Here is a 72,089-nt window from a genome sequence, read left to right as displayed (position 1 = left end):
CAATCGGCTGACCCTGCAAAAAGAATTAAATCAGGAACAAGGTAAAACTGAAGCCATAATGCAGAAATAATAAGTGAAGAAAAGTTACCTCTCGGACAACGTCGTCCCGACGACATGTAGCCGCGTTCCTCATCCGGACGAGCTGGCTCCGAAAGGCATCTATGCATCGTGCCATAGCCGAAACCACCTCGCGTGAGAACTGTCAGAAAAATAAGTCAGTGAAAATACATGATAACTGAATATAAAATTCTGAATTAAAACTAGACCTACCCTGTTCTGGTGGCGAGGAATCGACCGCTCCACGAAGCGCTCGCCCTCAGGAGCCGGAGAAATCATCTCCTCGATCGGCCCATAGATCCCCTGGTAGTGAATGGACATATGTGGCGGCACAAACTCAGTGGGACCATCCTGATAAAAAAAACAGAAAGAAATCAGTAAGGTATTACTTGGGGGGCTACTTAGCGAAAAATAAAAAGCTAAGGATCATACCCTCACATCCTCGGCCGGTACAGGGGCTGGAGCCAACAAAGGAAGTAGCTCCTCAGCGTAACACCGCCCAAGGGTCACATGGGACCGCCAGAGGGAACCAGATCCCTCAGCCATGCTCGACAACTGTCTCTCGTCGAACATATGACGCGGCGGAGGGGCAAGAACGACGAAAACATCGGAAGAGTGCTGTTTAGCAACTCTCTCCCCTAAATACACAACCGCTCCGTAGGTCCCCAGAAAATAGCGACGCTCAGCAGAATACTGTGCGGCTAATCCAGGGACTGTCCAACCGCCCCACGGTCGGTATACTACCTCAGGTCCCTATAAAAGCACCAGTCAGATAAGAATATGTCTAAAACATCACAGAAGAGCAAGATAAGCACTAAAATCATACCGAGATGATCCGACTCCGGACACGTGCAGTAGACATGTCCACATGGTGGCCGCCCCAAGAGGCGCTCACCGGATATCCCCTCGGCGACGGTCTCGCCGGTGCAACGGAAGGAAAGTACTCGTAGAACCAGATCTGCAAAAAAGTTAAAAGCGTGAGTAAATGCTGACTAACATGTAGGGATAAACTTTATAGGGAATAATGTTTACCTCTACGACCTTCCAGAAAGAAGACAAGGCGACGTTCGTCCTAAAGGACCGGTGGCGACACGAGTCCCTCAGCGCGCGAACAAAATCAGCATAGGCCAAGCTGGCCCAGTCATAAGTCCCGATCCGCTGGAGATCACGGACAGCAGGGAGGTAGTAAAGCAATGCCCTACTACCCCTGTCAGGGGAGAATGTCCCTGACAATAACATCAGCACGAAGATGCGCACCCGCTGCTCTCGGGTGGTCGCATCATCATCGAGAGCCGCTGCCAGCATCGAGCGGCGAATCCCTCTAGCACTGAACTGAGTCGTCTCGACCTCAGCTCGGGCCCGAACAGCAATCGACCCCAACAACTCCTCGACCTCTGAAGAAAAGACGTCGATCCCACCGTCGAACGGCAGCGGTACAAAAGTGAACTCCAGTCCTGTGATGAGACTGAAGTCTGTAGGGGTGACCATCATCTCGCCCCAGAGAAAATGAAAGGTGTTGGTGGTGTCCCAGAAGAACTCCACCAAAGCGCGTACTACGTGGTGACCCCCGCTAGAGGCGACCATAGCCTCGGAGGTCTCGAATAGGGCAACTAGTACGCAAGACTCCCATAGGAGTCTCGTCTCGCGGTCTCTGACGATATGCATCCTGTACAAATCGCCTATACCATCGCAGCCAAAGCCGTGATGCCGTGTCCTCCCGGGCTCGGTTCCCCGTCTCACCCTCTCAGAAATGTGGTGGACTGGGGCAAAGAACAAAGTCTGCTCATCCCACTCTGGGAACCGACCAAGCGAAGTGGACGGTGTGGTGTCGTCCTCCACGGGCTCATGCTCCCTTCTAGTGTTTCGGGACCGTGAACCTGAGCCTCGTTGTCTAGCCATGCTACATTGTGCAGAATCATCATAAATTAAGGATCTATGGTATCTAAGGTTCGTCTAGCCGCATGATACTATGTTCGCAAAAACAGAGTACGTAGTACTAAAACAGAGCACAAAATCAAATTGAGCATGATGACATTTTTCAAGCAAACAAACAATTTCTTGCAACACTATAGTGATTGTTGTGACAAATTGAACAAGAATTGCTAGCAAAAACGTCAAGAACAAGCCAAATTGTTCTTCACGACCTTAAGAGGTCCAACAATGGCAGATTGCTCATTTCTTCATCAAATTGAGCCAAACAAGTCTCAAATTATTCCCAAGGCAATATACAAACATAAACAAGCAATTTCATGGCATAAAACTTGATAAACGAAGCAAATTGAGCATTATAAATTTCGAATTTTCATGAAATTCGTGAATATACATGCCAAGAATTCATAAAAACCGGTGTGAGTTTGAGGAAAACTTACATAGATCGGGAATATGGATGAAAAGAGCTTTGATTTGCAACAAATTTGAGCGAATTCGGTTGAGAAACGAGTGAGCAACGATCAATTGAAGCTTTCGGTTTCTTCGAGCAGCGTTCGCGACAAACAGAGTCACGAAATGAACTGAAAACGGGAATTTAAAGAGATTCCCGTGCTGGCGCCAGTCTCTAGGCATTGGCGTCACTTTCTGGGCTTGGTGCCTGACGCCAAAGCCAGCGCCTGGCGCTAATGCCATTAGGCTGGCGCTGATGGATTTTCAGCGACGCCAAAGCAGCCAGCCACCTGATGAGGTTGTGCTAGCCTTATGCAATATATTTTGGGTTCCTTGGTACGCCAGTTAGCCCCTCTAAGCAATTTGACATGATTAAGTAATCGGCTTGATTACGTAAAGTGATCGACCTGATAAAAAGATCGTCTCACTTAGCTTAAAGCGCCTAAGAATTGGCTCATTATCAAAAGGCACCGACATATAGGTTCAAGAGCAAAGGGCACCAACATACAGGTTCAAAGCAAAAGAGCGCCGACGTACAGGCATAGCAAAGGCAAGTTCAGGCGAACTTTTAAAGATCGACAGGCGTGGATCTTCGGTAATTTCCTTTGGAAGATTATCGCATCAAATGAGGATGACTTCAAGAGAAGATGTCTTCGGCATCATTCCCTAGCTTGCGGAAGTTGTCTTCGATCATAGTCCCTTAGGCATGGAAGATGATCATAATGCGGATGAGAATTATTTCGAGAGAAATAATTTTCGATAATATTCCCTTGGACGTGGAATATTATCGATACGGATGGAGATTGTTTCAAGAGAAATAATCTTTGATAGTATTCCCTTGGACGTGGAATATTATCATAGCGGGGAGGATAGTTTCGGGCGAAGCGATCTTCTAATTTGGAAGCGGTTACGGGCGTAGCGGTTTTCAAGCGGGATGACATTCTCTAGCTTGCAGGAGGTCATCAAAACAAAAGCAGCAGCAACAATCGGTTACTTTCAGAGACGTGTGCTCGACGGTGCAAGATACGCGTTTCTTAACTCTTTTATCTATTTAACTAATGCTAGTTTTGCAGGTATCGGCGTTATAAGATTGATTTAGGATCGCAGAACGTTCTGAGTCATTCTCCGTCCCTATCGATACTTTGACCTTCGTTTTCGAAACTTGCGTTTCTCCAAACTCAGTCAAAGTGGGGGCTTCTGTAGACACCCATTTGTGTCTCCCCAAAACCAAACCCAGTGATGAGTGCCTTTCACGTCGAATCATAATCGAATGAAACGAAGTGTGGAAAGGTCTAGTGTTGCGGAAAGTTTTATTTCTTTTCTCTTCTCCCTGATTTTGAAAACTTTATTTTAAGAAAACAGCCGATCCAGTTTGGTTGGTCCATGATATGGGTCCAATAGTGGTGTAGTTGGATGGGGCTTGCAAAGACCTTTCCAACGATATATTATAAGCCCAATTCCGATGAATATTGAGGAAGTTGTGGCTAATTTACTAAACTGGGTCCGGTTTGAGCTTTATGTACGGCCCAATGATCTAGGGGAGGGCCTAATATAATTTATCATTCCTAATGCAATTAGGAATGGTTTTAGTCTTCTAGAACATTCTAGAAGGTTCTTATCATTCCTAATTCAATTAGGACTCTTCAGAGTTTTAATCAAGATCAAATAGCATTTTCGATGGATTTATATTATTTTATCTTCCAGTACGGGAAATTTATCAGATTTTCGAAAACGCGTTGAAAATCAGTTTGGCGTCCAACCCCAGGCCTTGGCGCCTGGAACCAGGATTGGCGCCTGGCGCTAGCCACTGGTGCTGGCGCCAACTAGCCAGGGCTGGCGCCAATGTGGTTTTACGATCTTCAGACTCTGTTTTGTTAAATTATCTTTTTTGGCTGATTTTCTCTATAAATATCGTATTAAAAACTCCGTTTTCGATCATCTACAATTCATTCATCAACAATTCATTCATCTACGATCATCTTTCTTTCACCAATTCTCCATAATCAAGTATTCTTTAGTATTCTTTTCTAAACTTTGCTTTTTAATACAAAATTCCGCATTCACAAGATCTAGAAACACCTAGCCATATTCGAAGTTGCCTTCGCCCTAGACGTGAAAGGTTTAATTTCTGAGGGTTTGGTCCCAAATCTCTTTTTCAATTATTTAATTTAATTGTTTTGATTATTATTTTCCTTGAAGTTACTAACGCGTGTATTTTTTAATTAGAAAGAGGTACGAGGCATCCAAGTAAGTACTTTAATGGTTTAATTGATATTATGATGTAGAAATCATGCTTAGATTGTTATTTTGATTCCTAGTATCATGTCTAGGGTAAATTTAATATCAAGTATGATTAAAAGTACGATGCTTCCTATGTTCTTCCTAATATTTATTCATGTTAGTATCATGTTAGGGTTAAAGATTTGATTTTTATTGCTTAGTGACATGCTAGGGTTTGTTATTAATCTTGTTAGTATCATGTCTAGGATCTTGCTATGTTTATTATGCTTTAATATTAACATGAACATGATAATTATTATAATTGTTATAATTTATGATGATTATGTATATTATTATTATTATTTTGATGATGATTATGTATATTATTATTATTATTTTGATGATGATTATTTTTATGTTGCTTGATGCTATTCTTTATTGCTTGATCACACCTTTTATGAATGTTTAAAGGGAATTGGTACTTGCAATCACGCTTAATAAGATAATTAATAATCTTGTTTAGGGTTAATGTGATTATAATTCAAGTGATCGCCAATAATAGATTTGTTTGTGCATTAATGTTCAACCAACATAGATTAAACAGGTTTAGGTTTAATCCTATTGATTGTATGTTAATCAGAAAGCGCACATGAATACGAGCAGAATAAAGTAGAGGCCTATTATTAGGGCAGGTTCAATCTCTTTTAGGTTGGATTTGTACCCTCATCCCCGAACCCTTATTTGGTTCATGACCTTATGGAGTTGACGATCTCTTGGATCGTTAAGGGGTGTAACCTTCACCTCGTGAACGGTTTACAAGTTCCTTAAAAACTTGTTGGCGACTCTTTTGCTCTATCTTCTTCCCTTTTGGACGCCACCGTACTTTAATGTATGATCACAGTGGGGTTCAAGCTAGTGGGATTTTAAAGGCTTGAAATTATTCCCTACACCTAGTGATGATCTTAGCGGCTAGGTTCAATGTTGATTTTATTTTCCTTAGTGAAACTAAGTGTAGTGTCAAGTCTTTAGCTCCGTTTTTCAGTAGGAAAGGCTTTAAGAATAGTACTGGGTATGATGCAATAGCCAACAAAGGAGGTATGTTCCTCTGTTGGTCGGATAGAGTGGTAGTAGATGTCATTGTAGTAAGTCCGAATATTATCTTGTGTAATATAACTCTAGTTGATGGTGCTTCGTATTACCTTGCTTGTGTGTATGGTAGCCCCTATATCTCAAGCCGAGAAGAGGTGTGGACCATGATAGGAAACCTCATGCAATCTCATAAAGGAAGCTACATCCTCATTAGAGACTTTAACCAACTCGAATCAATAGACCAAAAGCTAGGAGGACGTGAGTTAGTGAATGGTCTATCATATTTTTTGCCATGGAAACTAGAGCATGAACTACTTCAACTCCAATATATTGGTCTAAAATTCACATGGTGTAACAATAGAGTGGATGATCCCATTTATGAACAATTGGATAGGGCCTACGCAAATAACATGTGGAAATTGTCTTTCCCAAATGCCATAATCTGGAATTTTCCGATAGTTTTCTCAGATCATGCGCCCATTATATTGGAAGTGCAACCCAAAGCTGCCCCAAGGAAAACTCCATAAAAGATGGAACCGTGGAGCCTTAAATTGAAGGAGATACAAGACTTGGTTGAGTCCACCTAGAGAATGCAAGTTTACGGATCACCGCTCTATAAAACCCAAAGGAAGTTGAAACACTGTCTCAATGGCATTAGAGATTGGTGTATTAGCAAGAAAGGAGCCTTCATGGGCCTTAACTGGCAGGAGTTAAAATCAAAATTGGAGGAGCAACAACAAGAAGAGTCCTTAATAACGGATTTAGACCAAGGTGAGGAAATTACGAACAGGAAACAACTTGAGGATATAGCCTCTCTTAGGTGGTGGTACTGGAGGCAACGAGCAAAATCGAAATGGGACTCGCTGGGTGATCAACCTACGTCCTTTTTCTTCAAAAGTGTGAAACAAAGATCTCTAAGAGCTAAAATAAGGGTGATCCAAGACGAACATGGAAATTGGATTAATAGTAGCCAAGAGATAAATGCCCGATTTCTAACGTACTTCAAATCTCTTTTTGATGGGCCTATGGACCAGCAAGCCCAGTCTAAGGAAGCAAGCAAACTGAGGGAGGAATGGGCCAGGAATCTCCCAACTCTTTCCCAAGCCCACCTGGATTGGCTTTCAAAGCCTTTCTCAAGGGAAGAAATCAAGAAAGCAACCTTCGACCCACATCCACTCAAATCCCCGGGGCCAGATGGAAGCCCACCAATGTTCTTTCAGCAAAATTGGGCTGCTATCCAGGAGGATGTGATAAGGGGAGTCCAACATTTCTTCAATACGGGTTACATGCTCAAAGAAACAAATCGCACCTATATAACCCTCATCCCAAAAGTCAACCAACCAAAAAAAGTCGAGGAATTTCGTCCCATCAGCCTATGTAATTCCCTCTATAAAATCATTTCCAAATGTTTGGTTAACAAACTTAAGCACATCCTCCCTGACTTAATAGGAGATCTTCAAAATGCCTTTATCCCAGGACGGCTTATGATCGACAATTGTTACATAGCCCACGAAATTCTCTCTGCAGTAAAAAGAAGGAAGAAAGGAGGCCGCTTTGAAGGCATTCTAAAGATCGACTTAAGTAAGGCCTATGACCGAGTTAGCTGGGATTTGATAAAAACCATCCTGGAGAAAATGAAGTTCCCGGGGACTTGGATACGCTGGATTTTACAATGCATCTCAACAGTTTCTTATGCAGTTCTGGTGAATGGGGAACCTACAAGTTTCTTCACACCAAGAGCCGGACTTCGCCAAGGTGATCCGCTTTCACCTTACCTCTTCATTTTGGTAATGGAGGTCCTCTCAAGGAAATTAAGCGCGCTCCAAGACTCGAAAGTGATACAGGGTATCAAGGTAGCCAGAAGCTCCCCCCCAATTAATCACCTCTTCTTCGCAGACGACGCGCTCTTGTGTTTCAAGGCAACGCCATCTTCCTGTAGGTGTGTAAAAAATGTTTTGGATCAATTCTGTCTTCTATCAGGGGAGGTTATTAATGAAAACAAATCGGCAATCCTCTTTAGCCCCAATACGCCAGCTCGATTTGTTCGTCTAATGAGCCAGCCTATTCGAGTTAAGAGCTCCAAGGAGTTAGGGATCTACCTTGGTTGCCCAATGGATGTTGATGGCAGGACAAGCACTAAGTTTAATTGCCTCCTAGAGAGAATCCAAAAGAAAATCTCCTCTTGGAAGTTTGTTTCTCTGAATCAACCAGGGAAACTTGTATTGATTAATGGAATTCTAGTAGCGATTGCATACCATATCCTATCGCTCTACTGGTATCCCCGTCGTATTACATCCAAGATCAATTCCCTAATCAACAAGTTTTGGTGGTGTTCTAATACTACCTACAAAGGCATATGCTGGAGAAAAAAAGAAGTGCTCTTTATGCACAAATCTGAAGGGGGATTAGGCCTAAAGGATGTTGCATCCATAAATCAAAGTCTGCTAATGAAACAAAGCTGGAGGTTTTATTGCAATCCTTCTCTTTTAGCCAGTAAAATCTTCAAAGCTAAATATGGCAATGATCCAATCACCTTAGGGATCACGGGGAAAAAAATTGTAGTAGGCTCTTGGGCGGCAAAAATCTTGGTAAGAGCTGCTGCCTCCTTCAAACACCATATTGGTAGAAGAATAGGAAGCGGGGACTCAGTCAGTATAGTCCAGGATATCTGGGTCAGCAATAGGAAAATCCAATTTAGACACCCTGAGGAAATGCAAGGGATCACAAAGGTGTCGGATTTGATGACCTCGGATAGGAGGTGGAATGCAGAACTGGTATGGCGGGCTTTTGAAGACGAAGTGGCCAGGGGAATTCTAGCAACCTATATTCCAGAGGAGAGCCAAGCAGACTCACTCACGTGGACCCTAGAGAAAAATGGAGAATTCTCTTTCAAATAAGGATACTGGGCTATGGTCCACAGGCAAGCTCCAAAGATTTGGCTCCCAAATAAGCCAAATTTCTGGAAAAAATTCTGGAAATGCAATCTGCCCCCTAAATGGAAGCACTTCATTTGGAAAATAGCCCAGAATATAGTTCCCACCATGGATAATCTGGAAAAAAGGAAAGTGGAAACCTCCACTGTCTGCCCTCTTTGCAAATCCGAGAAGGAGAGTATGAACCACCTGTTCAGACTGTGTGAAATCTCCAAGCGAGTTTGGAAGGCCTCCCAACTGGGAATTTTCTCGACTAATCCTACTTTTCTTTCTTGCAGGGAATGGGTAACTAATTTTGTTAGCTATTGCTTGCAGGACTTAGAAAAAAATTCAGTTAGACTTACCATGTTTGTTGCAGTTTTATGGGCTATTTGGAGTCATAGAAATAATATCATTTTCAGAGACGTGAGTACTGACCCTACATCAGTCATGACGGAAGTACAGATACATGTCGCTAGGTGGCAAAAGGCCACGAATTTAGTATCAAGCCATATCGGGGAAAGACAGATAGAGTTCGGCAAATCTCGTCCTATGCTCCTATGGAGACTAGGGGAAATCTCAGGGAACCAATTTTCCTCGGTGTATGTTGATGCGGCGTGGAAAAGAAGAAAGAAAAAAGACGACACACAGTGGGAGGCTGCAGTAGCCTGGGCTTCAGAGATGATGGATCAACAACACATTCAAGGAGCAGTCAGAGTGTTCGCTTCATCACCAAATCAGGCAGAGGCCTTAGCTGTTCTTATCGCGTTGAAAAAGATCCCTCCGGACATTCCAAATGTTGTAATTAAATCTGACTCGAGTGTGACCATCTCAGCTTTGAAGTGCCCAAGCAAGGCGGAGCTTGAAACTCGTAACATAATTACAGACATCCATAGAGAAGCGGGAAAGAGAGCTTTTGTTTTATGCATAAAAGTAGATAGACTAAATGTCAATAAAGCTCACTTGCTTGCTGTCAAAGCAAGGAAGTCGAACTAAGCTACTTGTATGTCTATGAGTTTTCACCTCTGCCAAAAAAAAAAAAAAGCTCTCTTGTTGTACAAGTCGTTAGCTATTATACTTCCTGTAATTTTAGATATTACAGATTTTACAAATTAGATTGATATAGTACTTGCATGATGCATCATTAATTTGTGGCTTACAATGTCTTTAAACTTAAATAAATTTACTATTACACTTCCCTATTGCAACTATTTGTTTTTTAAACAACAATACAACGTTTTAACATTAAATTTACAATCTTAATTATGATCCCTCACATAATCACTACAATTATTATTATTATTATTATTATTATTATTATTATTATTATTATTATTATTATATCTCAAAAACATACAAAATTATACAACCTATAGAAAATTAGTGGGAAGCCGAGATACAATCTGGGCCCCCCACTCCTCTAGCTATAGAAAAGCCGATCCTAGTAAAGATATGAGTTGCAGCACGCGCCCCAATGTCCTGAGTCTTCGAGAACCTCTGGATCCGCTTCAGCAATGCAACAGCTTCCTTTTCTAACTCCCCAAGAGAAGAGAAAGAGAAAGAGAAAGAGAAAGGAAGAAAGCCATATCCAATCGCACGACAATTGGATTCGTACTTGACCCGCTTCCGATTGGCCGCATCAGTCACCACCCGTCCAGGAACAAAGTCAGATAGTCCAGACTGTGTCAATGGAGAAGACCCTGTCAAGTCAACACAGACATCGCGACCACGATCCCATTATTATTATTATTATTATTATTATTATTATTATTATTATTATTATTATTATTATTATTATTATTATTATTATTATTAATTTCCTCCTGTCACATAGTTTACTTTTTAATAAACTACTAGCTAGTTTAATTTACGTGCGATGCACAATTTTAAAATAAACTACTAGTTTAAAGGATTTGATAGGGACAAAGGGTAAATCATATGAAAGGTTTATTAGATAGAAAACAAAGATAAAAAGTTTAAAATAAAAATAAAACTAATGACATTGTAATAGCAAATTGGCGGGAAAAAAAATTTTATGTGAGAGTGATATGTGTACAATTTGGAGGAGGGATGATATCATCATGTTTTGTTTTAGTACTCTGTATTGATTAAAAGATTGGAACCAATAAAAAAAGACAAGTGTCCAATTAACTTGTTCTACAGGTAACCATTATATAGGTAATGGAGCAAAAGATGAGTGTTAAAGGTCGGATTATATTGTGTAAATTAAAAGGTTGGACCAATATGAGAAGAGATGTAAATGGTGAGATTATTCCTACAAAATTTTCCTTTGTAAACTTCATTTATCGAAATCGATCAAGATGCTCACACCATTGACAAATAATTTCTATTTCTATAATCAATGTTAATGATGATAATAGTTTCACCATACACACAACATTCAATTTACATGTCAGTTAACCTTTTTTTTTTTTTTTTTTTTTTTTTTTTTTTTTTTTAAGGAAACATGTCAGTTAACTAAAAATAAATAATTGAATTTGATTGCATATAACAGAAAAAATTAATCGAATCCGATTGCATTTGATGAGAATCGATCCGGAAGCTCTAACCACTTGAGATATCTCTTACTCCCGCCTCACCCAATAATTTGTGTTACTCTTTAATTAATTTTATCTTTTTTTAAAGGGATTATTATTATTATTATTATTATTATTATTATTATTATTATTATTATTATTATTATTATTATTATTATTATTATTATTATTATTATTATACAGATTTAAAGCGATTAATTAATTTTATCTTCACTCAAACTAATGAGCTTCCCCCTGCCATATTAACGAAGTTTGTTAATATGATGACATTTTTGCAATTCATCAAGCATCTTTCAATTATTTTAATATTTTCATGGTTGGAGCTGAGTTGGCACATAACTGCGGACGTTATTCCATGGTTAACGGTCAATTTTAATCCCGTTTTGTCTTCACTTTGGGAATCACAAGCTCACCCCATTGGTGTTGAATCTGGAGAACACGAACAACTTGCTCTCCTCCTTCTTCTCTACTCCATTCTTGTCATAAGGTCTAATTAGGAAGGATACGACACATACCTTTCAAAAACCTAGCTCCACAAAATTGTTCACCGGTACTGTAGCCGCCGCCTCCACCTCCTTAACCCTTTATAATCGGTACTACAATTGGTCGCCTCAACAACTACCTAGTAATATCACTTCAATTCTTCACCAAGTTACTGCTAGCTACCTCCATTAGAACAACTCCAAAGAAAAGCTAATTATCAAATTAGCTTGCCATGCCACCTAGGATTACAAAACTATCTTTCATTCTAGCTAATTTATGCCACAATGGTTAAGCTAATTAGCATTTAGATTTTTCAGCTTTATTTTTTTAAATAATTAGTATTTTATTAGAGACAATTAATTTCTAAGTTGATTAGCTTAGCTAAGCTAATTTTCTTGGCATTAGCTTGGCCAAGCTAATTATTAAACTTTCCTCCAATGGTTTAGCTATTAGCTTGAAAATTATTAAAATTGCAAGCTAGTCCCTAAAAGCAACCATTAGAGTTGCTCTTAACAACCTAATAGGAGCTGATGGGGATTGTTGAACGAGGTCAAACATGGCGTTAGATTGTTATGACTTTTTTTTTTTTGACAGAGTTAGATTGTTAAGACTTAACTCCACTACTCTTCCGTTAACTCGCCAATTGTTGTTGATGACTTTACCCTTAATATAGATGGCGAAATGACGTGCATTGCCCCCATATAAACGCTCGCTCCTCATTAATATGCATGTTAACGAGGATTTTCTCCAAACTAATTACCCACAAGCCACAACGGGTTCCGTTCAAAAAAAAAAAAAAAAAAAAGCCACAACGGGTTAAAAGATAATAAAAAAAAGCCAAAAAAATAAAAAATAAAAAATCAGGATTCAGAATTTCTCCCTCTCTCTCTTCCGCTCCAACATCCAAATTTTGCAATTTCGCAAAACCCTAATTCCACTCTCTACTTTTTCTCTCTCTTTCACTTTCTCTCTCCTCTTCTTCGCATTCTCACTTTCTCTCTCCTCTGCAAATCCATGGCGTCGGAGGCAAGCGCCGGAGCAGGCGGCAAATTCCGGAAGAAGCTCTTTCGACGAACCCAAGCCACGCCTTACGATAGGCCGCCGACTGCTTTACGCCCTACTCAGCTCGTCGGTGCTGCCGCTGAAAGAGAGAATAATGGTTGGCTTTCGAAGCTTGTCGATCCAGCTTCACGCCTTATCACTGCTGGTGCTCACAAGCTTTTTTCTTCCGTCTTTCGGAAACGCCTTCTTCCTCCTCCTCCTCCACCTCCGCAATCTTCTCATGGTATTTTACTGTTCCCCCCCTCTATTTTTTTTTCTTCTGATATTTGGGCTGTTTTTATTGCGAATTTAGCTTAATAATTTGTTTTTGAATTGAATAATTTGGGATTTGTGTTTGGGAATGATGGGTTTTGTTTTAATTTTTGTGTTTTAGCTTAATTTGGGATTTGGGAATTGATTAATTTGGGAAAATTGGGTACTTTTGGAATCTGGTTACTGGGTAATCTGGGAACTTGGAATTGGTTATTAGGGAAAGGAGGAATGTATGATTGATTAGAATTGTTTAACTTAAATTTCATTTGAACGTTTTGCTGAAAATGCTTGCTTATAAGGTTATTAAGGTATCTTCTATAGATTCAGAAGCCGTGAAGGTGTGAAGTAAAAAGTGATTGTATTTTGGGGATGTTGTCTTACTTTTTTTAGGTTGTGTGTAGTTTATTAGTAGCTGATTTCCTGTATTTGCTTGCTCTAAATTATCGTCCAAGTTTATAATCTGTCCTGTTTTGGTGTTGATGTCGTGTTTGATTACATTTGAATGCTGTACCGTCATAACTAGTTGTGATAAAAGTGATGGGGTTGGCATTGGCGGTATGTTTGCACTGATTAAGGTTACCTTGATTAAGATTTTAATGTATGATTCTAATCTGGTTTTATTGTTGTTGCTATTTTGATCTTGATTTTAGTTTACACGTCTAATTGAATAGTGATGTTTAAAATTGTGTTTTTTATATTTAAACTCAAGCCAAATATAAATCTGAAATTCTTATCTGAGTAATTTCCATTTGACTTTTTCCATTTATATAGATGAGACGCCAGAGATAGTGGACGAGCAGCCAGAAACCACGACAAATGTATGTCTCATATATTGTACATGTCTTGCCTATCTGCTATACTTTTAAATTTGTATTCTTAATGACGATATTATTTTTGCCTATTCAAAATTCATGTTTTTGAATCATAAAAACTGTTCCATACACAATAAAGAATAGAATATGTATTCTAGTGAGTGTGATAGTGCATGCCTCTTTAGTATTGGACCTAACTTTACAGATATTCTTCTTCTATATTTCTGAATAATATTTCTGTGTTGTTTAAAATTTCTTGCGACATTTGTTTGGCCCATTTTTTTTTTGATTGAAGTGAAAATGTAGTGAGAATAAAGTGGGCAAGCAATTTGGGGCATAACTATCATAATAAAGTGGAGAAAAATGATTTAACGTTGTATAGCATGTAATTTGGGATGTCTAAGTATTACATGTGGCAAATAAATTGGATGGAGGAAGTAGGTTGTATATAGCAACATGGTAGTCATTGTTGCAATTTCATATTTGAAAGAAAATTGTAGATGCTCGAACGCCTTACAGTACTTTAGATGTCCTACGTAAATGATTCCTTGTAATAGATTGGAGTTAGATTGATTTGGCTTTGTTTTGGTGAAGCTCATATTCATATATGCAATATAGCAATCAAAGAAAGTGTGAGGGTCCATTTTATTTTGCTAGGTAAGGGTGACTCTGCTAGATTGTCCCTCACAACTTTCACAGGTTAACCAAGCCCTACACACAGGCCAAGCCAAGCCTTTGAGTGGGGTGAGGGGAAAGGAGGGGAGGGTGACCTAATTCATAGGCTAAACTTTTGAGTTGGGGGGTTTGGGGGAGGATATGGGGAATCTCCACCCACCCTAGGGTCAATAACTCAATTTATTTGGTTTTGGTATATAAGGATCACTAAACTAAGAACCCTTCACATGTCACGGATTAACCCAACCCAAATATGCAGGCAAGTCTTTGAGTGAGTTTTGAAGGGGGAGGGTAGGGTCAGGGAAGTCCGCACCCCCAATGTCCCATTTCTTTGAATTCGATGAGGTCCATTTAGTTGGTTTTGAGATCAATCAATCAATCAATCAAAGCCTTAATCCCAAAAGTGGGGTCGGCTAACATGAACCAAATATGATTATTCCGTGTAGTCATCAACATAAATCTTTCTCCTCCATCCCTTACGATCCAAAACTTCATCCTCACGTAAATCCATGCACTTCATATCCTTCCTCACTCCTTCCAACCAAGTCATTTTTGGTCTCCCTCTTCCTCGTTTAATCCCTCCATGATCCCACTCTTCCACTCTTCGCACCGGTGCACCCACGGGTCTCCGTCTTACATGTCCAAACCAACGCAGACGATTTTCCCTTAATTTATCTGCAATGTCTGCCACACCTATTTTCTTGCGAATAACCTCATTTCTGATTCTATCTCTTAAAGTGTTTCCACACATCCACCTTAACATGCGCATTTCCGTAACCTCCATCTTTTTAATATGCTCTTTCTTAGAAGCCCAACATTCTGTACCATAGAGCAACACTGGTCTTATGGCAGTCCTGTAGAATTTTCCCTTCAACCGTAGGGGAATGCTGCGGTCGCATAACACTCCCGTGGCCGCTCTCCATTTAAGCCACCCTGACTTAATTCTGTGGGTTACGTCTTGATCAATGTCACCATTCTTCTGGATGATCGACCCAAGATACTTAAAACATTCACTCATGGTCAAATCCTTTCCATCCAAACTCACCACTTCATTGCTTGTCCCCCTCTGAGTGCCAAAACGACATACCAAATATTCAGTCTTACTCCGACTTAGCTTAAACCCTCTAGATTCCAACCTTTGCCTCCATTGCTCCAACTTAACATTAACCCCGTCCTTAGTCTCATCCACCAAAACGATATCATCCGCGAACAACATACACCATGGAACCTCATCTTGAAATGGTCTAGTTAATTCATCTAGAACCGTTGCAAAAAGAAAAGGGCTTAATGCAGACCCTTGATGCAATCCGATTGTAATAGGGAAATCTTTTGTCAACCCTCCGCATGTCCTCACATTTGTTGACACATCCCGATACATATCCTTAACTAGGTCTACATACCTTCGTGGGATACCTTTCTTCAACATTGCCCACCAAAGTATCTCTCTTGGCACCTTGTCATATGCCTTCTCTAAATCAATAAAGACCATATGAAGATCTTTCTTCTTTACCCTATAAAACTCCATCATTTGTCTTATCAAATGGATTGCCTCCATAGTAGATCTCCATAGTTGGTTTTGAGATAAGGACTGAATATTATAATGGGGCCCAAACAATTTATAGTTTTATTTAATTAGTTAAAATGAGATCTGGAAGTAAGATTTAAATATGTTGTATTAGTCCTTAGTAGTTGTATGTATAAATCTGAGTTGATCTGATAAGAAAAATTGTCAATATTACAAGGTTTAACTGAAGCGGCAAAACTTTTGTAATTGGAATGCTAGGATAAATAAAATGTATGACTGATATCTGTTCAGATCACTTTTCAATTATCTGAATTTAAGCTATGTTGTTCGGAGAAAATAGTTATATCGATGCTCTTACTTTGACGGTATGACCTTTGTGTGAACTTATCATTGTGCTCTTAAATTGTTGTTACTTGTCACTACCCTTGGACCATATATATTTTCTGTTACAGCTCATCACTAATTCATATTGACTAGGTTGGCCCTTCTGGCAACAAAGAAGCAGTTGCTTCTAAAGGTAATGATCCAAGCAGAGTATCTCGGAGCGGTGAGGTTGCAGATTTGGAGGATATTTTGAAGCAAAAGACCTTTACTAGGCAAGTCCTGTTAGTTTTTTGCTAATGTTATTTGCATGGTAATAATATAATAAATCTTGCCTTGAATATAGGTTGTGTTGGCAAATCCCCCCCCCACCCGCGGGTATGTTTTTGTTTTATTTTGACACTATTAAGAAATGGTTAAGAGGAGATCTTTACTTCTACTCTTTACCACAGTATGATGGAGACCACTTTGAGTGTGAGACATATTCTTGCTTGTTGGTGTTTCTTTTCAAAATCATAGATGGTGATGAGGGAAAATTCTTATTCTTTCCAGTAAAACCTGAAAATTTTCTCTACCATCCTTCTTTGGTTGTCCCTTTTTGTGGAAATTAAAATTTTTACTTTTTTTTTTGAAGGGAATTAAATTTTTTTACATAATACAATACACTTTATCCACTTTGGTACTACATATTTCAGTTGCCTACATTCAATTTATAAATTATGTTCTCTTAGAATTTTGTTTATGTGAGCAATCCCAGTTAAGTTAGATGAATTATATAGAAAGCTTCAAATGAAATTAAAATTATTAAAATACAGGGAGATTGCTTTTCATCTTTTGGATCACTACACTTGCTGATAGTCTTCTATAAAAATATTATGCTAACAGTCAAATGTAACCAAAATCTGATTTCAAAAGCTAAATGTGGTACTTATGATCAGATTAAATTTTCTTTCCCTCCTTTTTTTCTTAGAACTTTAGAAGCATTGATTCTTGTCAACCTAGATGAATAATGGAATAAGCCCAATAAGGCTTAAGTGAAAGTGCAATCTCTGGGTTGTTTAATTTTATCTGCTTTTTAAAAGTTGTTAGCTAGGCATGGACTTGTGTACAATGATAAGTGGGGAAGTTATCATGATATAAATTTTGAGTTTTGGTTGAATATTTGTAGCCACTTTTAAATTCAATTTAGAGACAGTGTAGAACATTGAGATGTACTATTGGTAAAGCAAATTGGCATTTCATGTGTGTGGAGTATCAAATATGGACTTTAACATTGCCCTAATCCGTCTATATCTCTCTCTCTTTCTCTTTTGGCCCCCAGGTCTGAGATAGATCATCTAACTGCACTATTGAAGTCAAGAACTGTTGATAATCTGGTTGAAAATGAGAAGGGAAGTTCAGAACCCAACTCTTCAGACGAGAAAGCTTTTCATAATAGATGTGAAATTCTAACTAATTATCCTGCTAATGAGAATGGAGCAGAGCGTGTACTCCCTGCAGCCATCACTACTCCTGTCACGAGATCAAAGGTGGGATATATCTTGAGATTCTAATTGTTTTGACTTCTGTCTCCTCTTATATTTGAAATGGTCATGCTGAGTTTTCCCATGCAAATGTTTTGTGTATCTAGGTACTTGAAGATGTTGTTGCTTCCCCTGCTGAGCTTGCTAAAGCATACATGGGTAGCAGGCCTACGAGAGCATCTCCATCAGTGCCGAGAGAGGACTTATCTGCTTCTTATAATCCATTTTTTCAACCAAAATCTCCAGCCACATCTCTTATTCAAAAGCCTGCCAATGAGATTGGAGCTGCTGCTAATGGTTTTATGACCCCTAGATATAGAGGAAGATCTGCAATATACAGTATGGCTCGTACACCATATTCCAGGCCTCATCCTACAGAAGTGTTTAAGGTTTGCTCTAGAAAATCTGTTAAAATTTGTTGAGTTACATTAGTGCTTGCTTATATTTATGTGCATGATTCAGGCTGCTGAAACTTCTTATGGTGCCCATGGTGCGTCATCATCATCTCATAATGCAACGGAGATTCAACAGCTTAGTGGATCTAACAGACAGGTAATATCTATCTATGAGATATTGGTTGTAGCCTTTGTAGGTGTGATGTGTGCTTGCTCATTTTGGTTTCTACTTTTGTCAGGTTCTGAAGCGCAGGAGTTCTGCCTTGGAAAGTGATATAGGATTTGTTGGTCCCATACGTAGGATCCGTCAAAAGCCTAATCTTCTGCACTATAAAGCCTTGTCTCAGCCTGTTTCTGGTGCTACACATGTAAAACAAGGATCTGGGTTTCTTACAGATGCTACTGAAGTGCCCTCTTCTATTAATGGGAGTGCCAACCTCCGTTCATCAAAAGCACTTGTAGACAATGGCATGCATAATACAAGATATAAAAGTGTTCCTCCGCAGTCTATTGAAACGGCTCAAAAGATCTTCCAACAGCTTGACAAATTCTCTTCAAAAGGGAAGTCTCCTGAGAAGAAATTCGACATCGTAGGAGGAAGTTCATCTGGGAAGATGGCAACTGATATGCGAGATGGATTGGCTCGTAAGAGCATGAATACAGATTCACTGAAGGTTTTGCAGACTATTGAAGACAGTAGGAAGGAGAGTGGTTTGGTCGACTCTTCTAATGCACCTGATCAGTCACTTCAAATTTCACAAAGGGTAGAAGGTAGCTTTCACAAGTCTGTTCCCTCTGTTGAGGAAGGTGAAGAGGCTGGAAGACCTACTAAGGCCCTGGATTTTAAGAATCCTCGGTCAAATTATGACCATCCGCAGAAAAAACGGGCATTTCAGATGAGTGCTCATGAGGTATTTATTTCGTTATCTCTCTGCTGCATCCTGTATAGGAACTAGATTATCCTTGACCTCATTTTTAGTTAATACTAAACACACTCCTTTTGTTCGTATGTATGTCAAGATAAATTGTACATTGTATGTGTGTATGGAATCAATGGACACAATTTAGTTTAGGTTTTATTTTATGCATAGTTATGCCCTCTTCGAAATAGAATGTCCACATTTCTAGTTTGACTCATTTAGCCATTTTTGCATCCTTTGTAATTAATTAATGCATCTATATTTGATCAACAAGTTCCACTCATTTGCAAGCACTCAACTTGGTCATACTCTTTGCTATAGAGAACTTGGATATTTTTTTTTGAATGTGATTGCAATGGAAATGTAATTTCTAGATTGACTCAGTTTCTTGTGGTTGTAAATGGAAAATGTTTAATTTTTGCCTACACAAGTGATATTGCCTTTGAAATACTATCTGCATGTCTTCTCTATTGGCTAAAGTTGTCTGCACCATGGTGTTGAATTTTAATAGTTTTTGTTAGATAGTTCTGTCTTTGAAGTGTAGATCTTGAATATTGTGTTTTGTTCTTTTTATATTCTGATGATAATATTTTGATTAAAGTTTGCTATATTGTCTCATCTAGGACTATCTGGAGCTGGATGATGATGTTCATGCAAATGGTGTTGCGTCAACTCCATTTGTTAAAGGAGTGGAAGACCATGAGTTGGCTAAAAATTCTGCTTCCATCTCTGATAACCCTCAAAGTGTGGCAATCTCAGCTGGGAATCCTCTAGCTCCAGAATTAAAATCATCAACAATTTCATCGGGCTCAATAAAAGAGTCCCCAACAGATGGGTTTGCTGCTGCACAAACATTTTCTGGCTTTTCTGTTCCTATTGGATTTTCAGCATCATCATCAACTAGCACTAGTACACAAGCTGCAGTAAGTTATCCTCTTTCAACTGTGGAAATGAACAATGTTGCTGGACAGACTGAAAAAATAAATGATATCATTGCAACAAGCTCAAACTCTGCATCTGCAAAGGACATTAAGTCAGAGTTGCCAAGCAGGTACTTAATGCTCTCTTACACTCTATTTTGGAAAGTAGACTCCTACCTTCAATTGTTAGTATTTTGTCTAAGGACTCTGTAAGAAGCATTTACAGTTCTACCCTTGTATCCATTTGTCATTCTACTTCCAAGTTACTTGGCTAGAATAGAAAATCAGACTGAGGTGAAAGTTGACTCCTGCTAAATGAGAATGGGAACATAATGTTTGAACCTCTGTTAATCTGATTTTTGGCAAAACAACAAATAACTTGTGTTTTAGACTTGAGCTTTTTCTTGGCTTCTGAGAATTTTTTATATTATGGACTATAATGAAGGTCTTGTTGGAGAAATTTGATAGATATTAGCTATAAACTTTGTCGTTGTACTTCAGGACTTGAGGAGAGTGGTATGTTTTACCATTGGAAAATAATTATATATGTGACTAGCTTATCCTCCCTTCCCATTGGCTGGAGTGGCTATAGTTAGAACAGTTGCACAAATTAGCAGATTAACGTACACGGGCTAGCGCGCTTTACTACAATACTTGCCACTCTCAGATATTTCTTGAACTTGAATTTATAGTAAATTTTTATGTTTTTTGGTCAATTATGTTAGACTCTGATGCTTTCTCTTTGACTTGAATACTAATGGCTATTGCTATTTCCAGTGCAACTGAAGCAGATGGACCTGATACGGTCAAGAAGAACACCCTACATTTTGGGGATGTTTCTAAGAGAATGGAGGGTGACCCTTCTTCTGTGGCAAACTCAGCCAAAGGTTTATTTTCCTTTGGAACACAATCAAATGGTGCAACACTTAGCAATGGATTATCCAGTACGTTATCTGGGACAATGGGTGTGTCATCTCCCGTTCAAACTTCAAGTAGTTCAAATGATCAGGTTACAGTTCCCGTGTCAGTGTCGTCTTCACCATCGCCATCGCTCTCTGTTTCTAATGGCAATGCTGTATCAACCTTTTCCTCAGTTACTTCGGCAGGAACCATCATGTTCAGCTCTGCTACTACTGGGGGCTTGCTAAACTTTGGGAGCAGCAGTAGTCAGTTTTCTACCTCAACATCTGCTCCATCAGCTTTTGGTTCCAGTTTCCAATTCGGATCTTCTGCAGTTCCGTCTACCTCAGCGTCAGCTTTGGAGTCTATTGCTGGACCTAAATCAAGTGAGACTGCTGTTAGCAATTCAATTGGTGGCCTGATTAGTGTAAAACCTGTTGGAACTGCTACTGTAGGGAACACTATATCTGAATTTAATGCTTCTACTTCCAAGTCTGCCAGTGGCGAGACCCAAACTGCTCCTCCAGCTTTCTTTAGTTCTGCATCATCATCTGCTGTTGCATTCTCAAGTTCGACACCAAATTTCTCAAGTCAATCTGCTTCCTCACCTTCATCTAATATTTTTGGGTTTAGTGCACCTCCTAGTGTTAATGGTAGTGCTTCTGTAAGCACTGGTTCTAACCCTTTCACTACTGGCTCAGGGTTCGTATCTAGTGTTGGTTTCCCTTCAGTGACTGCACCTGTTAGCTCTAGCAGTAATACATCATCCACCATATTTGGTTTGCAATCGTCTAAACCTGCCACCTCTGGTTCTATGTTTGGCTCATCATCTCAATTTACTGGGTTTAATTTTGGATCGACAGCCTCTGGGACTTCCGGAGCTAGTAATAGCACACTGATTTTTGGAGCTACTTCCAGCTCCTCTGCGGCTAGTATCAGCACCCCACTTGTGTTTGGAGCTACCTCCAGTACCTCTGCAGCTAGTAATAGCAACCCAAATGTGTTTGGAGCTAACTCTAGCTCTCCAGCAGCCAACAGTGGAGTGTTTTCATTTGGGGCTGGTTCATCCACAGCCTCCGTTTTCTCAGTCCCTTCTGCTGCAGCTTCCACATCTGCTCTGAGTACAACATTTTCATCTCAGCCGGCATTTGCTAGCTCTACCTCACCATTTGCATTTGGTTTGACGCCCCCTGCTGGAATTAATGATCGAATGAGCATGGAAGACAGTATGGCTGAGGATTCTGTGCAAGTTTCCACACCAGCAGCACCAGTTTTTGGTCAGCCAATTTCAGCACCATCAAGCAATTTTGTGTTCAATGGAGCAGCAGCTCCATCTGCAGGAGGAAGCCCATTTCAATTTTCCGGCCAGCAGAATCAATTTGCTCCCCAGAACACACCATTTCAGCCCTCTGGTAGTCTAGAATTTAATGCTGGTGGGGCTGGGAGCTTTTCATTAGGTAGTGGTGGTGTGGATAAAGCAAGCCGTAGAATTGTGAAAGTAAAAAAACAAATACGGAGAAAGTAAATGTGGCTGTGTCACAAGAATTTATGGAACAAAGGTGTCCTGTATTGGTTTTCTCATGGAGCAAGAATGGGCATGACACCAGGCTGCTGGGATGACTTGGCTTTCGCCTAGGTTTATCCATCGTATATTTCAGGAAAGGAAGGTTAGTCCTTCCATTTTATAAAACTTTTCTTTTTTGGGGATAGGTTAACATTTACAAGGCCTTTTTCACAATTTTGAGTTTTATTTGGAGCTGGTCGAAGATTTGTATTTGTAATAATTGTAGTTCAGTAGCTAGCGTAGGATCATGTCTTCTGTACCCATATTGTGTACCATAAAGATTAGAGTCTCGAATTTAAATTTTTTTAAAGTTGGAAAAATACTACAGTGTATTGTACTGTAGTAGAATGGTTCTATATGTTTATTCCATTGGAAAGCTTTCTGTCTCGACCCGCTTTCAATTTCCATGCAAATTTCTTACCAATACTGTTTTTTTTTTTCTTCTTATTGGTTTGCGATTTTGAGTGGTTTAAGGTAATCAATAAAGAATTTATAATTGATTTGTTGCTTGTTCTGATTTCTATAGGGGAAGATTGAGACCTTGGTATTATGTTGTTTATAATTAGGAATTGCTAAATCGGATTTTATCTGTGCTAGAGTTGATTTTGTTTGGTACTAGATTTCCTAATTTGTCTTTTAACTAGAGGTGTGAACAAGCCGAGCTGAATTGATTACTATTTTGTTCATGCTCATTTAACTTAGGCGAGTCTCTTGACCTTGAGCTTTTGTTTTTCTGAAAGTTAGTGTTCATGAATGGTTTCATTTATTGATAATGCTTAGGGGTGTCAATTCGGTTAAACAGTTCGGGTTTGGGTTGGGTTTATCAGTTTCGGGTTATAACGGGTCGGTTTATAACGGATTGAAATAATAAGCGGGTCGGTTTGGGTCGGTTTTGAAAATTATCGGGTCAGTTCGGTTTGGTTTTTTTAATTGCAGTTTCTATTCGGATCGGGTCCTTATCGGGTCGGGTTCTAGTCGGTTCGGGTCATAATCAATTTGGGTTGAAGTGGGTCGGTTTGAAAACGGGTTTAGCCCATTTAATGTGGGTTTCGGTTAAAAACAGTTCGGGTCTTAATCAGGACGGGTCGTAATTGGTTCGGGTCATAATCAGTTTGGGTTTAACTGGGTCGGTTCGAAAATGGGTTTCGGTTCAAAATAGATCGGGTGAAATCGGGCCCAACCATTATTGTTTCGGTTATAATCGGTTTAGATTGAACTTGGTTGGTTTGAAAACGAGTTTACCCAATTTGAAACGGGTTTCTAATCAAAATCATATCGGGTTAAAATTGAGTCGGATGATTATCGAGTCGAATTAGTCAGATAATGGGTAGGAACGAGTCATGTTATAATCAAGTCAAGTCATAAATAAGTTGGGTTTATCGAGTAGTGGGTTGAAACAGATTAGATCATAAACATATTGGGTAACAGGTTTGTAAATGACTCAGTCATAACGGGTTACGGGTTTTAAACGGTTTGGTCATAACGGGCTACGGGTCGTAAACGGTTCGGTCACAACGGGTTACGGATTATAACAGGTTCGGTCACAACGGGTTACGGGTTGGAACGATTTAGGTTTATCGGATTTTTATCGGGTTTTAACGGTTTTCGGTTTAAAACGGGTCGGGTTACTATCGGGTTTAAACGTAATCGGTTTGGATTGCTTTCAGTTTCGGGTTGTAACGGTTTGGCTTGATAACGGGTCGGGTTAGTAACGGTTTGCACAAATTCGGTTTAGTTCAGTTTCGGTTTGGAAAAAATTGGGTCGGGTCAGTTTTCGGTTTCCAAAAAACGGATTTTAAACAGTTCAGTTCCTTTTTGGATCGGTTCAAAACAGTCGGGTTTAACGGTTCGGGTCAGAAACTGACAGCTCTAATAATGCTGCATTTGTTAATGAGATTTTTTTTTCATTATCAAGTTTTTCTTATAACTCGTTCAAAAACAAAAAAAGTTTTTCTTATAATAGGTGTTTTTTTTTTTTTTTTTTTTTTTTTTTTTTTTTTTTTTTTAAAAAAAAATTATTATATATTAGCTTCAAGTTTTTTAGTTGACACGTTTTGACTTGAACACTATTTACATTTCTCTTTCACCGTATTTTGTGATTTATACGTAATGATAAATATAGTCATGTGAGGTCTTGTTAGATTCGTCGCGATGTATATTTTCAAAATATCAACCTTTTATATTTTTAAGTAATCGATTATTAAAGATATTAACGGTTGAATTTGTACATCGATAAATGTGAGTAAATTAATATGTCAACTAAAAAGAAACGGCCGAAGAAGGACTTTTGCCGGTAACATTTGAATATTTTGAAATAAATCTTAATAATAATAATAAATCCTAACTAATACGCACCAACACAAAATTAGCATTTGGACATACTTAAGATGCACAGCAAACACTAAAAAACGCTGCCAGCATTACACTACGCACAACTGAACCTGGTACTCTAAACCTAGGCAAGGCCAATGAGCAGTCTGTACAACCTCCTTCACATGTTGCGTGTAACATCCTGACCAATCTCAGTAGAAAATTTGATTCTAATAATCCAACCTTTCACTGGTCTTATTTTATTAATCCAACCTTTCGATTATTGCTGATTAATCCCACCTTTACACCCTTTTCTATTTTATCCGGCCTAACCGGTTATCCCACCTTCTACAGTGGGTTACCTGTCCACGTGTCTTACTACGGTTGGTTGATTTTTAAAAATTTTTTTTTTTAATCCTTTTTTTACCCTCTTTCCTGCCCCTCACCTCCATGAAACCTGATACTACACTCCGAGCCACCCCAACCAGCCACCTCTACCGCCCTTCCCCAGCTACCCTCCTGCCCTTCCCTACTTCTCTAGCCACCCCAATCACGACCAAACCCCCACCTAGTTTCCCTTTTCCAGTTTCAATGGGCGGGGTTTCGGAATTCAAGATTTTCGATGGGTCACCAACCACGACCAAGATCTCCCCCTTGCCGCCCTGTTATATAGTCCGGCAGAAACCCGAAACCCCAACCTAATTTCTCTTCTCAATTTTAGTGGGTGGGGTTTCGAATTTCAAGGGTTTCAATGATGGTTTTCAACGGGTTGGGTTATTTCGAGGGTTTTTGTTGAGGATTTTCAGAGATTTTTGAGTGTTGGCCGAAAAGAGAGGGGAAGAGGGACAAGTTGGCTGGAAAAGGGCGGTTAGGGGGAGGGAAAGAGTGGCCGGAAGGTTGTTTAGGGTTTCCAACGAAGGTTGGTCGGAACAGTGGAAAGAGAGAGGAAAGGGGAGTCGGAAAAGGAAAGTTAGGGGGAAGGACTGGCCGGAATTGGGTGACAATAAGGCTGCCGGAATCCATGGGGGACTTGGGAGTGGCTTAGGGGAAGGTGGGGTCATGGGTTGTTGCCGAGGCTTTTTAAATTTAATTTTTATTTTAAATCCTTTCTGTTTTGTTAAAAAAATTGAAAAAAAATAAAATTACCTGTATAATAGGTAACCAGTCAGGTTGGCCTAATAGAATGAGATGCCCCCTAAAGGTGGGATTAATGAGCAATAATCGAAAGGTGGGATTAATAAAATAAGACCGACGAAAGGTTGGATTATTAGAATCAAATTTTCCTTACTATTATGCATGTATAATATACCATTAAAGTATAAGTTGTCTTAATCGTACTTTTTGTGTACTATTATGTATGTAGTGGTACTTTTACCATCCTATAGGTATTTTTCCCCAAAATACTTACCACTTGTCACTTATTATGCATGTAATGGTACTTTTTACATCCTATAAGTTTGCTAACAAATACCATATATGCGCTAAGGGTTAATCGTTTAAGTTCATTTATAAGTTCGCAATTGATTATAAATCGGTCAAAGCTCGCTCAAGCTCGAATAATTTTTTTTATATTAACTTTAGTATATTTATATATTTTTTACTCATGCATATTTGTAACAGGTACAAATTATTTCATCTTATATAGACATGAAAAATCTAACATTATTGTTTTCTGCAGAAAGAATGAAAACTTATATAAAATTAAGCGGATGTATTAAAACTTGAAAGAATAAATTAGGGCTCGTCTATATTATTAAGCTTGTCCAAGCTCAAGCTTAAACTTGTCAAAATACAAATGAACAGATTCGTGAACAAAGCTCCAACAAGTCAAATCCTTAACCAGCCAAGCTCGAGATAGCTCGAACACTATCTCGACTAAAACGAAACTAAGTATGGGTTTAGACAACTACTAATCGATTGCTACTTGTTAGGGTATGATAAAAGACAAAAAAAGTGCATAAAAGACATGGAATTGATGTCTTCATTCGTTTAATGGTCATATAACTTTAGAAAATTGATGATGTTAAGAACGGCTAAAAGTAATCTAGTGAGTAAATTTTTTGGTTCCACTAGCATAAAGACACCATAATTCATGGAAAATAACGGAACCAATTTGCTATCCTTATCAAATACCAACATTACATGTGCTATGCAATTGAGATGATATAGTCTATTTGAACAAATGGTATTTCATTCCAATTATATCAACATCTTAGATTATTTTTTATAAGATAAGATGGAAATTAACAATGTTAAAACTAACCTACTCCGATTGTACGTGATACTATAATTTGTTTATTATTTGCTTTTCCATGTTAGTTTGTTTTCTATTTGACTGTATTTTCGAGGAAAATACACTAGGTGGATATAATACGTACGTATGGCTGAGAGAGTGAATATTAAACAATTACAGTATACTCCCTCTGTTTCTAAATACGTGTACCAATTTGGTTAGAATACATGTTTTTAATATACAAGTTTAACGTTAAATACTTACATATATATGTTCCGGATAGCTCCAGTTCTGTTAATCCTTGGGGGTTGGTAAAGCTTAACCGTCCAATTCCGCTCCTGCACAGTCAACACAAATTAGCTAGCTCGGGGGTTATCTGGGAATAACCACTCCGATGCTAAAGTTAGCAATTTGATGAGAAGAATAAATGAGAAGGTAAGAAAGTATTTCTAGAGAGAGAAAGAGATAAAGATGTAGAGAGAGAGAGAGAGAAAGATTGTACCTTATGATGGAAATATGCTTGGGTATTTATAGGAACGTAACCAAGCTGGTGCCACCTATCAACATAGGTGGTAGACCGACTTTGTAGGCAGCAAGTGCCTATGTGGCTTGAAGCAGCTCTCCACGTGGCCAGGAAAAGGCCGACATGGATGTTAAGCCGGTATACTAATCAAGACTTGATTGTCGATAAAAATGTTTATGTGCAGCTAATTGTTGACGGTGTCGGCGCTATCCTGTACTACAAGCCCCTTAAGTGAGGGCGTCTGTAAAACGAAAGGGCTCACTTTATAAATCCCTGATGTGCGGTTGCATTCCGATAAGAAGTTTGAGATTAAAAAACCTCTGATTTGCCCCCAAAGTGAGCTAAGTACCGATAGTACTTTGCTCAATTGAAAAAAAAAGAGATTTTGTAAAAAAAATCTTTGATTTGCCCCCAAAGTGAGCTAAGTACCGATGATACTTTTCTCAAATGAAAAAACATGAGATTTTGTAAAAAATCTCTGATTTACCCCCAAAGTGAGCTAAGTACCGATAGTACTTTGCTCAATTGAAAAACATGAGATTTTGTAAAAAAAATCTCCGATTTGCCCATAAAGTGAGCTAAATACCGATAGTACTTTGCTCAATTGAAAAAAACATAAGATTTTGTAAAAAATCTCCGATTTGCCCCCAAAGTGAGATAATTACTGATAGTACTTTGCTGAGTTGAAAAAACATGAGATTTTGTATAAAAAATCTCCAATTTTCCCCCAAAGTGAGCTAAGTACCGATAGTACTTTGCTCAATTGAAAAAACATGAGATTTTGTAAAAAATCTCCGATTTGCCTCCAAAGTGAGCTAATTACCGATAGTACTTTGCTCAATTGAAAAAACATGATATTTTGTAAAAAAAAATCTCTGATTTGCCCCCAAAGTGAGCTAAGTACCGATAGTACTTTGCTCAATTGAAAAAACACTGTGTACACAGACAGGGGTTTGGGCAGGAAAAGTAAAAAAGTAGTGGGACACGTGTCGATCATCGAATATGAAATGTTCAAAAGGCGGTTTTCCCAACTGTTGGATTGCATGCACGAATTGTCAAATCAATCGACACTATTCATTGAGGTATATATACCTCAAAAATGAACAAATTTCACCATTTTCGAATCATTTTCAAAAAAATTCACCATAACCACCCTAAAACTCTAGCTTTGGCAATTTATGTTCTACATCGAATAATTTTGCAAACCAAAGTTGAAATAACGATTCTTCTCTTTTGTTGATTTCAGACTTACTTCTCTAAGATTACTAAGCAAAACGCCCAGTCTTCAAGAGGTAAAAAAACCCTAACCTTTTGATTTTATCTTCTTTTTTCATTTATTTTTTGTTAAAAAATTGTCAGTTGGTGCGTGCCGTTTGCGGTAGGCTTGTGTTATATTTTGTTCATGAAGTGTATGCCTGAGTCATTGAAAAACTCAACAGCGGGTATGGCCAGAAGGCTGACCCGTTTGCACCCTTGTGTTCAGCTTTCGAAAAGAGGTCGTTCTCTCGTATTTTAGAAGACGTTGACATTGTTGACCTTGAGTTTATAAGCATTTGTGACCAAGCAGACTCAGAAATAACCGTCTACGAGTACGGTTATAATATTGAAAAAATAGGTCGAAAAACAACTGCGATGCCAAGAACAAAACGTACTACCTGCCAGCCGGAAGAGGCTGAAGCCTCTGAGTAGCGGCCAACCAAAGAGCTGATAGCAAAAGAAGAATAAGATATCAGGGATGAGGATATTTGATCCGTTGACAGATCTCTGGAAGAATCTGAGGAAGAAGAAGAGACTAATGTCGGCAATTCCCTAGAAGAAGGTGGGAGTGCTGACGACGAAGATGAAGGTGATGATGATGATCAAAGTGATGCCGAAGATGAAACTGAAAGCCCAAGGGTTATAAGATTTAACCATGGGAGCAATACTGCTAGCGGTGGAATAGAGGAAGAGAATTTGGACAAGGGATATGATTCGGAAGTAGATGATCTGAAACACCGAGAACCTCTAAGACTGAAGGAGGATTTCAAAGTTGTGGATACCGTTATTGATCCAGAGTGGAGCCAAATCGCTATTGATAAGGAATATTGCCGTATCGGGCAGTATTTTTTCAACATGTCACCAAGTTATGATCTCAAGGTGCATGAAGAAGAGAAGACAGCTCTGGATTGCCCTAACGGCCATATAGTCGTATATGCCAAGCATTTTGAAGGGCTGAGGTTTCCATTACATCCGTTTGTAGAGAAAATTCTCAGGGCTTGGAACGTATGTGTTGCTCAACTAACTCCTATAGCTATTCGCAAGATTATATCTCTTATCTGGGTGATGATCTTCATGGACTTTCCTCATACTCTTAATCTGTTTCGTAAGTTACATTGGATCAACAAAGACAGTCAATCACCTGGATTCTTGTCATTATTCATAGCTTCCGGCAAATGTACAGTGTGGCCGAAATAAACGAGTTGTAAAAAATGGATGAATCAGTTTTATTTTTTAAGTGTTCCTGACGACTATATGGTTCGCAGGGTGTTCTACCCTCCCCATAGCATGTTTGACACAATAAAAAGTAGGAAGTTAGGTAGACTGGAAGAATATGCATTTAACTTCTTTAACTGTAGATATGTAAGTGCCGATAAGAAAATCAAGGATGTACCGAGGGTGTGGTTGCCCAATTGTAATTATATCCTGGGCAACGCCCTTCTGTCTCACGTCGGTCTCTACTGGACTGACGAATTTGGTATGCCCCTTTTCATGCCGGCTTTTGTTCTCCTGTCTCTCTTTTCTTCCTCTATTATAATTATGTACACATTTTACATTAATTTTAATTATAAAAGCTTTCTTAGATGTACATATACATATTCAGTTATTTCAAAATAGCTGCCTGCTGTAGGGAATAATTTCAAGCTTTAATCCCACTAGCTTGAACCCCACTGTGATCATACACTAAAGTACGGTGGCGTCCAAAAGGGAAGAAGATAGAGCAAAAGAGTCGCCAACAAGTTTTTTTAGGAACTTGTAAACCGTTCACGAGGTGAAGGTTACACCCCTTAACGATCCAAGAGATCGTCAACTCCATAGGGTCTAGAACCAAATAAGGGTTCGGGGATGAAAGTACAAATCCAACCTAAAAGAGATTGAACCTGCCCTAATAATAGGCCTCTACTTTATTCTAATCGTATTCATGTGCGCTTTTTAATTAACATGCAATCAATAGGATTAACCCTAAACCTGTTTATCTATGTTGGTTGAATTTAATGCACAAACAAACTATTATTGGCGATCACTTGAATTATAATCACAATTAACCCTAAACAAGATTATTAATATCTTATTAAGCGTGATTACAAATACCAATTCCCTTTAAACATGCATAAAAGGTGATCAAGCAATAAAAATAAATATCAAGCAACATAATAATAAATATCACAATAATAATCATGAATAATAATTATAATAATATCATCATAGATAAAATAATCATATTAATCATAATAATTGTAGCAATAATAAAATTATGATCATAATCAAAACAATTATAAAAATAATCATAAATCATGTTAAAGCATAATAGAAATAGCAAGATCCTAGGCATGATACTAACAAGATTAATAACAAACCCTAGCATGTCACTAAGCAATAAAAATCAAATCTTTAATCCTAACATGATACTAACAATCATAAATATTAGGAAGAACATAGGAAGCATCGTAGCAATCATATTAAGCATATTTGATATTATAACCTTTTCCCTAAACATGATACTAGGAATATCATAACAATTTAAACATGATTTCTACATCATAATATCAATAAAAACCATTAAAGTACTTACTTTGATGCCTCGTACCTCTTTCTAATAACAAAATACACACGTTAGTAACTTCAAGGAAAATAATAATCAAAACAATTAAATTAAATAATTGAAAGAGAGATTTGGGACCAAACCCTCAGAAATCAAACCTTTCACGTCTAGGGCGAAGGCAACTTCGAATATGACTAGGTGTTTCTAAATCTTGCGAATGCGGAATTTTGTATAAGAAAACAAAGTTTAGAAGAAAAAGAAAGAAAGAATTCAATGAATGATTAAGAGAATGCTAATTAAAACTGATTGTAGATGATTACTCGTGAATGATGAGAATTGGTGAATGAAAACGGAGTTTTTAATACGTTATTTATAGAGAAAATCAGCCAAAAAGATAAAATAAATAAAACAGAGTCTGACGCACAAAAAACAGAGTTAGCGCAAACCCTGGCTAACTGGCGCTAGGCACCAACACTGGCGCCAGGCGCAAATGGCTAGCGCCAGGCGCCAGGCCTGGTTCCAGGCGCCAAAGCCTGGGGTCAGGCGCCAAGCCTGGTTTCAAAGCGTTTTCGAAAATCAGATAAGTTTGCCGTACTGGAGGATAAAATCATATAATTTCCTCAAAAATGCTATTTGATTTTAATTAAAACTCCAAAAAGTCAAAAGTCAATTTATCAATGCTAATTGAATTAGGAATGATAAGAACCTTCTAGAAGAATCTAGAAGACTAAAACCATTCCTAATTGCATTAGGAATTATAAATCATATTAGGCCCTCCTCTAGATCATTGGGCCGCATATAAAGCTCAAACCGGGCCCAGTTTGGTAAATTGGCCATAACTTCCTCAATATTCATCGGAATTGGGCTTATAATATATCGTTGGAAAGGTCTTTGCAAGCCCCATCCAACTAAACTATTATTGGACCCATATAATGGACCAACCAAACTGGATTGGCTGTTTTCTTAAAATAAGTTTTCTAAAACAGAGAAAAAATAAAAGAAATTAAAACTTTCCGCAACACTAGACTTTCCACACTTTCACTTCATTCGATCATGATTCGACGTGAAAGACACTCATCACTGGGTTTGGTTTTGGGGAGACACAAATGGGTGTCTACACTTGCCGCATCTTTGTTCATGCTGTTTACATTTGTACGTTTCCATCACTATTATTGGCATTTATTTTCTTCACTTGAAAACTTACAATTTTGCTTAAATGCAGGTATCAAAAAATTAGATTTTGAGAAGCTAGGGTTGCTTCCTGACGGCCGGATTAAGCATCAGCGTTCGCCAAACCCCAAAAGCAGCTGCGATACTCTACCGGTGTACTGCATTAGGGCTTTGAAAGGAAAGAAGAGGAAGAAACAAGACATGACTTCCAATGAACAGCGCAGGGTCAAACCCAGAGTTCTTCTCACCAAAAGGGGCGATAACAACACTTCCAAAAGGGCAAGTGAAATCTCTGGTCGAGATCATTCGAAGAAGCAAAAGAAAGATGAGGCCGAGCAGGGTAAACAACCGAGAGAGCTTTCGGTAGATAGCTCTCACATTGTCAATTTGGAGGATGATACCGATCGTCCTTATATTAATAAGAAATTGAACATCCTTTTATGCGACCCAGCTACTGCTGGTGCCGACAAGGTCGTTGAAGACACCTAAAAATGTCTCCCCAAAACAAAATCCGATGATGAACAACCTTTCACCGTCATTATTGGTCGGGTTGAGTATTTAATCTTGGAGTGCTTAAATCCATATTTTCATTTCATAAACCAACCCAATTCCTATCCTATTTCCCCAAACCATAACTTATTTTCCTCTTTTTGTGCCTTTAAACCAAAAATAATTCATTTCGTGTCCTTTAAAATCATTCATTTCGTGTCCTTTTTATTAAAACGTTTAGTCCAGTTTATTTTGGTCCATAATTTGGGTCTAATTATTGAATAGTGGGATGGGGCTTTAAAAAGAGCTTTCCAACGATATATTATAAGCCCAAATCCGAGTTATAACGAATAAGTTATGACCAAAATGTTAAACTGAGCCCAAACCGAACCTAAGCCCACCTTACCTACGACCCAATGATCATGTGGAGGGTCCAAAGGATTTAATCCCATTCCTAAACCAATTAGAATTAAATAGAAGCTTCTATAAGTTTCTAAAAGATCTTGATTATACCTTTTGAAAAGATAAGATTAAAGAGTTTGAAATTGAATAAAACTTTTCTTTTTGAAAATCCTAATTCTATTCGAATCGAAAGATGTTCAAAGATAGTAAGATATTATATTTGTCCCACATATTCTTTATCCAAATGTTAAATGTTTTGATAGCCCTTGAAATTATCTTTCCATCCAATGATATATTATAATATCAACTCCGAGCTATAACGGAAAAGATATGAATGAAATATTAAACTCTATCCAAAACTGACACCGTATTACTATTTCGGCCATATTTTTTATTCTACAAAGTATTTTAATCTGATTTTAATTGATTTAGAAAGTAGACTTCAACATCTTTACAACGACATATTATTTATCTTATTCAAATTTCTGGATCAAAAGATATGATAAAAACAAAAACCACAAAAATTGCTGTCTATCGCAAGAGTTTTATTAGATTTGAATCCTTATCTTTTACTAGGGTTGCACACGCGCGCGTTGCGCGCGAAGCAATGTAGTGATGATAGTGAGCGAGGCCGAAAGTGTGACTTTTTTTGGCTAGTATGTTTGCTTTCTTAATAGACATTAAAATAAACGTAAATTAATTAGTAAACATAAATGTCGATAAATAGAATTGTGCCGATAGAACAAAATTGTTTAATTATTTAAGGAATTGGGTTTGAGATTTTATTTAGACTATGTTATGGGGTGTTTCATTGTTTAAATCTCATATTAGTTTGTTTGTAACAATTTTTATACACAATAATACAAGTTAATAGAACTACAAACAATAGCGAATTAACATGTAAGTGATTACCCAACAAAAAAAAATTAAGCTCAAAATAAGGCTAGGAATGTTCCTAGTCAATATCGCACGTATTTTAAAATATTAAAGCTACTTTTTTTTTGAAGCAAGATTAGCAGGCTATTTATTAAATATCGCTCTCCGCCAAGTAATAAAGCTTTGGAAAAAGGAGTTCATACAAACTAACTCCGTACTACCACAGGTGTCCCACCTCGCAACGAGATGAGCCACCACATTGCCTACTCTCTTGACATGTGAAAAGTAACAAAAATCAAACCATTTAGACATAGCTCTAATATCATCATAAATTAGCCATAGAGGAGAGAAACCCAAGCTGTTGTTCCTGCTACCCCATCTACTAGCTTGCTGTAAACCGAATCTAACAGCAGCAGCTTCAGCACTTTCCACATCCATTCTCCTTCTAGCTGTCTGACAGTAGCCCACACCAAACCACCATTTTCATTCGAGCCACAGCCCCAACCGAAGCAAACGACCTAGTAATATGGGCATCAATATTGATCCTGGTAACCCCAACAGGAGGCTTCGTCCAAGAGCTGACCATAGGGGCAGTAGGGGCACCATGCTTCACAAAGACTCGCTTAGCGTAGGAGCAATAATTAGACATAAGTTTAGCAAAACTCGCTGCTGTGTAGACAACATTTAGGGACTGTTGCTCATGAAAAAAATTTGTTCCTGCAATACCAATTAGACCAGGCCAGAGCAAGCAATATACGCAATTCCTGTTTCTCTAATTTGCTGTTAAACCACAACAAATTATCCATAAAAGAACCTACAGGAGCTTCATCAATCAGAGCTTGAAAGATACTACTCGCACATACCTCTTTAGCCTTTGTGCATTCGAAAAGGACATGATTCACGGATTCCCCCACCAGGCTGCAGCAAGGACACAAATGATCAGTAGCAATGTGACGCCGAAAGAGCTCTTCACTAACAGCCATACGTCCCTTAAATTAAAAGCTACTTGATAAAGAACATTTATTATCCCTTGCTTTTCTTCTCCTCATATCTACAACCTCTAAAATAAACTATAAAGATCACTAAAAAGGAGTTTAAAAACAAATAATGTAGAAAGGAGCAAACATATTTAAACAAATACAATAATTTGATAACCCAACATGCTAATCCCCAAACTGAACATATGAGTTTCTAATTAATAAGAAAATCAATTTAACAGCCTGAAACAATCAAAATGATGTGTTAAGATACTTAAGACCATGAATCATACTTGGGATTGTTCATGTTTGCTTTTATCCGTTATCAGGGGTAGTCCTTGGATAGTACAAAGAATGTTTTCTCCCAAATAAATAAAAATGCATACAAATTAAACCAGTAGAAGAGTGAGGAACTTGAAGAGCAACAACAAGATCTCCAAGTTGAGCAACACCAGAACACTAGGAAATACTTACATATTTACATGAAGTTCTAGCAACTCAAAAGTGACCCATGAGTTTAAACACGGATGAGGATTTTATTAAAGGCAAGCTTAATCTAAATTTGGTGTACATCAATTCCCACATACAATAAAAATAGATAATAATGACTTCAAGAAATGCACAAATATACATCTAAATTAAAAATGGCATGTTAGGATCTAGAACGGGAATATGATGACGGTTAGTCTCTTATATTGTTTCCCAAGAATACACAATAACAATTCCTTAGTAGTGTGTTCTTATTTCTTTGGCTGGCACTTCATTACTTAATAAATGCAATCAGGCCTAACTCCAAGATTGTAACTCTATAAGTGATGAGAAAAGAAAAACAAACTCCCTAACCACAAAACCAAAATACCATATCACAATAATACAAAATTCATTTATTTATTAGAAGAAAATATGGTACTATGTTCACAAAATGCTTAATTTAGTAATGTATAATAGCATTTGGTTATAAATCCTTGTTTAGATGACAAATAATTAAGAGTTATACATAAATAAATGATTTTAGTGCTTTATTATGAAATGAAATAGAATTATGAATTCGTAGGAAAGAGTAAAGGTTTAAGAGTTAAGACTAATTAAATCTACAAAATTGATATTTGATAATTTAAAGAATAAAAAGAAAAATTTACCTTAAATACTACTTCAATGGAGGAGAGAACAAGGTACTCAAGAACAGCAGCTAAGTAAACAAGGGGCACCAGGCTCAACAAGATGAGCTAACCTTTCTTTCTTTAAATTTAATTCCATTATTATTTCATTATTTGTTCGTTGGATTTCATTATTGGCTTAAATTTCTAGATTTTCTATTCCACCTGCCAAACAAAAACTAATCCAAATTAACTCCAACAGCATGCACATTCTCTCTATAAATCACGAAACCATCCATGAATCTTACAACCATTTCCTACAAACCCCAAGATTCCCTTCCCAAACCCCAAATGACATTGAACAACACAAGCTCAAATGCTCAACCAACCAAAATAATAGCAAATTTCAACATTGAAATTCAAATTCTACTCACATCAAAATCAATACAATCGATTCCTAGATTCAAATTTGACCCACATTTTGTAAGATCCCTAAACACAAATCCATACTTTTCAAAAACAAAATTAATGCAAATTGCAACAAATTAAATGACCTACTAAGAACAATATCAATAAATTGAGAGAGATACAAAAGAGTTACGAATTCTTGGATGATTCCCTAATAGACCAAGACAGGTTATAGCATGAGCTTAACAAAATTTGGATTTTACACAGGCATTTGTCAATTATACAATAGATGTTCTAACAATATATAGGTATTTGGTATGTTGCCATGAGAGCGAGCTTCTTCAGTTTGTTCACAGCTCTGAACTGCTTCATTCTCATAAGAATAGCGCCGTTAATAGGTTTTTTAGAACTCTCAGATCATTGTCTTCTTTAAACCATGGATGTTCTGATTCATAGGTAATATGTAAATTGTGGGCATTCAAAAGCAGTTTTCATGTCAAAATTCCCTATCATCAAATCTTAGTCGAGCAAAAAATTACATACCAAGTGCCTCTGCAGCACTTATACGTGCCTTAGGATTTCTCTATAACATTTTAGCAATTAAGCCTTTGGCACCAACAGAAATTGAAAGCCATAGATGTGTACTATATAAGCACAAGATTTACAGATGCATACTATATCCTTTTATGATAATAGGGGGGAGGGAGATGTGATTGGCAAATTGTATAGATTTTCCTTTGGAAAGTTGAGTCACCATCCTTATGTCAAATTGCTACCTCAAGCCGAAATCCTGACCTAGATTTTGAAATTCGACAATGATTAAAAAACAACTGAGTCCCACCTGCCCGACTTCCCAAACATATCATTGCCAAAATGAAAAATCGCAAGTATTGAATCCAAGACAACAAGGCTACATTTCTATCAACTTTTGTGATCCTAATAATAATCTTGGCACTTATAAGTTATATATATATCCTATTGCAACTAATTTCAGAAGAATAAAATTTCAAACATTCTACTTTCTTCAACAACTAATAACAAACCATTGAAGATAATTTTCTTTTCTCCTTTTTGAACCATCTTGCAAGAAGCATTCTAAGAAATTGCATAATTAAGCTAAAGTTTAGGCATTTTAACAAATCAATAAATGGAAGCCCAGCAATAAACACAATGTCACACTAATTAAACCATCAAAATAATTTGTTTCATCACCAAACCAAGCCAGAACTTATTCCTTCATCAATTACATAATTTAACCACAACATTCATTTTAACAAACCAAACTCCTGAAAAATAGACAAATCTAACACTCAATCATTCGAATCCCCAATAAAAATTAGCAATTGATAGGTAATAAAAAAATAAAAATCTTTGACCGATCATTTCATAATACCCAACTCGCTGAAGCCATAAAATTAGCAACGAAAAAAGACCTAAAAATAAAAAATCATACTCAAAACCAGAAATTTCACTTCAAATTCAATTCAAAATATTCAAAGCTTTAGATACCGAAACATAAATCCAAAAAATCACCAGAAAGCTACATATATACTTAATAAAAATTCAGAAAATATAACCAAAAATTGAAAGAGTGAGGAAATGGTACCTTAGCAGTGAGATACTCAAGAACAACAGAAAGAGTAGGTAAACAGGAGAACCAGGACCGACCTTTCGAGCATCTCGCCCTTCTTCAAGAATCTCACAATACGACCCACCGAAAATTGAAGAACGACCCAGCCGCTCATTCGTTGGTCTCTACCGGTGCTGTTGACTGTGGCACCATTAAGTAAACCAGCTCTATCAAAATAAATCAACAAATTAAGCACATATTGGAAGGCCGACGATATTAAGGTGAGTAGAGAAAGCGAGCAAGTTTCCGACACTGGAAACCTGCGAATTGCCTTGATCGGTGGTCACAACTAAATTGATTAGCCATAGCTTAAAAAAAATTTCTTAGATTAGAAGCTGAACTTGATGGAGATGAGAAAGCCCCAGAAGGTGCTACAACAATGGAATCCATTAAGAAAAAGAAGAGAGAAATTAAAAAATTATACATATAAATAAGAAATAAAGAAAATTAGGGTTCCGATAACCCAATTAGGCTCATTGTTGATGGTTGTAGAGAAAGTGAACAGGGAGGAAGAAGAGAGAGAAGAGATAAATATTTTTAGGAAAGTAAAATGTTGAAGAAAAAAAGCCAAGGTAAAGATTCCATTGTTTGCAAAAACGCATGCTAAGTGATACAATCGAGGTGCAGGAGCTGAGGAGTTTTGAGGTAGTTTCCACACCCTTGCCACATCAGCTTACACATGTAATTGGCATATGTTGCTACTATTCATAAGGGAACAAGGTGAAACATTTTAAGGGTTGTAGATTAATTCTTCGACCCTTATTTTTCCTTATAAATAGAGATCATATCTCCCCTTTTTCAATCATCAACAAGATTGATCATCAAATCATTCTCTCTTCCTCTCTTTTACACCAAAAATCATTCTCTTCTCTCTCTCTCTCTCTCTCTCTATCTCTCTCTCTCTCTCTCTTTCTAAGCCTTAAACCTATATTTCTAATTACATTATTCTTCCCTTAAGCACTCCAAGGAGTCCATACTTAACCTGAGGTTCCGTCCTTAAACCAAGGTGTGAAAGGTACAAATAACTGAGGGTTTGGACCAAATCAAATCTACATTTATTTAATTTAGCTTTCATTTGATTTATATTGTTTATTGAAGTTACTAACAATTTATTCATGATGTAGCAATTTTAAGGAACGCATGGAATGTGAGTAATTAATTAATTTAATTACTCTTATTTTATTTTTATATTGCTAGTATCATGATTAGGTTAATTTATTATTCGATTTGACTAACGCTATTATGGTTAAATTGCTTCCAATATTAATGTTTATTTTATTATTTTTATTGATCACCATATTACATGTTAAAGGGAATATGTAATTGAAAATCACGCCTAATAAGATAATTTGAACAAGGAAAATTGTAAACTAATAATCCCACCTTTAGTCGGTCTTCCACAGACAACCCCACCTTTTAAAATTTCAGAAACAATCCCACCTTTGATAGGGATCTTCCACTAACAGACCCTGACCGGTTGGATTGTTTTGGTAACCGGTTTTATAAGGTTACAAGACACGTGTTGACTATAAATTGGTTTATTCTATTTTTTAATAATTAAAAAAAAAAAACCAGCCACCTAACGACCCCCTTTCCCTTCCTCATCCTGCCCCTGCCTTCCCCAACAACTCAATCGGAAGCTTGACAAAGGGGTTTTTTAGGGTGGTTAGGGCGTTTTCGGGGGGAGTTTTCAGGGCTAGGTGGGGATTTTGGGACTGGGATGGAGTTTGTCGTGGTTGGGGGTTGATTTTTCAAGAATGGGTCTGGTTTTCCGGGGGCTTGAGACGGAGTTTGCAGGCTCCAAAGCCCATAATCGACCCCAATTATTCCTTCTTATTTTAATTTTGGGGCTGATTTTACCCATTTTAGGGCTGATTTGTGGGTGTGAATTGATGTTGTAGTTGTTGGATATGGAGGATCGGCGGCCTGCAAGTGGGCGCTGCAGTGGTGGCGCGTTGTGCGATGCTGCATTTGAGGATCGATGATGTGTGGGATTTTTGTTTGGTGGGTGGGTTTGTTGAATCGCGGCGGAAGAAGTCGTGGATGGTGGGTGTGGGGTTTTCGGCCTTTAGCCTTTAGGTGCTGCTAAAGGTTGCGTGGGTGTTAGGGGGCTTGCTGGTAGAGGAGTGGAAAGGTGTTTATGGTTGGTGGTGTTGTGTGAGGGTTGCGATTTGTGATGGCTGGGTGAGTGGTGGCCGATGACGAGTGAGGGGTTGAGGAGGTGGTGGACTGGTGGTAATTTTGGTTGCAGTTCATAGAAGGAACTCAAGGAAGGTGGAAGAAGATGAATTTTAAAAAATAAAAAAGTTTGACCGGTTTAACCGGTTATAGGTCATAGGGATCGTTTATGGAAGATCCATGTTAAAGGTGGGATTATTTCTGGAATTTCAAAAGGTGGGATTGTTTATGGAAGACCGACTAAAGGTGGGATTATTAGTTTACATTTTTCTTTTGGACAACTGGTTTAGGTTCCTTTTTAATCTTATTGTTTAATCAAGTGATTACAATATTTTAGAATAATATGTTACATTAATATTAAACCAATTTAGCATAATAATAGTTTGGAGCGAATTGAATATTTTGTTTGCATGCCTTTGAGATCGCAGGAATCACTTTTCACTATAAGAACCGAGTAGAGGCCAATACAGGCGAATGTGACTCCATGACTCATTTCGTACCATCATCCCCGATCCTCCTTTTGTGGTTCCGAACCATATGGAGTTAGTAATCTCATGGATTATGAATGGGGTGTAACCTTCACGGGTCAATCGTTGTTTCCTTTCGTTGTCCCTTTATTCGTGGTTGCATTTTATGATCCGTGAACGGTTTACAAATTCCTTAAAAACTTGTTGGCGGCTCCCTACTTTCTTTGTCCCTAATCGTATTATGACAATTCCCACTTCCTATGAGTGCCAAGCATATTCACCACATGCTTTAACGTAGGAGCACTTCGAGCGACGCCTACAATTTGGCGACTCCACTGGGGAGGATTCTTGGTTATTTATCGATTTGAGTGATCGGTATTTAATTGAGATGAGTGGATGAGACTTGAAAGATTCTTGAATTGTATTCCTGCGATTTAATTGGCATTGTCACATATGAATATGCATTTTAGGTCACCTATTTTTCCACAATAGTACGTGTTCTACGTATGTGGCAAGCTCGGGGGATTTAAGCTCTATCAACCCGAAAACGCTCATGGCAATAAGGGTTCATCCGAGCTTTTAAATCCACCCAAATCATGGAGTCAGTTCGATTTCATCACGAACTCGCGGAGCCGCCCGTTGGCATACACCCTCAAGGGAGGCTGCCTTGCTAACGCGTCCAAACTCTTAACCACGGTACCCTTTGACACCCAAAAGCTTGACCATAGTGGAACATAGATCTTGACTTTAGGTTGTAAACTTCATTGCATCATGCTTGACGATGTGCTTATATGTGCATTTTTTTATTGAATTTTTTTAATTAATTTTTTTCTCTTATCAAACCCTTTTTATTTTTTTAAAGTCGAGTCATAGATTTTTTTTTTTAAAAAATTTGAGTCAACCCGGATTTTTATTCTCGTATATTCCACAAGAGTCAACTTGTTTTGGTCATATCCGGAGTTCTGGAAATATTTACGTGTCGTGCCACCTACGGATATGTATCCCCAAGTTTTATCTTTCATTTGGAGTTATTTTCGTCCCAATCAGAATCACCGATCAAAAGTTATAACCAATATACTACAGCCTATCCAGTTTAGGTGTCTTTTTAGCGTCAACTTTCTTTTTATTTTTTTATTTTTTTATTTATTTTTTTATATATTTTTGTGTCAAGCTAGTCTTAGCCAAGTCCTTTAATCCGTGTCAACTCGTATAACATAGGATTATAGATTTTTATTTTTATTTATTTATTTAGTTTTTATATCCATGAGTCCTAACTCTTCTAGAATTCTAGTCCTCTTCCTAGTTTCTTGTGATCGATTTTTGTGCTAACCTTAACATGTGTTCTTTGTCTTTGATTGTGGTTTATCTTATTTATGAATAATGATTTCCAATGGACCGTTTTCACCTAGTAAATAGCATAAACATTAAAATTGGACAAAATTAATCAAGTTAGTTTGTCTTTTAGTCTTCCATGCTATTTAGTCATTGGGTCCTTTGTTTTTCACAACGTCCTCATGTCTAGCCATGCGATCATACCACGAGTCTTAATAAACTCACCTAATCACACATGTTGAGACATTGCACACACTTTGTCTTTGAGCAATGCACTATATTGTTTATGATCGTATACAAGGACCATGCATGCATCGCTTTCCGTCGTAATAGGAATGAGTGGAGTATTTCCCATCAGTTTTCAAAATTGTTTCATACAATCTTCCTTTCCAATTCAAGTATTGAGTTAATGCATTAGATGAGTTCATCATTACACAATACTTGAGTCTAAAATCACTAGGCAATAGTTGGAAGAATAAGGGGAATGTCACTCCTTCCTTCTTTCCTTCTAATCAAAGCATCAACAACAACAAACTTTTTTCCTCACCAGGCGGCAAGAAGTAACTCATAAACAGCCATGAAGACAAAGCACGATGCAAGCTTCTCACCAAGATTTCATGCTTTTTTTCTTCTTTTGTTTCAACCCTTTTCCCCTAATAAGTTTAGTATAGGTTCTCCTTATCCTTATGTCTATATGCCATGTTCCATCAATGAGCATTTCTTTCCTTTGCATTCGATCATGTCATTCACAAATAAAAAAAAAATATATATATATAAAATAAAATTTGTCGTACCGAACACAAGGTATACCAATGATTTGAGGTACCTTTGCAACCCATTCATTCCCCATTAACCACTCAATCACAGATCCATTTCTTCATCAATCACTTTGAGCCTCGTCTAATGATTGACCTTTTTTATTCAACCCACATTCACCTAGCGCTGGGATTGGAGAGTGTGAAATTTGTGTATCATTTAAAAAGCAAGTAAAAAAACAACAACAACAAAACAACAATAAAACAATGTCTAAGGGTAAGTGTTCCAATGTATTTGATATGAACACGTCTTAAATTGTGTCTCTCATCGAGTGCTTGGTACCGTGCCTGAGAAATATGAATGCTATGTGAGTGATGGACCGCATGATTCGAGATTGACCACATTGATTAAAAAGAAAGAAAAGAAATTCAAAACAAAAAAAATATGAAAAATAAAACTTGCAAAGTCCAATATATAATTGCATATCTTGGGGGCTTCTCTCGGGTCTTGAGCCTTTTACCCCTTTCTTCCTTAAACCATCAGCTTAACCATTACAACCCTCAAAAGACCTCTTTGAGGTGCACACATACTTGTGCAAAGTTCGGCTAGAGCTACGTTCGGTCTAATTCCTAACGGATACGTAGGCAACCTCACATTGAGGTGCGACCACATTCATATGCATGATCGAGTCAAATAATATCCAATTCTTAATCCTATGACCCTATCCATCTAGAGCTAGACTTGGGGGCTTGAACCACATCGTTTAGCCTACCTAGCTTAAAGAGTCACCATCTCGACTCTTCTCACATCTATTTCCCTCACCATAACACTTGCAGCCAGCCTTAGTATCACATTCACACACTTCACTCACACATCCATATCCATATCGATCACCCTTCCCTTTAAGAACCCTTTATCATGAAATCTTGTTTCTCCACTGTGCATGTTTCATCATCTTTCAAGACAACATTCATTAGAAGAAACATTGTATACTTGCATAGCTTCCTGACCTGAGCAATATTCATTGTTTCATGCATCGCATATCGTGCTTAACTCCTTGACGTAAGCAACATTCATTATGCAATACTCATCAATCACTTCATCTATATACGTGCTTAGCTTCCAGACCTAAGTGACATTCAAGATCGCTTCTTTACACCATATATAACGCTTAGCTCCATGACCTAAGTTCATTCATCTATTGTGTCACATGATGTAATTTTCCTTAGCCTCCTGGCCTAAGAACATGCATCATGCATACATTGTTTTCAAGACAAGCAATTAAATGTATGCGATTCATTTTGTATTGATCAACGAGGAAGTTCAAAACTTTTTCCCTTTTTCATGTCTTTTCTTTTGGGGAAGCTCAAAAACTTTTTCAAAATTTTCTCATCGAGGGAAGTTTGAAAATAATTTTATTTTTCACATCTTTCTTTTTCTGGATAAAGTCAGTACCCTCCACTTATCTCATGACAAAAATGACGGAAAAATTTTTTCTTTTGCATTTTCGGTTGCTTGTGTTTGCACACACACACACATACCATATACGCACACAACCACAAGTTATACACATGTCATGTCAAGTCAAGCTTGGTCAAGTCAGTTGGTCAAGTCAATCATAGTCTACACGAGTCCCTTGGCAAATTTTATTTTGCAGGTCTCAATTACAGCCCACGTGCGGGGACAAGCGGACCATTTATGTAACGCCCTAGAAATTCCTTTATTTTAAAATACCTTTTTTGCCCTGTATATAACTTTAAATAGGAATATCTAAGATATTACCGCCACCGTGGAAACGGTTAAGGCAAAAATCAAAAATACACAGCGGAAGACTAATTTTTAAAAACCTTTCCAAAACAAACCAACTTGAAAAGTTAACCAAACGAAATTAAAGTTAAAACCAAAATAAACGAAGTAAAATGAAAATCCACCTACAACTTGGAACCATTAAAGGCCCTTATTAAAAACCAAACCAAACCAAACAAAAAAATTGATGTTAGCTCCACATATAAATAATAGCATAAATAATTAAAGCAGGAACACATTGTAAACTAATAGAAACTAGCATGATTTGCTCTTCACTCATGCCCCGTCATGAATACGCTTCAATACCTGAAAAGCTTATCTCTACTTGTCTCCACTACTCTCCATTAAAAATGGGTCATCATAGGGCCAAGATAAAGACATGGCCAAAACAAACAAACACACACAATCAGCAAGGCTGAGTACATAAGCACAATTAAGCACACTAACATGCTTTCACCTATCATCACACACTTACCTCAATGCACCTGTTTACAACACACACAACATCCAACAAGACTCTAAAACTAGACACTAAATAATTTATTTAGCATTGATCACGCATCGAACGGGTTTCCAACTCTACCTCTCCCAAATTAATTGAGGTTACTGACACTGGAGCTAACCGTGCCAGCATCAAAACCACACATAGGTGCCGGAATTCCTGTGCATAATAATAAAAAAAAGGAATGTACAACGTCCTATACTCCATTAGAAGTTATGGTTAAATATAAAACCCCATAACTCCCCCCATATGTTCATACTCAAGGTATATACGTTCCAAGAGTTTTGGTGCGTAATCTCTTTCAATTTAAGATATTTACAGATTATTAGACTTGGTGATGACTCTCAAACCACAATCATTCAATCAACAACAAATATTCAATCAATCAAACATGCCAATTTCATTCTTGAATAATTAGTGACCATATAATATTTAATGTTGAACCCTTTTTAAAACTACGTCAGTGCCAAAGACACCTTAAACACATAAAGCGCCACAAATCCTATCCCTCGGTGTTAAAAACACCTTAAGTGCATGAAGGCACCAACATACAATTTATTCCTCGTGTACCTAGACAATTACATAGCTCCTTTCTCATGCTTATAGCATCAATAAAAATTATATGAACCATAATAAAATTCCTTTTCCATAATCCAAACCAAATTAAACATGTAGTTTAATTAAACATGCATTGTAACATGCCATAAATAAAAGAGTAGTCCATATAATCATGCCAAAATGTAATTTTCCAATCCATAAACCATCACAAATAAATCATGCTTCACAATACAATCACCAACATCAATAATCCACAATTCCAAACATAAACCTTAGCATGATACTACTTGAGATTAATTTAAATCAATCCTAGCATGATACTACATCACCAAAATATGCTAAGTACGCGAACGTACCTTGAATACGATCTTAAAATCACCACGACTAATAAAAATTGCTCACTTCAAAGTCTCCTACAATTAAAAATTATAGAAGAAAATTAAAATCCACTCTAAACAAATTTCCAGCAATATATGCTATTATAAAACCCCTCATAATTAATTAAAATAAGTTGAAATTATATTTAAAACATCATACTTTAGTCCCAATTAATGGGTAATTGAAATTTCTTAAAGAAACTTAATTTTAAATATTCTATTAAAAATTTCAGCACTTTATTTTAATTAAATCTTGCTGTAATTAAGTCTTGAAATACTTTAATCATAGATCCAAACCATAATACATCATAATCCTTCAATAATTCATAAATCAAGAACCTAGGGTTTAAAAAATTGGGGCTTTTAAAATTAAAACATAATCTGAAAATTAATTAACATAATACTTATAATCAAACATCAAAAATCAAATCCCAAAACTCATAATTAATCATTAGATTTAAGCATAGATTAATTTAGAATGATAAAGATTATTTTATTTTATTTTATTTTTTAAACCGAAAAGGGGAGGAGGAAAACGACAACCACCTGCTGCCGGCTGCTGGCGGCGGCGGTCACCTGCTGCCGGTGGTCGACAGTGGTGGGGGGGAAAAGGGCCAAAATAAAGGAAGGGGAAGGGGAAAAAAAAGAGAAAGAAAAGAAAGAAAAATAAGGAAAAGGGAGAGAGAAGTTTACCTTGGGTTTTCTCCACTCTGGGCAAAGTTGATTTGCCTCATAAGTAGGATATTTATACCCCTTCTCTACTAACCCTTTCCCTAAATTTTCCTCTTTTAATTTTCCTTATCCCTTCCTTAATAAAATTTATTAAAATCATATTTTCCTAAAATAAATCCCAACTTTTATAAAATAATTAATTCAATAAACTTTCCTTTTTTATAAAATATTTGCAAATTTGTATAGAATAAATAATTAAAATACCATAATTAAAACATTAAAATTATTTAAATACTCTTACAAATTACATATTTTAAATTAAATACGTATAAAATACGAGGTATTACAGTCTCCCCCCCTTAAAAAAAGTTTCGTCCTGAAACTTGGGGAACGAAATTCAAACTTTTCCTCTTTTTGTATAATATTGCTGTACTTTTTGTCATTCCTTTACCCTTTTGTGTCTCTTTGAGAACACAATTACTCAAAATACTTGGTAAAAATTGTGCAAAAAGTACAAAAATAACTAAAAACATAGGGAAAAAGCGCGAAATTCTACCGCATTCTACCCCACTTAAAGAAAACGAGTTACGCCCCCATAACTCAACATACCTGAAAGAACTCTGGGTATTTCTTTTTCATTTCCTCTTCTGCCTCCTAAGTGGCTTCCTCGTATTCTTGGTTAGACCAAAGCACTTTCACAATCTTAACATTCTTATTGCGTGTACTACACAGCTTACTGTCAAGAATCTTGACAGGTCTCTCTTCATAGGTTAAATATATATCTAACTCAATGGTTTCAGGTTGCAACACATGGGATTTATCAGGTATGTATCTTCTCAATTGAGACACATGAAATACGTCATGTAATTTACTAAGCTCCATAGGTAAGGCCAACCTATAAGCTACTTTGCCTATTCTTTGAAGTATTTCATATGGTCCAATGTATTTTGGGCTAAGATTTCCCTTCTTCCCAAATCTCATCACTCCTTTCATTAGTGACACCTTTAACAATACTTTATCACCAATTTTGAACTCTTCTTCTCTACACTTCAAGTCTGTGTAGCTCTTTTGGCGATCTTGAGCTGCTTGAATCTTAGCTTGAATTTCCCTTACTTGCTTTACTGTATCCTCAATCATTTGAGGCCCTGGAATCATTGTTTCACTAATGTCGTTCCAAAAAATTGGACTATGACACTTCCTCCCATACAGAGCCTCAAATGGAGCCATTCCTATGCTCGCATGATAACTATTATTGTAGGAAAATTCAATTAAATACAAGCTATCTTCCCACCCTACTTGAAAGTCTATTACACAAGCTCTCAACATGTCCTCAAAGGTTTGGATGGTTTCCTCGGTTTGTCCATCTGTGGCAGGGTGAAACGCTGTACTCATCTTAAGTGTTGTACCAAAATTTTCCTGTACACTTTTCCAAAATTTTGAAAGAAACCTGGAATCTCTACCAGGCACAATATCCTTTGGAATTCCATTTAGCCTCACAACATGTTTGATGTAAGCTTTCACAAGCTGCTCCATCTTCCAAGTCTCCTTCATTGGTATAAACAATGCGGATTTTGTAAGTCTATCCACTACCACCCAAATGGTGTCATTTCCACTCTTTGACTTAGGGAGGCAAGTCACAAATTCCATTGAAATGCAATCCCACTTCCATCCGGGGATTTCCAATGGTTGCACCGCCCCTTGGGGTCTCTTGTGCTCTATTTTCACCTTTTGGCAAGTTAAACACTTTGCTACAAATTTTGCAACCTCATTTTTCATTCTAGGCCACCAAAACATCTTTTTCAAATCCTTATATAGTTTATCCCCTCCAGGGTGTACTGAGTAGGGTGTATGGTGACCCTCCTCCATCAACTTCCTTTTTACTTCCTCACATTTATTTGGTACACACCATCGACCTTTGTATCTTAAACTCCCATCTTCATGAATTTTGTAGTTTGTAGCCTTTCCTTGCTTAATTTTCTCGAGAATCCTATCCAACTTCACATCCCCCTCTTGGTTTTCTCGTATCTTATCAAATATGGTTGGTTGGATACTTAGGTTCGCAAGAATAACTGCTAGTACTCCCCATTCTACAACTTCTAAATTCAATTTAATTTCATCATTTCTGTACACAACTCATTAGCTACTACTAAGGTGTTCAATCCATGGCTGGTTTTACGACTTAGAGCATCCGCAACTACATTTGCTTTTCCCTCATGGTATTGTATATCTAAGTCATAATCCGTCGTATACTCTAACCATCTTCTCTGACAAGAGTTCAGGTCTTTTTGGGTGAAAATGTATTTTAAGCTCTTATGATCTGTAAAAATTCTATATTTCACTCCATATAGGTAATGGCGCCAAATATTTAATGCAAAGATAATTGCAGCTAATTCTAAGTCATGAGTTGGGTAATTCACTTCATGGGACTTTAACTGCCTCGATGCATATGCAATCACCTTTCCATTTTGCATAAGCACACACCCTAAGCCATTCTTTGATGCGTTGCTATACACATCATACACCCCACTATCATCTAGCAATGTAGGTGTAGACACTCATTTGTGTCTCCCCAAAACCAAACCCAGTGATGAGTACCTTTCACGTCGAATCATAATCGAATGAAGCGAAAGTGTGGAAAGTTTAGTGTTGCGGATAGTTTTTAAATTCTTTTCTCTTCTCTCTGTTTTTGAAAACTTATTTTAAGAAAATAGCCAATCCAGTTTGGTTGGTCCATGATATGGGTCCAATAATAGTGTAATTGGATGGGGCTTGACAAGAGTTTTCCAACGATATATTATACGCCCAATTCCGATGAATATTGAGGAAATTATGGCCAATTTACTAAACTAGGCCCGGTTTGAGCTTTATATGCGGCCCAATGATCTAGGGGAGGGCCTAATATGATTTATCATTCCTAATGCAATTAGGAATGGTTTTAGTCTTCTAGATTCTTCTAGAAGGTTCTTTTCATTCCTAATTAAATTAGCATTGATAAATTGCCTTTTGATTTTTCAGAGTTTTAATTAAAATCAAATAGCATTTTCGAGGAAATTATATGATTTTATCCTCCAGTACGGCAAATTTATCTGATTTTCAAAAACGCGTTAAAATCAGGCTTGGCGCCTGACCCCTGGCTTTGGCGCCTGGAACCAGGCCTGGCGCCTGGCGCTAGCCATTGGCGCCTGGCGCTAGTGTTGGCGCCTGGCGCCAGTTAGTCAGGGTTGGCGCCAACTCTGTTTTTTTGTGCGTCAGACTCTGTTTTGTTTATTTTATCTTTTTGGCTAATTTTCTCTATAAATATCGTATTAAAAACTCCGTTTTGATTCACCAATTCTCACCAATAATCATCTACAATCAGTTTTAATTAGCATTCTCAAATCATTCATCTCTTTCTTTCTTTCACAAGATCTAGAAACACCTAGCCATATTCGAAGTTGCCTTCGCCCTAGACGTGAAAGGTTTAATTTCTGAGGGTTGGGTCCCAAATCTCTATTTCAATTATTTAATTTAGTTGTTTTCTTTATTATTTTCCTTGAAATTACTAATGTGTGTATTTTGTTATTAGAAAGAGGTACGAGACATCAAAGTAAGTACTTGATTTATTGATATTATGATGTAGAAATCATGTTTATATTGTTATTATGATATTCCTAGTATCATGTCTAGGTTAATTTTAATATTAAATATGATTTCTATGATGCCTTTTATTCTCTTCCTAATATTTATGATTGTTAGTATCATGTTAGGGTTAAAGATTTGATTTTTATTGCTTTGTGACATGCTAGGGTTTGTTATTAATCTTGTTAGTATCATGCCTAGGATCTTGCTATGTTCATTGTGCTTTAATATTAATATGAGTATGATTATAATTTTATGATGATTATTTTATTCATGATGATTATTATAATTATTATAATTCATGTTTATTCTAACGATTGATTATTTATTATGTTGCTTGCTTATTTATTTTTATTGCTTGATCACGCCTTTTATGCATGTTTAAAGGGAATTTGTACTTGTAATCTCGTTTAATAAGATAATTAATAATCTTGTTTAGAGTTAATATGATTATAATTCAAGTGATTGCCAATAATAGTTTATTTGTGTATTAATATTCAACCAACATAGATAAATAGGTTTAGGGTTAATCTATGATTGCATGTTAATTAAAAAGCGCACATGAATACGATCAGAATAAAGTAGAGGCCTATTATTAGGGCAGGTTCAATCTCTTTTAGGTTGGATTTGTACCTTCATCCCCGGACCCTATTTTGGTTCATGACCTTATGGAGTTGACGATCTCTTGGATCGTTAAGGGGTGTAACCTTCACCTCGTGAACGGTTTACAAGTTCCTTAAAAACTTGTTGGCGACTCTTTTGCTCTATCTTCTTCCCTTTTGGACGCCACCGTACTTTAGTGTATGATCACAGTGGGGTTCAAGCTAGTGGGATTAAGGCTTGAAATTATTCCCTACAGTTTTTGGCGACTTCACTGGGGAGGATTTCTATTTTAATTCCTGAATTTGTTTCGGCAATGATTTAGAATGAGTGGATGAGACTCGAAAAGTTCTAAGTATTTCATGTGCGTAATTTTGATTAACATTATTGTCATATGCATAAAAAAGATCTCATTGGAAAGACCATCCGTAATGAGTTAAAAACATAGGATTTTACACGTAGGAAATTTGAGAAATATCTTTCACAACTAGGACCGAAATAAGATCGCGCGAAACTGGAAAATTTTATCGAGCACAGAAAGCTGTTGAGGCATGTGGGAAGTAGCGTCAGGGGCCAGAGCATTGGCGCCAACATTTTAACCGTAGCGTCAGACGCCAGTATTGGCGCCAGGGGCTACAGTTAAAAGCTGGCGCAAGTCTCTGATTGCTGGCGCCAATTTCCCCCAATACCGGGCCAGAAATATGCGTTCTAATTTCGACCGGTTTTTCGCATTGTTTGCTCGATCCAACTTCCTGATTGAATTTTTTCTCACTTTTCTGAAACCCATATGTGTTCTACATATGGACATAACCCTCTGGGAATTCATGCTCCATCTACCCGATTGAACGCTCCGTGCAACAAAGGGTACATCCGAGATGTTGAATTCACCAAACCATGGAAGCGAGTTTTGTTCTAAAACTCGCGGTGTCCCATCCACTCGCGCCAACCCTTCACGGTTAGGCTTCCACGCGGTGCATCCGGACAATTAACCATGGACCCTCTATTGACTAAACCATATCCCGAACTTTAGAGAACTAGAGCCATGGTTAGGTTGTAAACGCATTGCATCATATTGTGCCTACTTGACTAATTGTGCATTATTTGTTGTGCATATATATTCTATGTTTCTCTTAACTGTTTGTTGACTTGTGTTGAGATTAAATAAATTAATGACTGAAAGAACTTTGCCTATTTAATTAATTAATTAAATAATTTGAGTCAATAAAGTCTAATATTTTAATCGGAATTGACCTAGTACGAGTTTAGGCATACCCCAATTGACTAATAACACCGAAAACAGTCCCAGATCGAAGTCCAATGTTGGCGCCAAGATCTGAGCTGTAGCGCCACATTATGGAGTGTAGCGCCTGACGACAGCTCTGTCGTCTGGCGCCAAGCTCCACCGTGCGACGCCAGTCCTGTCGTTTGGCCGACAGTTCGGATTATTGGTCGAGTCATCACCTAGGGTCTAATTAATCAGTTTTCTAATAAATTCGACTAAATTTTGTTGGTAATAGTACTTATTTGAGTCAATGATCGAGTTTAGGCACTAAGTCCCATGGTCTTACACAAGAGTCCAAGCATGCCACTTACACTCAACGCACACACCAATACACATACTTCGACCATGATTAAGAGAGTCTTGTGTTCGTGTTTTTTCCGTCATTTTTTTAGGGGGGTAAGTCGGATATTAATCCTCCAATAATAAAAAAAAACTATACTTAGTTCCCTAACAATATGTACATTATTTTGGCAAAAAAAAATATACACCCTTTTCTTTTTTTCCTTAAAATAAACCGTAAAGTCAAGTTGATTCGAGTCGAGTAATTAAAACGCAAAATGGTTTATTTACAGCGCGTGGTCAAGAAAAGAAGGACGGTTAATCAAAGACAACCTCTTCGTACAAGTCCAACTTTTCGACAAACCCATAGCTCGTAAGAGGAAAGCTAAGGTTATAATGGCAACACAAGAAGAAGTCAATGATCTTAAGAACCAACTAGCTACCGTGATTGAGACACTGAAGCTTCTCGCACTTAAGATTGATGATCCCGTGAAGCAACAACTAATGGACCTCATGCAAGAGAGTTTAAGCAAGTTGTCTAGCGACTACAAGTTTCAAGAGCTTACATCACAAGGGGTCTCGGTGGACAAAGATCTTCTTCCGCAGAAGTTCAACGCCAACGACATCCCCAAATTCAGAGCAACTGACAACCCATACTTTCATTTAAGAGCATTCGAAACCATAATAAGTATTAAGGGTATCGATAAGAAAGTCTTCCCCTCTCTGTTCTCACTATCTCTCGAGACCGTTTGTCAACAATGGTTCTTTTCTCTCGAGAAAGAAAAGACCTCTACCTGGGAGTCAATAGCAAACGCTTTCATTGATAGGTACAAATGCAACATTCAAGTCGAGACTGACCATAGGGAACTTGAAATCCTCAAACAGAAAGAGAATGAAGGCTTCACCTCTTTCTTTAAAAAGTGGAGAGAAACCTCAGCTAAGATGATTGAGGTGCCAAGTGAAAAAGAATTTGTGAGACTGTTCGTAAAAAATCTCCAAGAAAAATATTCCAAGCATCTCAAATATCAAAATAATCTCCATACTTTTAAGGCCGTTTATGACATTGGGATCAATATTGAAGATGGCTTGGCTAAATTAAAAGCTGCCAACAATAACTCCAACAGTGGCTGGAAAGGAAAGAAGAACGACAATCCTTCTTCTTTTAAAACCGCCCACTCAAACAATGTGAGCACCTTTAATTTAGGAGAAGTCCTTGCTATGAACAACCAAGGACAGAAGAAACCATTTAGGAGGAATTTCACTCCTATTGGCATGAGTTATGACACCGCGTTTGATCGATTAAGTGCAAAAGGTCTTATAACTCCTATTGGACCATTTGGGGACCCACCAGTTGAGAAGAGGTCAGCTAATTGGAACCCCAATGCACACTGAAAGTATCACCAAGGTAGGGGTCATCTTACTGAAAATTGTTGGAAGCTTAAGGAAGCTATCCAAGACTTGATCGACAACAACAAACTGCCGTTGCCCCCTGCCAGTAAGAAGCCAAGCATTGACAATGCACCTCTAGCTCATACCCTGGCTATCTCCGATGAGGAAAACGAGGTTGACCCCTCCTCTCTCATTAGACATGTCAAAGAAATCAGTGCCATAGAAAAAGAAGAGGAGATCTTTTTCGATGTCAAGGATAACCTTCCAGAACCGGCGAATAAAGATGATATACAATTGCTCACACTATCTATGAGGGAGGTATCGCAATTACTACGTGAAGCTCTCAAAGTTATGAACGGACTCCATAAGAAATATGATGAGCTTCCACTTCCGGAAGATAAAAGAGAATTCACACCCATAGGAATGACCTACGATGCTATTTTCGATCGTCTCTATGATCAAGTACTAATCAAACCTATTGGCCCAACAGAGGATCCAATATTAGAAAAGCAATCTCCTAGATGGGATCCCAAATCCTACTGCAAATACCATCGAGGAAACGGTCATACCACTGATGAATGCTACAGGTTTCAAAACCTCATTCAAGATCTTGTGGAAGCTAATAAGATCTAATTACCTCTAATTAGCAAGGGAACGACTTATGAGGCAAAGCATTTTCCCTTACAAGTCACTGAAAAACCCAAGAAGAGCAATAGAATCTACACTCCAATTGGGATCCCATATGCGCAAATGTTCGAAATGCTCTCCGAGAGTGGCGAGATCAAACCTCTCAAACCGAGACCATTAGAATCATTGAAAAGGACAGATAGATATTACTGTCAGTATCATCAATCAGGGGGTCACACTATAGAAAACTGTTTCAAATTTAAGGATTTGGTACAGAAAATGATTGATGAAAAGAAACTAGTCCAAGTTCAACAAGAAGAAGATACAACCATTAATGGAGTTTGGGACAGTGATGAAGAAGATGTCTATCTAAAGGACTTAGTAGAACTTCCGCCTTCTGTGTCATACACCACAGATGACATTTGGGATGAAGAAGCCTCATCGATAGACGTCCTCACAAGATCAGGGAGAATGCAACCTCCCGTTTCAACACAACCTATACCAACCACACAACAAGTTCCCATACCTATCATTGAAGACAATGACATTTTTAAGCAGTTTAAGAAGACAAAAGTTGAGATGAATGTATGGAAACTTCTGGCAACATCTCGAGAACATAGGTTGGCTGTAATGAAGGCCTTGGACAAAATTGGGATAGACTCTGACACTACTCCTGAGGGACTAGCCAACTTCCTCACAAGTGACCTTCCAAGCCCGATTAATTTGATCACCTTCTCTGACAAAGATTTACCTCCAGAAGGTGACAAACACTACAAGGCATTAAACCTCACAGTAGTTTGCAAGAGGATGAATGTTCCTATGACTCTTGTAGACAATGGATCAGCCATCAACGTTTGTCCACTTAAAACCGCGAGGATGCTCGGCATAAGGGACGAATATTTAACTCCGTCTACACAAGGAATAAAGGCCTACGACAACACTCGTCGTCAAGCTCTTGGAAAGATTACCCTAAATGTAACGGCAGGAGCAATAGAACATGCTACTACTTTCCAAGTAGTAGACATCAAAGCTTCATTCAACTTATTGTTGGGACGCCCTTGGCTTCATGATCTAAAGGCCGTCCCTTCATCTCTCCACCAACAATTGAAAGCTATAGTTGGAGGAATTCCAATCACCATCGATGCTTCGCCTATGAGAATCAAATCTATAGAAAATCCAATTATTAATGTAAAACACGACGAGGATGATGAAGACCTATGGGGCTTTAACGAAGAAGTCTCCTTAATCCAGGAGGATGAAAGGACCCCTCTTTGCCATGACCCCCATTCAAACATGATTGTCAATGCCATGCTGAAGAAACAAGAACACTTTCTTGGGATGACCCTAGGGAAGAAGAAAGGAACGGCAAAACCGCTGGAGTTAGTAGTAACACCTCGATCCCTCGAAGAGGATAACTCCTCGCTCATTCAAACAGTCCTACAAAGTGAAAACTTCGATCCCTCGAAGCTAATTACTCCAGCTGAAGGATCACTACAAGGGTGGCGCAAGACTATCAAGGTGACTACTCCAAGCGGAAGGAAGATATCCATCACGACAGGGCAAGGACCGATGTTTGAAGAGTCGTCTGAGTCAGAGTCCGAGTCAGAGTCTTTCCCTTTAGAATATTCTAAGTCTTTAGAAGTAACACCTCCCCCTCCTATTTCCTCTCCTAAGATAGTTAGTGATCCAGTCCCTGAGGACATATCACTCTTTGATGTAATGATCTCAGAGTACAATAATATTTCTCATTCTCCTTACTGCTCGTGTTCTTCTCTAACTTAAGATGACGAGCATTGCTTAACTAACAATGAAAAAGACAAAGAAATTATTAAAGCAATGGAAACACTCGAAAAGAAAACACCGGCAATTGAAGAGACTGAAACAGTTGATATCTCGAATAATTCAACTCATAAAAGAGAAGTTAAAATCGGATTAACATTGAATAAACAAGAAAGAACCGATTTAATTAACTTACTTAAAGAATTTATCGATGTATTCGCTTGGTCATATGAAGATATGCCAGGCATTAATAGAGAAATAGGTCAACACACTATACCACTAATTCCAGGAATGAAACCTGTAAAACAAAAGTTGCGTCGAATGAAACCCGACATAGCCCTTAAAAAAAAAGAAGAAGTTCAAAAACAGATAACTGCAGGTTTCATCAAGTTATCCAAATACCCCGAATGGGTTGCCAACGTCGTCCTAGTTTCGAAGAAAGACGGAAGGGTAAGGATGTGTGTCGACTATCGAGATCTAAATAAGGCAAGTCCAAAGGACGACATCCCTTTGCCACACATCGATATTCTGGTAGATAACACGGCAAATCACGCGCTTCTCTCGTTCATGGATGGGTACGCAGGTTACAACCAGATTCTAATAGAAGAAGAAGACATGGAGAAAACAACTTTTATAACGCCATGGGGCAATTACTGCTACACGGTAATGCCATTCGGATTGAAAAACGCGGGTGCTACTTACCAACGTGCAGCAACTGCCTTACTCCATGACTTGATGCATAAAGAAGTCAAAGTATATGTCGACGACATGATTGTAAAATCAAAAGACCGTCCAGGACATCAACTAGCCTTAAGGAAATTTTTCGAAAGGCTAAGAAAATATAATATGAGGTTGAATCCATCAAAGTGTGCTTTTGGAGTCACCTCAGGCAAGCTCTTGGGATACGTCATAAGCTCTAGAGGAATAGAGGTAGACCCAACCAAGATCAAAGCAATCATGTCAATGCCACCGCCCAAGACTGAGAAACAGATTCGAGGATTTATTGGCCGATTGCAATACATAAGTAGGTTCATATCAAAACTGACGACAATATGTGAACCAATCTTCAAGAAGCTCAAGAAGAATGTACAAGTAATATGGGATGACGAGTGTCAAAAAGCCTTTGAAAAGATCAAAGCATATCTCGCAAATCCTCCCGTATTAGCACCAGCACTTCTCGGAATACCTCTTAGGTTATATTTGACGGTTACCAAAGAGACAATGGGAGCCATGCTAGCACAAGAGGTAGAAGGCAAAGAGAACACAATCTATTACCTAAGTAAAAAGATGCTCGAATACGAAGCACGCTATACACCGCTCGAGAAGTTGTGCCTCGCCTTGGTGTGGGCCACAACTAAGTTAAGACATTACATGTTAGTGCATACGGATTTCGTAGTCTCCCGATTAGATCCACTCAAGTATCTATTCGATAAATCTACACTCAATGGACGCATATCAAGATGGATAGTCAATCTAGCCCAGTTTGATGTAAGGTTTATGCCACAAAAAGATATTAAAGGATCCGTGGTGTCAGACTTTCTAGCAGATTTTCAAAAAGAAGACTCAACGCCAATACATGACAATGAATTTCCAAATGAAGACCTAATGGTTACTGAAGATGATACTTGGACCTTGTATTTTGACGGAGCCTCAAACCAAAAGGGATGTGTCGTTGGAGTACTACTAGTATCACCTAAAGAAGAGCACGTTCCAATCTCCATAAAGCTTGATTTCGACGTTACCAACAATGCTGCTGAATATGAAGCATGCGTCGTAGGCCTTGAAACAGCTTTGGCATTGGGAGTAAAGAAGTTAAGGATATTCGGAGACTCTTCTTTGATCATCAATCAGATATCTAAAAGGTGGAAGGTAAGGAGCGAAAGTCTAGCCACTTATCAAACCTATCTGGAAACTCTTACCGATCAATTAGACAAGGTAGAATATACATATCTACCTAGAGAGGAAAAACAATTTGCCGATGCCTTGGCAAGATTAGCCTCAATGGTTAGGATTCCCACGGAAATCGAGAAAATGCCTCTAACTATAGAAAAAAGGCACAAACCAGCATACATCCAGGCTATAGAAGACGACGAATTAGTCCAAGGCGAAGAAGAAGAAGAACCGTGGTACACGGACATACTCAACTATGTCACCAAAGGAGAATACCCTCCTCATGCTGACAAAAGAGCGAAACAAGCATTGAGGCTTTTGGCTTCCCAATACGTACTCATAGACAACGAGCTACATAAAAGGGTACCTAAAGGTCGTCTTATATGTACGAAAGATGGATGCACAAAAAGCAATGAGAATAGTCCACGAAGGAATCTGTGGCACTCATGTAAATGGCAAAATGTTAGTCCAGAAAATAATGCGAGGAGGATATTATTGGACTACAATGAATAGGGATTGCCATCAATATGTTAAAAGATGCCCTAAATTCCAAATTTACGCCAATTTACAACATGTCCCTCCATCTTTGCTCTATACTTACACATCGCCATGGCCATTTTTCTACATGGGGAATTGACATCATTGACAAAATCACTCCCTCAGGAACAGGAGGCCACGAATTTATTCTAGTAGCAATTGATTACTTCACAAAGTGGGTCAAAGCGCAATCATACGCTAAACTCACTTCAAAACATGTAGCACTCTTTATCGAGAGAAATATTATTTGCCGATACGGAGTCCCACATGAAATGATAAGTGACAATGGAACTCACTTTCAAGCCGAATGTGAAGAATTGCTACAAAAATACGGCATTCAACATCATCATTCTTCCCCTTATAGACCTCAAGCAAATGGAGCAGACGAGGCAGCTAATAAAAATTTAAAGACTATTATCGAGAAAATGACGGAAAATTATAAGGATTGGCCTGACAAACTTCACTTCGCATTGTGGGGTTACCGCACGTCAATCCGTACATCAACAGGAAATACACCATTTTCTTTGGTATATGGAATGGATGTCGTACAACCTGTCGAACTAGAAATACCATCTCTACGCATCGCTTTAGAGAGTAAACTCAATGAAGTTGAATGGACTAGGGCAAGATACGAAGAATTGATTCTACTCGACGAAAAACGACTAGAAGCTCTACATCACACTCAGTGTTACCAGACTCGTATGGCTAGGCATTTTAATAAGAAGGTCAAGACAAGAAATATCAAAATAGGAGACTTGGTGTTAAAAGCACTAAGGAAAAATGTTTTAGATCCAAGGGGTAAATTTAGTCCTAATTGGTCTGGACCCTACATTGTCAAAACAATCCTGTCAGGAGGTGCAGCAAAACTAACTGATATGGATGGCAATGAATTCTCAAACATGACAAATCTTGACCAACTTAAGAAATACTACCCATAAGTACTTGAGTAGTATACTCAAGAGAGCTACGTTCGGCCTGATTCCTTAAGAAAGGATACGTAGGCAATCGTTTACGGGTGCGGCCACTTTATTTTTCGACATCTCCGCGTCCCAGAATCAATTAAAAATTCAACAGAAGATCGGCGAATTATCGGCGTCGCAGAAAAGAACCTGGCGCCAGCCAGCAATCATCAGCGAAATTGGCGCCTGGCGCCAGACTTAAATGACAGGCGCCAAATGCCAATAACTGGCGCCAATTCGGAAATAAACTCTGGGAGAATTTCGGTGTTTTTCGGAAAATTTTCGACTTCCGTACTCGAAGAATTTCTGGAAAATTAATTTATTTTCGGTTTTCATTGCTTTAATAAAATAAATTTAAAGTAAATAATTTAATTAAAAGCTGAAATTTCATTAATAAAATAAAATTACATTATTGATGGAATTTAAATAAAGCTGAAATAAATTAACTTTAAATTAAAAAATAACAAACTAAGTCTAATAAATTGGAGGACAAGCAATGCTCCTAATCTTTCTTTTCCTTTTTAGCCCTTTTCCAATTTTTATCTGCTTCCTCCTCCTCATCCATAACCTTAGCTAGTAGGCACCCTTTAGAGGACCTACATTCAATTTTAGAGTAGATAGTCTCCCCTTCAGCTAACACTCCATGCTTCTTTTCCACCCAAGCCTTTTTATCTGTGGTGTTAGCTTTCCTTTTCCCTTTATCTTTGGTAGCATTTTTCTTCCTAGGCATTGCAGGTGTTTTGAATTCAATTCTTGCACCTAGACGTTCCTTGGCAGGAATCACCCTGTCACCCAGACGACTCTTCACATTAGTTTTACCCTGATTTTTATTCGAATCCTTCAAAGGTTTCTTCAGCAACCATTTCTTCACATCATTGGGCAAAGAAGGAGGAACCTTTTGGGTAATCACTTCCCATAAAGGTCTAGCACCCCAGTAAGCATCAAATCTGTCTACTTCTTGGGAAATAGGGTACTCAAAGGGAGGACGAAGATCCCCGGAAGGAATATTCTGAAGCAAGCCGTATTGTCTTTTTACCCTGCAGGGATAATAATAAGTCACACGAGACAAGCTTGGAAGACGGCAGAAAGGTTGCTTGTTAACACCAACCATCCTTTCTATTTTCCACCATGGGACGACCCACTTGATAGCAAAATCACGTGATTCGAAGACTTTTCTCCACCCATGGCGCCCAATATTGGGGAATCGTTTCTTCCTTCTCACAAAGCAATTGGGAGTATAATTCTCAATATCGTCCGGAGGGCTAATTAATCCTAGCCTTTCCATTAGCCACATCTGTAAAACATTGCAATGCAAATAAATTATTATTACAATACAAAAATGTATTTTTTTGATTTTTGTAATTAAAAATATTATTTTTCTACTTGTAATAAAATTGGAGAGCCGCGAAAAGGTGCTTGTGGGTCCCTTTTCAATTCATCTAGACTAATCATAGTCTCTCCAACTATTAATGGCATTGGATTTCTCCCTGATTCAATTTGTTCTAGTACAGTGGTTATAATTGATTGACCTTCATTATTTTTACCACTACAAAGAAAAAATTGGTTAAGCATGCAAAATAAGAACGCCCTTCTTCTATATATATGAAAAGATTCAGAAAGAGGTTTATCAAAATAATGGCGCGCTAATTCTTTCAAGTTAACTATGTTGCCATCTATTATTTTTGATAAATCCCTTTCTTTTAAATTAAAGAAGCGCTCAAAATCCTTATAATAATATGCATCTACTCTAGGGATTATTACAAGGTCTATTGCAGGGAAGCCTAAAATAGCACCAAATTCCTCTGGCAAAGGGCTAATCTCATCATACCCTATTCTGAAACAATGAGTATCAACATTCCAAAATTCTAAAGCGGTATGTATGAAGTCTAGGTCAAGATCTACCCCTTTGATGCCATAAATTCCCCCGAAGTGAAATAAATCTAATTCTTTTCTGTCTCTAGCATTAAGAGATCGACTCCATTCATGAGTGTATTGGGTGAAGGTTTTGGTGACTAAAGACATGATTATTATTTTTTCTAAAGCAAAGAATTATTTTATTCGCTGGAATTATGAGAAGAATCGGCTGGCAGGGGGCTATTTATACACAAATTGCGAGAAGTTTTAATCAGAATAAAATACGGTATCAGTGTCAATTGGCGTCAAAACCCCGTAATTGGCGCCAGCCGCCAGCGCTTGGCGCCACACGCCAAGTGTAGCGCCTGGCGCCAGCTGGCGCCAAGTCGCTACATCAGCCGCGCATGCTTACCTTGCGTTTTTAATATTAAACTCGAGTCGGTTAATGACTTTATGGCTCTGTTTATTTTTCCTAAACATCTTTTTTTTTTTTATCCTTTTTCTTAATTAATTAAAATAGCTATTATTTTTATTATTATTCTTTTTTTTTTTGGAATTTATTTTAAATTCCAAACACCAGACATTTTATTCGACTTTTTCCTTTTTTTATTTTTTCTTTTTGGGGGAGAGAGTCGGATACCCTCCTTCAATAATAAAAATGACAGAATTTTTGCGCATAATTGTTTGCCACACTTTTCTTGCACACACTAACATACACATAATAATAACAATCAAATAAACTCATAATAGCATAAATATACAAAATGTGTCTATAAATAATGAGTCTAAGGCAAAGTTCTATGAAAAGTCAAAATAAAATATACACAGGAACAAACTACGGCGCCGGAGGACGTATGCCCATCATATCATAAAAATGCGCCGTACGAGGAGTCACCTCTCCACCAGCTCCAGCTCCAGCTCCAGTCTCCGTAGGGGGAGGAAGACTCAATGTAGGACCACTCCAGCCAGGATCAACCTGAGGCTGAGGCTGCGGAGGCTGCTGCGATGACGAGCCTATCTCGTACATCCCACCACCTTTAAAAGCCGAGGTAGCCTCTCCTACCGGTGCAGCATGGGCACCCTCAGAAGAAGATCCCGAGCCCTCTGCAACTTCAGCACGAGCAGCCTCAGAGCGACCACCTCTACCCCCTGACGAAGTGCGACGACGTCTCGAGCTAGACCTCGTTGGATCCCTCCGCTCCTCAGGTCTCGTGCAGGTGTGAGAAGCAATAGGCTGGCCCTTCAAAAAGAATTAAATCAGAAACAAGGTAAAATTGAAGCAGCAATGCAAAAAAAATAAGTAAAGAAAGGCTACCTCTCGGATGACGTCATCCCGAAGGCAAGTGGCCGCATTCCTCATCCGGACGAGTTGGCTCCGTCAGGCATCTATGCATCGTGCCATCGCCGAAACCACCTCGCGTGAAAACTGCCAGAAAAATAAGTCAGTAAATATGCATGATATATGAACATAAAATTCTGAATACCTAGGCTTACTCGAGTCTGGTGGCGAGGAATCGACCGCTCTACGAAGCGCTCGCCCTCGAGAGCCGGAGGAATCATCTCCTCGATCGGCCCGTACATCCCCTGGTAGTGGATGGACATACGGGGTGGCACGAACTCAGCAGCACCGTCCTGATAAAACAAGAAAAAATCAGTAAAACATTACTTGGGGGCTACTTAATGGAAAGTAAAAGCTGAAAAATCTTACCCTCACATCCTCAGCCGGTACGGGGGCTGGAGCTAACAAAGGTAGTAGCTCCTCAGCATAACACCGCCCGAGGATCACATAGGACCGCCAAGGGGTACCAGCTCCCTCAGACATGCTCGACAACCGCGCATCATCGAACATATGACGTGGTGGAGCAGTAGGAACGACGAAGACATCAGAGGAATGCTGTCTAGCAACCCTCTCTCCTAAGTACGCGATCGCTCCATAAGTCCCCAGAAAATAGCGACGCTCAGCAGAATACTGTGCGACTAACCCAGGGACTGTCCAACCGCCCCACGGCCGGTATACCACCTCAGGCCCCTACAAAGAGCATCAATTAGGCAAGAATATACCTAAAGCACCGCGGAAAAGCAAAATAAACAATAAAATTCGTACCGAGATGATCCGGTTCCGGACATGTGTAGTAGACATATCCACATGATGGCCGCCCCAAGAGGCGCTCACTAGAAATCCCTGCGGCGATGGTCTCGCCGGCGCAGCAGAAGGAAAGTACTCGTAAAACCAGATCTACAAGGAGTTAAAAGTGTGAGTAAATGCTAACTAATATATAGAGCTAAACTTTATAGGGAATAATGTTTACCTCTACGACCTTCCAAAAGGCAGACAAAGCGACGTTCGTCCCAAAAGACCGGTGTCGACACGAGTCCCTCAGCGCACGAACAAAGTCAGCATAGGCCAAGCTGGCCCAATCATAAGTCCCGATCCGATTAAGATCACGGACAGCAGGAAGATAGTAGAGCAACGCCCTACTACCTTTGTCAGGGGAGAATGTCCCTGACAACAACATCAGCGCAAAGATGCGCACCCGCTGCTCTCGGGTGGTCGCATCGTCATCAAGAGCCGCTACCAGTAACGAGCGGTGAATTCCCCTAGCGCTAAACTGAGTCGTCTCGACCTCAGCTCGGGCCCGAATAGTGATCGGCCCCAACAGCTCCTCGACCTCCGAAGAAAAGACGTCGATTCCACTGTCAAGCGGCAGTGGCACAGAAGTGAACTCCAGTCCTGTGATGAGACTGAAGTCCGTAGGGGTGACCATCATCTCGCCCCAGGGGAACGGCACATCGCTATGTCTGCTAGGCTGAAGAATGGGATTCGAAGAGATGACAGGCTGCTAAGACTGCCTATGGCGATGAAAAGCATCAATCTCCTACCAACTATGAAGGTGAATATTTCGCTGAGTCACCTCCGTTTGAGATAATGACCAACCTGGACCCCCGCGATCTATCGGAAGAGGAGTTCGATGATGCTCTTCTTGCCAGTCCTGTGAACGAGGAACGAGTTGAGAAAAACTCGGAAGAGGTTCCTAAGAAGGGATTTGAGCCGAAAAAAGATTAATGGGGTAGGCAGTCATCACCAGAATCGTGTGGGTCTTCTTTTTCTTGTAATCGTCGTTGGGGTTGTCTGTTTGAACAATTTACTTTTGTAGAAACCTAAAAATGTCTCCCCAAAACCAAGCCCGATGACGAACAACCTTTCACCACCATTATTGGTCGAGTTGAGTATTTAATCTTGGAGTGCTTAAATCCATATTTCCATTTCATAAACCAACCCAATTCCTATCCCATTTCCCCAAACCATAACTTATTTTCCTCTTTTCATGCCTTTAAACCCAAAATAATTCATTTCGTGTCCTTTAAAATAATTCATTTCGTGTCCTTTTTATAGATACGTTTAGACCAGTTTTTTTGCTCCATAATCTGGGTCCAATGATTGAATATTTGGATGGGGTTTGAAAAGAGCTTTCCAAAAATATATTATAAGCCCAAATCCGAGTTATAACGAATAAGTTATGGTCATAATACTAAACTGAATCCAAACCAATGATCATGTGGAGAGTCCAAAGGATTTAATACCATTCCTAAACCAATTAGGATTAATTTTAAGCTTCTAAAAGTTTCTAAAAGATCTTAGTTATTTGAAATTGAATAAAACTTTTCTTTTTGAAAGTCCTAATTCTATTCGAAATGAAAGACGTTCAAAGATAATCAGATATTATTTTCGTGCCTCATATTTTTTTATCCAAATCTTTGATGTTTGGATACCTCTTGAAATTGTCTTTCCAATGATATATTATAATATCAATTCCGAGCTATAACGGAAAAGATATGAATGAAATACCAAACCCTATCAAAAACTGAGACCTTCCCTTTTATTCTACAAAGGATTTTAATCTGATTTTAATTGGGTTAGAAAGTAGACTTCAAAAGATTTCCAACGACATATTATTTATCTTATTCTGATTTCTGGATCAAAAGATATGATAAAACAAAAACCGTAAAAACTGTTGTCTATTGCAAGAGTTTTATTAGATTCGAATTCTTATATTTTCTTAATTCTTCGACCCTTCTTTTTTCTTTATAAATAGAGGTCATATCTCCCCTTTTTCAATCATCAACAAGCTTGATCACCAGATCATTCTCTCTTCCACTCTTTTACACCAAAAATCATTCTCTTCATTCTCTTCTTTCTCTTATACTCTAAGCCTTAAACCTATATTCCTAATTAAATCATTTCTTCCTTATGCACTCCAAGGAGTCCATACTTGACCCGAGGTTCTGTCCTTAAACCAAGGCGTGAAAGGTATAACTAACTGAGGGTTGGACCAAATCAACTCTAATTTTAATTTGATTTTTGATTATTTATTGAAGTTACTAACAGTTTATTCATGATGTAGCAATTCAAGAATACGCAGAAAAGTGAGTGATTAATTCACTTAATTACTCTTATTTTTATTCTTGTTTCTAGTATCATGATTAGGTTTATTTATATTTGATTTGACTAACAATATATTGTTGAATTGCTTCCAATATTAATGTTTATTCTATTATATTTTTTATGATAACCATATTGCATGTTTAAAGGGAATATGTAATTGAAAATCACGCCTAATAAGATAATTTGGACAACCGGTTTAGGTTCCTTTTTAATTTTGTTATTAAATCAAGTGATCACAATATTTTAGAATAATGTGTTGCATAAATATTCAACCAATTTAGTCTAATAATAGTTTGGAGCGAATTGAATCTTTGTTTTCATGCCCTTTAGATCGCATGAATCATTTTTCACTATAAGAATCAAGTAGAGGCCAATACGGGAGAATGTGACTCCAGGACTCACTTCGTACGATCATACCCAATCCTCCTTTCGTGATTCCGACCCATATGGGGTTAGTAATCTCATGGATTATGAATGGGGTGTAACCTTCACGGGTCAATCGTTGTTGCCTAGCTATCGTTGTCCCTTTATTCGTGGTTGAATTAAATGATCTGTGAATGGTTTACAAGTTCCTTAAAAACTTGTTGACGACTTCCTACTTTCCTTGTCCCTAATCGTATATGTCAATTCCCACTTCCTATGAGTGCCAAGCATATTCACATATGCTTTAACATAGGCGCGCTTCAAACGACGCCTACAACTTCATTTTTTGTTCTGTCACACAATTGTTTATGCTTTGGGTTTTCAGCCGATCTGACCCTTTGTCCTTTTTTGCGTGATGGCTTTCGTTTCTATGTCTGTAATTTTAATAATTAACTGAATTGTGAACACTTTTAATGTTCATTACCTGTTTGATCTTTTATATTACATTTTCTGCCACAGCTGATATTTCCTTTTCCCTTTACGCCTGTGTATGTATAACCGTTTACTACATCTAAAAGATTTCCAAAATGTTCAAACTGATTTTTTTAACCTTGAAGGGTTGATATCGGCCTTTTAGGGAGACATTCAGGCCATTATTCATATGTTACTTACGCCCCCTAGTTTAGCAAGGAATTTATTTGTTGAAAATTGCTTGCAAAACTTTCGTTTTGTGAAATATTGGCCATTAATCGACGTTGTTCTCGATATTATTCAAAACCTTTATCAGGCCGAGTAAAGACATTGGATCATACCGTCGTTTAAACTCACCTTTATGCCCATTTGTTATCCAACCTCTCTCCTTACTTGAATGAGTGAGACAGCTAGCTAGGCCGTTATTAAGTCATATCGAAAGTTGGGGGTGGTTATGTATTTTTTATTATTCGTGATACTTTATTAACGGCCTTAGCCAAACTGAAAAAATATATTACAAAGTATGATACTATCGTAGAAAATATTTAACAACTATGTAAAACATATGGCCACATGTCATTCAGATACTAAACAAATATTTAAACATAATATTTCTTCAGAACGCTAGCATTCCAAACATTTTTTAACAGCACCCCCTCCAATGTCATAAGTCTATATGACCCTTGCCGGAGAGTTTCGTATATTTGGTATGGCCCCTCCCAGTTTGCGGTGAGCTTGCCATTTGCGTTTCCTTTACTGGTTGTGGCAGTTCTCCGCAGAACCAAGTCTTCGTACTCTAGAGACCGATAGTTAACACGTTTATTGTATGTTTGACTCATACGATTCTTGTATGCTGCAGACTTGATGACAACTTTCAACCTTATCTCAGGTAAGAAGTCCAAATGTTGCCTAAGCAATAGGTCATTTAGCTCTTCACAATAATGTTGAATACGAAATGTAGAAAGGACGACTTCAGCAGGGAAAACTTCTTCTGAAACGAAAGCAAGGTTGAAAGGCGATTCTCCTGTAGTTTCCTTTGTTGTCGTTCTGTTTTCCCATAATATTTCAGGTACCAAATCACCCACAAGCTCTTGACATCCTCTACCTTCTTTTCCAGCGCGCTTAAAATCTACTTGTTAGCGGCTTCAGCCTGCCCATTCAATTGCGGGTGGCACACTACTACATATGCAAATTTTACTTTGTATATGCTTGGGAACTTTTTAACTGGGCTACAGTCGAATTGAACCGTGATCAAATATTATTACTACCGGCAATCCAAAACGAGTGAATATGTTTTTCCTGGTGAATTTCTTCACTTCGTTCGCTGTTATCTTTGCTAAAGGCTCTGCTTCTATCCATTTAGTGAAGTTATCTATCCCCACTATTAGGAACTTTTGGCCTCCTGTAGCCAATGCGAAAGGTCCAACAATATCCATTCCCCATTGTGCGAAAGGAATTGGGTTAAGGATAGGTGTCTGTAGGCGTCGTTTGAAGCGTGCCTACGTTAAGCATGTGTGAATATGCTTAGCACTCATAGGAAGTGGGAATTAACATTATATGATTAGGGAAAAGGAAAGTAGGGAGCCACCAACAAGTTATTAAGGAACTTGTAAACCGTTCACGTGTCCTAAAAGGCAACCATGATAAAGGGACAGCGATAGACAACAACGATTGACCCGTGAAGGTTACATCCCATTCATAATCCATGAGATTACTAACTCCATATGGTTCGGAACCAAGAAAGGAGGATCGGGGATGATGGTACGAAGTGAGTCACGGAGTCACATTTGCCCGTATTGGCCTCTACTCGATTCTTATTGTGAAAAGTTATTCCTACGATATCAAAGACATGCAAACAAAGATCCAATTTGATCCAAACTAACATTACACAAAATTGGTTGAATATTAATGCATCACATAATTCTAATATATTAGTGACCACTTCGATTAATAACAAGATTAAAAAGGAACCTAAACCGATTGTCCAAATTAACTTATTAGGTGTGATTTTCAATTACATATTCCCTTTAACATGCAATATAGTGATCATAAAAAATATATTAGTATAAACATTAATATTGGAAGCAATTTAACAATATTAACGTAAGTCAAATCAAATAATAACCCTAATCATGATACTAGCAATAAGAAAATTAAATAAGTAATTAATTAATTACTCACATTTCACGCACTCCTTTAAATTGCTACATCGTGAATAAATTATTAGTAACTTCAATAAAAATATAAATCAAATTTAAATAATTAAATTAATTAAATGTAGAGTTGATTTGGTCAAACCCTCAATTATTTGTACCTTTCACACCTCGGTTTAAGGACGGAACCTCGAGTCGACTATGGACTCCTTGGAGTACTTAAGGGAAGAATGGTGTAATTAGGAATATAGGTTTAAGGCTTAGAGTATGAGAGAGAGAGGAAAATGATTTTTGGTGTAAAAGAGAGGAAGATAGAATGATTTGGTGCCCCAAACTGTAAAAATGAGGGGTGATAATTGTTTTATTTGTCCACTTATCATGGAATTTTAAACACTATTTTATACTCTTTCCCCAACTATAATCCCTTTTCCTAACTCCTTTTATGGCGATTTGCATCTTTTGGCTTCCCCGTTTCTTTTTATATGTGTGCTCGTGTTTGTAGGTGCAATAAGAATGTGGTTAAGTAGCATGAGTTTGAAGACTCTCTCGGGGGAACATTTACCAGGCAGGAGCGGGCGTGCACCTTTAGAGGAGCGGCCGCTCCTCATCCCAGCAACACAATTTTATACCCTAGGTGGAGCGCGCGCTCCTCCCCGAGCTTCCACAAACTACCTCAAACTACAGTAGAAGGAGCGGGCGCTCCTATTAGATGGGGCGGGCGCTCCTCCTGTTCAGAAGCCCAATTTTTGACGGATTTTACAATGTAATTTTTGGGCGTATAAATATGACGCTTGACTTTAGTTTTTGGGATCTTCTTTCCCTTTAGTTTTATTAGGCCCTTAGTTTCTCTAAACCCTCATTAATTAGCTTAGATCTTCTCAAACTCAATCGTTGTATTAGATTAATTGAAGATTGTTCTCTAGAATTCAACAATTTCTCAACTTTGAAGCATTTTAAGTAATCTCTTTCCTCTATCTCTTATTCTTTAATTTCAGTTTTTATTTACTTTGAATTGTTAATTTCTCTCTTGATCTTGTTTAATTGTTGTTGCATGTCCAATCTACCTCATTCCTACTACTTCTCTTAACTTGTTAACTTAATTCTAGAATTAGAACTTGTTGTTATGATGTCCTTTACCATGTTTAGTGAGTAGTTAATTATCTAGGGGTTGGGTGAAGACCCAACCAAGCCATGGGTTGATTGTTTGTGCTTGCATGTTCATTTTGGGTTGATGATTGATTGTTAAGGGATTGGTTAATTGCATGTGTAATTGGTTGGCCACTTATTGCTCATGTATTCACTTCTATGCTAGCATTGAAAGATGGAGTCTAGTTGTGAGCCCACTCTTATATGATTATGCTAAATTCCTCTTGATTATGGTTCCTTGTTTGAATGATGTAGTAGTCTTAGTTGCGACAATTAGGTGAGAAATCCCAATTGTTTGTGCTTTAATGCTTTCTTGGACCGATCGAAAGACAAACCCGAGTTAGTAGTCTACTTCCCGTTATTAAGACTTGGTTGGCTTATCTTGTTAGTTGAGTTTGGTTTAGGAATGCTTAGTGTTGTGGCTTCGAAAGAAGGCAATGTTGAGTACCCTCTCTATCACCCAATTTGTGTACATGCTTGCCTATTATTTTGATTCATTGGTTTGGTTGGTGTCGATTCCCATTTCCCCCCTAGTGTTTGTCTCCATATAGTAGTTATTTAATCAAACCTCCCATTTGTGACCGAACTAGATTACAACTGTTTCATATTCTCGGTGTACTCATACCCATTCCCTGTGGATACGATCCTTTACTTGCCCTAGACTTGTCTGAGGTTAGTTTAGGTAGAAATATTTTTTGGCTTGAGGGTAATTGTCCAACGACCGATTATTCCCGCTACCAAAATGGCGCTGTTGCCGGGGACTGGCGTTAAGCATTGAGTTACTTATGAGATATGTGAGCCTAGTTCATTTGTATAGATTTATTTTTCTTTGTTTTCTTTGACTAACCTACTAATCTCCCATCTAGTTTTCTTTGTTTATGCCCAAACGCAGCAATAGGACACTTCCTCTTGTGCCGTTGAACCTCAAGCTTGAAAAGGTTGTTAGGGAAAATCGAAGAGAAAAGAGGGCGATAGCTAGCGGTGCTACTTCAAGTGAACCGCAAGTTGAGGTTGAGTCCGATCATTCTAGTTCTAGTGAATCTAGTGGAGATACCATTCCATTAGAATCACCAAGGACAAATTCTCCAACTTCTCCTCCTATCCGCCAATTCGACATGGCCCAACCGAATAAAACTTTGAGAGAGTTTGGTGTCCCTCCACCATACCAAGAAGCGAGTGGGATTGTTACTTGACAGGGTAAAGTCGTATTCCCTAATAAAAAATAATTACCTAAATCACTAACTACAGTAGATAGGGAAGTAGGGTCGAACTCCACAGGAAAACAAGTCTTTTTAATTCTAATTAATTATTATAATCTAAATTATCTAAGTAACCAATATTTTTAGGTATGAATTCTATACTACGAAGAATAAGTTTAGGGAGAGAAGAATCAGTAATAAGGAAACCTAGGGTCACAGGTTCACCAATAATTAATATTCCGGGATAGAACGAAGTAATTAATAATTAACAATGCACAGATAACATGATTAACAGGCTCTCGCAATTTATTAATCAACATAGATCTAACAGGCTCTCGCAATTTACTAGACCTAAGTTCCTATTAAAATT

General features: G+C 38.1%; 2 protein-coding genes and 1 long non-coding RNA gene across 4 annotated transcripts; 1 reads left to right on the top strand and 2 right to left on the bottom strand.

Annotated features, from left to right (window-relative positions):
- The first annotated feature begins 12,494 nt into the window (after window positions 1-12,494).
- LOC145635970 (nuclear pore complex protein NUP1-like) lies at window positions 12,495-22,968 on the top strand. The gene is made up of 9 exons (XM_081687392.1): window positions 12,495-12,983; window positions 13,784-13,830; window positions 16,502-16,620; window positions 17,667-17,874; window positions 17,976-18,257; window positions 18,331-18,420; window positions 18,503-19,174; window positions 19,807-20,234; window positions 20,881-22,968. Exons 1-9 carry the CDS (start codon window positions 12,713-12,715, stop codon window positions 22,526-22,528), a joined length of 3,765 nt encoding a protein of 1,254 aa, XP_081543518.1. The 5' UTR covers window positions 12,495-12,712; the 3' UTR covers window positions 22,529-22,968.
- An 11,887-nt stretch (window positions 22,969-34,855) lies between these two features.
- LOC145635969 (uncharacterized) lies at window positions 34,856-39,127 on the bottom strand. Of its 2 annotated transcripts, XR_014113975.1 has the most exons (3): window positions 38,458-39,127; window positions 36,486-36,668; window positions 34,856-35,429 (listed from the first exon to the last, which is right to left on the bottom strand). It is a non-coding gene; the product is annotated as an uncharacterized LOC145635969 (long non-coding RNA). The 2 variants fall into 2 exon arrangements; XR_014113974.1 differs by lacking the exon at window positions 38,458-39,127 and having other exon boundaries at window positions 36,486-38,449.
- Window positions 39,128-67,820: 28,693 nt separating this feature from the next.
- Window positions 67,821-68,657, bottom strand: LOC145636825 (uncharacterized). The gene is made up of 3 exons (XM_081688367.1): window positions 68,490-68,657; window positions 68,355-68,371; window positions 67,821-68,268 (listed from the first exon to the last, which is right to left on the bottom strand). Exons 1-3 carry the CDS (start codon window positions 68,655-68,657, stop codon window positions 67,821-67,823), a joined length of 633 nt encoding a protein of 210 aa, XP_081544493.1.
- Window positions 68,658-72,089: the final 3,432 nt, after the last annotated feature.

This window comes from Chenopodium album, chromosome 6, assembly GCF_948465745.1.
Source record: "Chenopodium album chromosome 6, dcCheAlbu1.1, whole genome shotgun sequence".
Taxonomy (NCBI): domain Eukaryota; kingdom Viridiplantae; phylum Streptophyta; class Magnoliopsida; order Caryophyllales; family Amaranthaceae; genus Chenopodium; species Chenopodium album.
This window is presented reverse-complemented; position numbering and strand designations above follow the sequence as displayed.

What these genes read in the sequence shown, in the direction of transcription:
- LOC145635970 (XM_081687392.1), top strand. Translation starts at nt 12,713, where the DNA reads ATGGCGTCGGAGGCAAGCGCCGGAGCAGGCGGCAAATTCCGGAAGAAG. An exon ending in AGCCAGAAACCACGACAAAT is followed by an intron (nt 13,831 to 16,501) that starts GTATGTCTCATA and finishes CATATTGACTAG; the next exon opens with GTTGGCCCTTCTGGCAACAA. An exon ending in TTCAGATGAGTGCTCATGAG is followed by an intron (nt 19,175 to 19,806) that starts GTATTTATTTCG and finishes TGTCTCATCTAG; the next exon opens with GACTATCTGGAGCTGGATGA.
- LOC145636825 (XM_081688367.1), bottom strand. Translation starts at nt 68,657, where the DNA reads ATGGATATTGTTGGACCTTTCGCATTGGCTACAGGAGGCCAAAAGTTC.